Source organism: Zeus faber (genome assembly GCF_960531495.2).
Source record: "Zeus faber genome assembly, chromosome: 7".
Taxonomy (NCBI): domain Eukaryota; kingdom Metazoa; phylum Chordata; class Actinopteri; order Zeiformes; family Zeidae; genus Zeus; species Zeus faber.
In genome coordinates, this window is record NC_137203.1 from 26,051,751 (window position 1) to 26,121,110 (window position 69,360).

The following is a 69,360-nucleotide window of genomic DNA, read 5'->3' on the forward strand; positions in this document are numbered from 1 at the left end:
ATGGGTGTGGCGTTCAGGTGTCCACACACCTTTGGCCATGTAGTGAATAAAAAATCTTGTAATCCATCAAAAATATCCTTCTATCAGAAATTATTCAAATTAAATATAAACTTCCATTTTGTTCCCATTGAAACAACCTCAATGAACATATTTGAATTCTGGGCGGGAGTGGGACCGAGTGAAGACTTGTTCATCTATGTGGGTCATGGTTTCACATCACAGTAAGTTGAAATGTTTATTCATTTTCTACAGTTTTTTTCCTTTTCACATGAATAGTAACATTGTTCTGTCATTGCCATTAGGTCCACGAATCAGAACAAAGTATGGAAACTGAGGTAAGCATTCCAACTCAATTCAACAAAATTCAAATGTTAAAGCCGGTGGCACTAACACGGATTTAAGTCGACGCACCGTGGGTTTACACACTTTCTGCATATAGACCTTATAGAGAAAAATAAAATGGAAGCGTCTCTTATGCTTAGAGATGGACAACATTTTGAAATTGAGGTTATATCGTTTTGTGTTTTACGTCAGTGTTACTGAAATGTAAAAGAAGCCCTTTTTGTCTTTCAGAGTCAGTCCTTTGAAAAGTCTTAGACCTAGATTAGCTCTGACCTTCCATCTGGAAATCCTGAGCAAGTCCGAAATTATTTTAAACCACGACTGAGAAAGGCCATTTCAGTTAGTCCAGATTAAAGAGATCCAGATTTAGTCAATAGCCTAATCTGTGTCCACAAAACCTCCTGTTGGTCGTTTAACACATGCTGGAGCAGCTCAACCACTATTCTCTAAAGTTTCTCTCTCCTTATCCAAACGCAATGATCAATTTCTATCACACAATTCGGCAGACGGGCTCTCCTGCCGGCGGAATTCCAGTCGCCTCGCTCAACCAGTTTATCGACCCGTCCCTTCTCGGCTTCGAAGTCTTGAGGCGGCAGAGACCGGTTCAAGCACAGTACAGATACGCCGTGTACCCCTCTTCCCCGAACCCCTTCGTGTCCTTCCCTCTGCCCTAACCCCATGCCTCCTGGCAGTACTGCACCCTACGTCATGCATGTACGCACAGGACCTGGAGGCCGTACCCCCTTTCCCTGCGGGAAACTTCCTGCCTTTGCCCAACATGGGCTTGCAGCTGCCAGTCATTGTGATTGATAGCGTGGCGAAAAATGGCAACCTCTGCCCAGCGCCCGCGCCTGAGCAGGGCAGCAGTGCTCTGATGGCGCGCGCTCAACCCCGGGGAGACAGCCAGGTGTAGCAGGCCTGCCGACGGAAAGCATCCTTATCTTCTCTGCAGCCTCTTATTTTAAACAAGCAACTGTGTAAAACATACTTCATTTTTTTTCCTAACTCAAGTAACCTTGAAGCTTTGTAAAACTACAGCTACAACTACACTGGTGAATAAATACAAAATGTAAGAAAAAAAAAAAAAAGAGAATATGTAAGGACACCTGACGGGCTGTTACTGGGACGTTTATTCAAAAAAAAAAAAGAAAAAAAAGAAAAGTGAGAGATCACGAAGGCATGAAAGAAAATTTAGACGTCATTTACAGTTCTCAACGAGATTTTTGTTAAACATCGACAGTTATACACATTCATTTACACAACCTGTACATCGAAAACATCTTTTTTTTTTTTCTTTCCCATAACATCTGAAAAATTAATTTCAAAATAACTTAAATAGGTTTTCTATGTAAAAGTGCAAATCCATACGTGTGGGATGTGTTTGAGTAAGACAGAGGTGATGGCGTGGGGGGGGGGGGGGTTCGGTCGCACTTGATGCCGACCGCACATTAGAGGGGTTTTAAAAGCAACATCTTTAAAAACAAGTCAGGGGTGTGACGATCCTAAACTCCAGGTTGGGAGGGTGTGTGTTTTGAACACCTTCTCTGCCGACTATCTCACAACAGTCCTAGAAAACACACAATTACCATGTGTGTTATGCATTTATTTTATACCTATATATATATGTAGTGACGATACCTCGCCGGGCACAACAATCGTTTATTGGGAGCGTGGGAATTCCAACACACACAGCTCTCTTCGCTTCCCATGGGCGACAAATAAAATGCCCCCCCCCGCCCTCCCTTCAAACTCCTTCAAACGACACCCCCGAATAAAGTTCAGAAAAAGCAGTAACCGTAGTGTGCGTGAAGGATCGCATTGAGGTGGAAAGCCATGATCACAGCCTAGCACATTATGTATTGGGGTAGTGTTATGGGTGAGAGTCCAAGAGAAAAAAAAAAAATAAAAAAAAAAATAAAAATAAAAAAAATCACAGTCAACACACACCACTCTGTACAGGAGGAACTCTTCTTGTGGGGGACTCAAACGGGTTACAGGCTTTGGTTGAGCCTGTGTGTGCGTGTGGATGATGGGGGGATGGTCTCCATTGTAACAAGGCAGGATGAATGGGGGGGATGGAGAGTGGCAGTCTGTTCAAAAATGCAGACTCTGCTTGGTCTGTGGAGGGGAGCGGTGGTCGGTGAGAGAACCCGCGCAGGCTATTGGGCCGTACATGCGTCTTGACCTACATGCTGCCAATGCATAAAAATAAAACGATAGAGAGAGAGAAAAACTGACGAGTCATCACCACGAGTAGGTTATTATACAGCAACATCATGATCCACCGGTCACCGTGTAATCTACTGCACTAGAGAATGGAATTCTGTGACGTGAATAAAAGGAAGGGGGAGGAGGGGATTTCGGCATCTAACAATTAAAAAGGGAGGAAACAACGAGTGGACAACCGGCAACAAAGTCCTCGTGCGTGTGTGTAACTAGGACTTCTGCTCGGCTGCGGCAGCGGACTGCGCGGTGCTCTCTGGTTTAAGGATCTGGTAGGTGATGAGGTACTCTGGGTAGGCCTGGAGGAAGGCACACACACACACACACACACACACACACACACACACACACACACACACACACACACACACACACACACACACACACACACACACACACACACACACGTACACACGTACACACGCACACATTAGAGATCTCCAGTTCACATTTCAGGCTGGGCGGTGGTTGTAGAAGTCCTCCCAAAGCCCGGATCTCTCACCTGCTCTCCACGGTAGATGACGTACTCGGCGTAGGCCAGGCCGTTGACGCTGGGCCGGCCGATCACAGAGTGGTGGCCCGGCGGGGCGTGGGCCATCTTCATGGCGCTGAACTGCAGGAAGGACTTGCCCAGGGTGACCCGGCAGAACAGCATCTGCCTAGGGGGGTGGCGTGAAGGGGCAGCGGCGGTCAGTAGACGCAGATGTATTTTTCAGCTCGCACGGAGAAACGCGGGAAAGACGGCGTCGAACATGTTCTTGCATTACCTGTGGCAGAGATAGCAGGAGCGGTCTTTGTGGGTGGGGCAGCCGGTGCCGCCGCCGATGCCGTACACGTACTGGTTGCTCTTGGAGGAGTTCTCGGCGAAGTAGATGCCCGCCCCGAACATCCCTCCGATGTAGGCGTGGCGCTCGTCAAAGCCTTTGTGGATGATGGCGTTGATGAAGGGAGAACCTGCAGATGCGACGGAGGGACAGCGTCGCTCATTGAGAGTCTGGTCTGTACGAAGGACTCTTTCCCAGGACAATATTTACAGGGTTTTCAAAGCTTCCACATAAGACATGATACAGATACGGATGAGGATATGAAGCAGCAGACTGCATTATTATGAATTATTAGTCTGTTCATTTTGGAAACAAAGCATGAGGAAAGCCAAGACAGGACTAACAGACAGAAACTAACCACATAGCGGAAATGTGATGTAGGTTTAAGTGCATTCTGATTCACTTATGTCATGTTGCACCAGAAAACGTTATAATTTCATTAAATTGTATTGCCTGTGCACCCTGTATGCTGTTTGAAATGAAAACAACTGTATTCATTGAGTCCTTGATTCATTGGTCCCGGAGAGGCGTGGTTACCATGGAAGAGCATGCGCTCATTGTGGTGGTTGTGGTTCTCGTCTGCGATCTCCTTCTGCCGGTGGGTGTAGCGCTCTCTCAGCTTCTTGTTCACCACCTTCTGGATCTGCACGGGACCAATAAACAACGCGCGCGCTTAAAAAGGGGATGATTGGGCCGCCATTTTTGTGTCGCAATGAGATCAGATTGGCTGAGGAATTACTTGGTCTTTAAATAATTTACGTCTATAAACCGTGAGTGTTAATATAAAGCCATTTACAAAGGTGACTCACAACAGAGTGTGTTCCTGTTGTGGCACTTCCTGTTACTCCAACAATTAAACAGAGGAATCAGAGACTCGTGTTGAACCGCCCAGTTACCGAAAATAAAGAGAAAAACAGTCCAGCTGCAAACCTTGATGATGTTGTATCTGCTGAACACTCCCCCAGCGTTGCCGCCATCTCGGTGCTCTCGGATGGTGCTCTGCATCTGAAAACCATGAAAAAATAAAAACACTCTTAGTAACGGGACATTCTTATTGGATTTTTCTGATCCATGGCTGGTCGGAGTCATTCTAAACGCCAGTGGATTTGTTGTCCGTTTCACCACTTACTATGAAACTGTCAAAATGACTGAATGAGCGCGTATAGTCTGATTTTGAACCGACAAGCACAACCCCGACCCACCTCCTCCTCCACAGACTGGCACTCCTTGTCGTCGGGGGCCAGGTCGATCAGGACGGTGCCCTGGTTGGCACAATGGAATGTCAAGTACGGGTTGGCACCTGAGAGGCAGAGAAAACAAAATAAAAACATTATGATTTCAATGCAGAGGGAGAGAAGTAGGCATGTGACCTGGTGGACGACAGACAGCGCTCAGATCTCCCGGTCCGAGTCCTGACCTTGCTGGCCGCCCAGCAGCCGCTCAATGCCCTTGATGAGCTTGTGGCGATGTCCGTAGGCGTTGATCCCAATCTCCTTCAGCTCCTCGTGGCCCATGTCGGCGAGCACGTCTAACGTGATCTGCAGGAAGACGGAGAGGGAGGTTGACGCTGGTGAAATGTAATCCCGTGGACACGCTCAGGACCGGGGGTTGATGGACTCACCTGCTCCCTCTCAAAGATGTCCCTGAGGTGCTCCAGGCCCAGGCTCTTCATGAACTGGCTGATGTTCATGTCCAGCATTGCCACTGAAAAGCAAACAGTAGCACCTTACGATAAAATGGACCAGAATTTTGGAAATCAGCTTTGGAACCAGCTTCCTGGTTTAACAGTGGAGATCCCACGTTAGAAGATGAAGACAGGGCTCTCTGCTCGAAAGCGCATTGAAAGCAGGAAGCGATGCTGCGTTCACAGAAACTCGAAAAAGTGTAATTTGTTTCGGAAACCGCCAAAGCCGATTAAACTAAGAGAATTCTGATTTGTGCCCAACCATGCGATACTCAATAACAAACAGATTATTTCCAGCAATATACTTTCGTAAAGTCAAATGCAGAGGCCAAATTTTCCCAGAGGGATCAATATAATATAACTAATGTATGCAGTCTACTTAAGGGGTGTGTGCATGAGCCACAACGACTAGATGCGCTCGTCACAGAGGATAATCAAAAGATGATCTTGAGAACGGACTCACTCTCTCCTTCCTTCCTGTCGGACCCCGTGGCTCCGTCTGCCACTCCGGAGGCCCCGGCAGAGGCGGCGGCGGCCAGCTCGGTCAGCGGGCCGGACAGGTTGTCTATGCTGCTGGCCGCCGACAGGCAGGACGGCGTGGAGGCCGGAGAGATGACCGAGGCGCTGACCACCGTGGCCTGCGGCTTAAAGCAGCTGGGAAGCGCGTCGGGCGGCATGGCGTCCATCAGCAGGGCGCGGATGTCATCGGCCTGGAGGTACAGGAGAGAGAGAAATCAGTGAGGAAACCAAGGAGTACATCTAACGACTTTAAATCTCTAAGAGTGTATGAGTATGAGACAGGGTTCATTCTTGCAGTAAAAAAAAGTAAATACTTTTTTAATTTTGAAGGAAAAAGGGGCAAAACAAATAGTCAATTTTCAATGTTAATATAATGTTAGTCTCATTGTGTATTATTTTTATGAGTATATCTATTTATCTATTATTAATCTCATGGTCATCAACTATTATAAGTGTCCACTTCCAACTATGCTGGATTACATTTACATTACCCTGGCATCATCTATGTTGTGAAAGCATTTCTGGAAAATGGTTATATTAGGTTACGGGAATATCACAAGTTTTCAATGACCATGTTTTGAAAGGGCTTTTTAAGCACAAAAGGGGCTATTTTCCAAAGGTATTCCAGTACTTTAAATTTCTGAGGATGACATTCAAGTACCTCAAGAACCTGGTAAGAACCATAACAAGGGTGAGTATGGCCTGCCCCAATTCTAGTTGAGATGCAACTCAGAAGAAAGATGGGCGTGCAGGAAGGACTATTTAAATAGCGACAAATCAGAATGCTGAGCCGCTATTTAAACTCTGTTCTTTTTGATATTGAAGTAAATGAACGGTTAATGTGAATCTATGTCTTGTCTTTGAAACAAAAATGGATTTTTAGCCTGCACCTCTTTCTTGTATTAATATTCGCTACTAACGTTAGCCTTCCATCGCAGGGAACAGTTCACAGAAAGACCCAGAATGGCTTGTATAGAGTCCAGACCAGTAGAGACCAGTTGTGGTGTAGAACTCTGTTGTCGCCGGTTACCGTGGCGAGGTCCAGAGCCGTCTGGCCCTCCTGGTTCTTCATGGTGGGGTCGGCCCCGTGGGCCAGTAGCAGGGCGCACAGCTGGGTGCGTCCCTTCTGCGCCGCCTCGTGCAGCGGGGTGAACGCCCACTTGTCTGTAGCGTTCACGCACGTGTTGTACTTAATGAGCAGGGCAGCGATGTCCACATGCTGAGGCAAGAAAGGAGACGGGAACGAATGACAATGCTGACCACTATTTTATGCCACAACCAAATGAATGCCGTGAACTTGTTGTAGCTACCAAAGTGAAACATACATACAGTTCGAGTTATATTACTACATTCAGTTGAATCATGAAACTATGTTATTATACTGTCTGTTTGGACATAATAGTCAAGATAAGTGCTTTAATTCCTGCGGCAGGACTGACCCCGTAAGAGGCAGCATTGTGAAGAGGGATGAGCCCTCCCTTATCTTGGGCGTTGACGTCAGCCCCGTGCTCCAACAGGTACTCCGCCACCTCCAGGTTGTTGTAGCCGGCTGAGCAGAGAGTCCGAATAAAAACGACATTCTAGAAACACAGTCATCTAACGGCGCCAAAGTCCCGCATGCTGAGGAAACTGTAATGAGATTATCTCCAAGATGATTGTTCATCCAAATTCAACCAGAGCGCGTTACCTGCGAGGTGCAACGGCGTGGAGTTGCGTCCCTGTGTGTCCCTACAGTTGATGTTCTCTGGGGAGCAGAGTTTCTGGACGCGGGCCAGGCAGCCCTTCTTGGCAGCGTCCAGCAAGGCGGCGTCGCCCCGCAGCAGGTCCTGGATGTCTGTGTCCCCGTCCTTCACCATGTCCAGCGGCATGTTGCCGTCCCGGTTCTTCTTGGTAGGGTCTGCTCCATGCTGTGGGTGGGGGGGTTGGCCAGAGGTTTTTTTCCACTGAACATGCACAAGCATACAGCAAACGCCACAAACTGAATTTACAGAAGGGTTTCCTCACTGAGTGACACTCACCTTGAGCAGCAGTTTGCAGATCTCGTATTTGCCCTTGGCTGCCGCTTCGTGGAGCGGGGTGAACTTCCACAGGTCGGCCACGTTGACTGAGGCCCCGTGTCTAACCAGCAGCTCGGCAACCTCATAGTGGCCGTAGGAGCAGGCGTTGTGGAGGGGAACGAGGCCGCTGGAAGGGGGTGCACATTAAGTTGTGAGGCTGACTGGTCAATGCATTGCACCATGAAACTTAAATCTACAATCTCTCCTCTTTGTGGGTAGGCGATGCAGGAGCTATAATAAGATGATCTCACCCCTTGTCTTTAGCGTGGACGTCGGCTCCATGATGCAGCAGGTATTCCACCACCGCCACGCGGTTGTAGCCTGCGGCAAAGTGCAGCGGGGTGGAATGGCGGCCTTCCAGGTCGCGGCAGTTCACGTTCTGAGGGGTGCACAGTTGCTGCCGCGCACAGAGAGAGACACGTGATTCCAGAGGTATGCAAGAGAGCGTTTTCTACCTACGTTAGGCGTTCATCATCACTTCAGCATGTTTGTTACCAAAACACCTCTGATCACCCAAACCTCTGTTGGTACAAAGCGGCTCCAGAAGACTCGCTCAACATACCTGCACTGTGTCCAGGTCCCCAGCTTTGGCCGCTTCAAGGAATCGATAGTCCACGTCAGAGTTACGGGTGGGAACGTTCTCTGAGAAGTCAAGAGAGAAAATGAGCAAATCCTCTCATAACCTCAAACTTGATACAATGAACCCAACTGCTTTGTCAATTGGAAATCATGCTTCTAATGTTCCAAGCATGATAACTCAGAAACCCCACAATCCCAGTGGCCGATCGCAGTATTACACTCCTGGCAATCATGAATCCTTCAGATGTTTTTTATAAAGATGGAGAGTTGTCATTTATATAGGTTTACACACCCAGCTTTTTTAATAAAAAATAAAAATAAATAAATAACTTTCAGAGGATAGCTTTGCATTTGTGCTTTTGCTTCCAAATGCCTCACATTGGAGCCCCACCACCACAACCTTCTCCCCTGGTCTGCGCAAACTGTAGTGGCCACTAGGAAGTAGAAAATGGTACAAACCATTTTCAGGCGAATTGCAAGTTGTTTTTTATTTTATTTTAATTCAACAGAAAATGTTTTCTAATTGCTTTATTAGCTTATTGTCCGAAAACGTAATTCCTCTGACACCAAATTGATCATAAAGCAAAGAAACCTTGCCGCTGTTCATCCTGCATCAATCGTCCTGACATTCTAGGTTTTAATGCCAGTGAGTAAAAAGCTTGTCTTCTTACAATGAGCTAGGTTCCCTTTTCACATTTGCTATCCAAATCTATGAACTTGTAACGCCTTGAGGAAGAGCACAACAAACTTTGTCAAACAAGCGACACACAGTATTGCACAGGATAAGCAAAGTGGTAAATTCAGCCACCAGGTTACCGTTGAGAATCTGCTGCACAGCCTCGTTGCCCATCTGCGCGGCGGTGAAGCCCTGCAGGGAGACGATGGATGGGTCGGCCCCGTAGCTCAGCAGCAGCCTGCAGGTCTGGATGTGGCCAGCCAGCGCCGCCCTGTGGAGGGAAGTCTGACCCAGCGTGTCCACGGCATTCACCTTGGGGTTGAAAAAAAACAACAGTGAGGACAGTCTGCTAGTTTAGAGAGATATATAGAAGGAGCCAGGCAATGATCGATGACTTGTTTTTGGTTTTGATGTTGGCATCCATACCTTGGCCCCGTGCTTCTGCAGAACCTCCAGGATGTCGTTGTGCGCCCGCTCTGCAGCAACATGCAGCGGTGTCATGAAACTGCACGGACGAGACATGACAGACAGGAAGGTAAGAGTCTAGAAGGCTTGACCCCAGAGAGACATGCACATTCACTTCACACCTTGTGGAGGTCTGGAAGCAGAGTTGTTTGACACAAGCCACTGTGAGAAATAATCGAGAACTGGACAGTTCCTGGTGAAATTGTGAAAGTGTGCTAGGCCTGTCTTCTTCGTGGGTTTTTATGGCGGCTTGCATCCTGTACTGTTGCAGGACCGCCCTACTCCTGCTGTTCAACTGCTCCCACTGCTTCTGCATACAAGACCTTGTGTTGCACATCCGTGTCTTCCGCAAACACTGAGCTTGGAGAGTTATGATGTCACAAAAACATGGGGGTGTTCCGGAACATTGCTGGGGTAGACTGTGTGTGAAAGGGGCTTTATAATTAAGCTTCTATCTTGGGAAATTGAGGTGTTGTATTTTAACAGCGCCATCCTTCCATCAGTCGTCTTTTTTTTTTTCCCCCATCTAAATAAATATGTGCTGGAGCGAAGAAGAGGTGGTCTTACTCTTTGTTCTTTTCGTTGATGTTGGCTCCTTTGCGCAGCAGCAGCTCAGTCACCTGCTTCCGCTTGGGGTGAGGTGAGGCCACGGCACAGTGCTGCAAAACATCGGCGCATTCCATCCTAAGTGTGCTGTTTATTTAAATATTAAACTAAACCTCTTTCTGTAAACAAAGGCCAGGTTCTTACCAGGGCCGTCTCGTTGGTCTGGGGGTGTTTGAAGCTGATGATCTCCAGAGCAAGGGTTTTCTTCACTTTGGTCATGTCTGCCTCCCGGGCCGCCTGGAGCAGCGAATGACCTTTGAACTCATCTACGTTGTCATGGAAGGAAGTGAACTGTTTAGAGACCCAACTGCCATAGAAGTCAGAAATTAGGCTTTTAACTTTGGGATGTTTAAAACGTGTGCGTGAACTCACAGGTGAGTCTCTCTTTGAGTTCTGGGGTGGGGGCCATGTCCACAGCGCTCTTGCTGTGACAGTTGAGCAAGGTGGGGTCGGCCCCATGGCTCAGAAGTAAGGAGCACACCTCCACACGGTTCTTGGAAGCCGCCTCGTGCAAGGGAGTGAATTGCCACAGGTCCATGGCGTTCACACAGGCTCCGTGCTGCACGTAGGAACATCACGGACGTCAGAACCAGGCTTATAGGGCCGACAAAAAACATCTTAAAGCAACACTATGTAACTTTTTTTTTTTTACCTTAAAATAACAGCTTCAAAATCATTTTGATGGAACATTGACTTGTAATATGGAGAACCTCTGGCACCTCTTTCATTGCCACCCACCCCCTGAACGCCTGTTCTTGCACTATGTAACTTTGGTGTTCGGGTACAAAACCGCGGGAAAGGTGTGTTATGCTTTACGGCACTACGTCACTTCCTTGATGTTTGGCTCTGGTAATTACTGTTAAAAAAAAAAACCCACCTTGAACCACACATTGAACCACAGGGTTTGTTTTACCCTCTGACTCACATGTGCAAGCCAATCTGCCAGGCCAATACATCTGGTACCTACACCTGTAGCAGGGGGCCGATCCCCGTGCTCTTTCCCCTCGAGGCTCCGGGGAGCCACGGACTGAGTGCTTGCTGAAGCTGTGAGGTCCTTGCAAGGGGCGCTGTAACCTAGGTGTACATTATATTTGCATTTATAACAGACTGTTAATGAAGTGCGACCAATAAGGTTCAAATTCGTCCGGTAAAATAAACAGTTTCGGACGCGAGGCAGAGGTTTATGACGGTGGTGTTAAAGTTCTAATTGCGCTGAGACACTGTAGGCCCAGACACTTTAACGCCTGCTGGTGCAACTGACTAGTATGTCCAGCAACGGAAACCTTCCATTTAAACTCCAACCCAGCTGGGATTTTTAGTACAGATCATAAAGTAACACAGATGCAGCTAAAAAATTCCAACATTTTTCTGGGCAATGGTGTTCATTTCCACATCCATCCCCATGTCTAGGGTTGTCGTAGGGCTGGACGATATACGTTTTTTTTATGTTGATCGATGTCGATAACTTTCACAATATATATTGAATAATAACGCATAATTTACAGTTTTAAGTATTCTGATGGCTTCACGTTAAACACTGAATAAATAAGACAAATATGTAAACAAAAAAAGGGATAAATAAAATAAATTATATAAATATATATTATATACATTTAAATATATAGTATAATCATCATTGTCGTCTGAGAACAGTCCGAAAAGTTCCTGAATTTGCGCTCTGTGATTATATGCGGGAATGTTTGGAGCGGACAGTCCGACTGTCTGACCGTGTCAGACAAGATGTCACTGAAAATCTCGGATTCTTTAATCGCTCTCCTTTTGCGGGGATGGGGGCCAAGCCGAGTTCGAGTTCAAGTTCAAGTTGTTGTTTGAGGAAGATCCTCTGCGTCAGCTCTGGGGGGGCCTCATCCCCCAGGGGGAGAGCTAAAGAAGCCTGGGCGCACCTGCTGTACAATTGGCTGTTCGCGCCACATGGTTGTTTCTCTGCTGTGCGATTGGCTGTTCATGTCGTGTCATTGTCGGTAGAGGAAAACTGACTGCATTGAAAATAAATCTCGTAAATTTATCATTATCGTTATCGTTTCATCACCCAGCCCTAGGCTGTTGCAATCATGAAATTTTGGTTGCCAATTAACTGCAATACCAATAGTTGTGATTATTTTATTGTATTTTATAGTACAATACTTACTATAATATTGAATAATACACATCCACCTCAGAAGAACCACTACGAATAATGGAACATCAGAATTTGGCTAAACCCAACTGATGAAAACTTTCCATTTATTTCAACATTTGTAAAACTACTGACTACTATTCCCATAATAATAATGACAGAGGAACTTACTTTGAGCAGAAGCTCTGTGACTTCGAAGTGACCGTAGGAGCAGGCGTTGTGAAGAGGGACCAGGCCTCTGCAGGAGCGGAAAGCGACAGGTTAACATAGCATAAACAGTTTTTGGTGTTGAGGTCAGGACCTGCATGTTATTGTCACCAAAAAAAATAATGACTAAAAATAAATCGATAAAGGCCTCACCCCTTGTCCTTGGCGTGGACGTCGGCTCCGTGCTGGAGCAGCAGCTGGACAATGCGTACACGGTTGTAGCCGGCGGCCAGGTGCAGTGGGGTCGACTGCAAGAGAGGAACAGCTTGTTAGGGAGCAGGGGCGGCCAGCCGCTTCAGAAGGCGCTGCCTTCGGTAGATGGGACGAGGGAAGCGAGAGGCTGATTAGGGCCCGAAGCAATGTGCTGCGCAAGCCTGCACTCGGTGAGTTGCAGATGAATGGCGGACAATGACGATGCAAGATCAGGGTGACTCTGGGCGAATCCGGTGACACACTCGCTGGTTGTTATTAACACTCTTGACCTGAGCCAATGACATCTCCTAGTTGGAGACGGGGACCTCAACTACTGCTGAATGACCGAGGGAAGGTGTGAGGAAATGGTACTTTCCCAGGAACTGTGACTTTAAACATGATGGGATTAGTGACTTGGCTAGTCAGTATACTCTGACAGGTCATTCAAAAAAATGCAAAAAGCTACGGAAGGAGCAATGTAAGGAGGCAGAACAAGCGAGATACGTGAGGCGGTGTTAGTGTGCACTTGCCAGTCATAAAGCATAATTTCTGCCAAAAAAATAAATAAAAAAATGTTAGTCTAAGCAAAGCCATGAAGGAGATCCCAGAAACAATTCATCCCCTACCTAAAAGTGCAGGTATATTCCTAATTATAAAAAGAGAGGTGGGGGGTGGGGGGTCTCTATTCCCATGCACATGTTTGAAGACCATAACCAGCACGCTTGCCGTTAAAAAACTCACACTGACAGCATCTGTTGGGCAAGAGCGAGCAAATCAAGGTGTCGTCATTCAGCGTTAAGATGACACGAGCAATGAAAAGGCTTCATTTGTTACCGCCAGAGAAGCGCAGCATCAGCATGGACAGTGAAATCACAGAGTTGTAATTGGTAACCATCGTGAAGTGCACACAAATTTCACAAGAGACACATAAAAAAAGAAATAAAAAGAAGATAAAAAGAAAAACAAAGAAAAAAAAAAAGATTGACAAAATGCAGGGTGCAGGCCTTCGGACATGCATGGGTGATCATCAAAATAAGTAAATAAAACAAAAAGAAAATTAGACATTGACTGGAAAGCAAGTGACTTGAAAGTTTGAGTGGGTGTGGGTGAGTGAGAGACGTGTGTTTATAAAGGGTGCAGAGGAGAGGAGGAGAGGCACTGAAATTGCAGGCAATGGAGAATTTTTGAGCTCCTCTCCGAACCAAAACGGTGGAGGTTGTCACAATGACACCATTATCAGCCCGACTCCCACACGCTCTTCATGCACGTGTCCAACTTACATCACACACACACACACACACACACACACACACACACACACACACACACACACACACACACACACACACACACACACACACACACACACACACACACACACACACACACACACACACACACACACACACACACACCAGGGTGGGAGGGATGAAAGTGACCCATACACCAAGGTCCATGGTGTGCAATTAACGAGTGACAGCCAGCTTATTGGTCAAATAATAATGGATTAAACAGAAATAAAAAAAATAAAAAATAAAAATCACAACAGTGCATCAATCAAGGGGCTGTTATCAAGGTCGACTTACCAGCATTTTTTGGGATGTTGACTGATCGACAAATGTTGCCAGAGTCACACGGAAAACAAAACGAAACAAAAAATTACAAAATGATAGTGTCTTTTCACAGCAGTTCTATTCTCCCCTGCAATCAAATAAAACACTGGGCTAGATGAGACCCATTAAGCGTGGTCTTGATTGACGGGGAGGGCCGAGTACAGTGGGTTTTGGGTGAGCGTGACTTTGCTTCACCACTAATCTGAGGTCGACTCGGGCCCGGCGCTACAAACGGGGCCAGACTGACGGCCAGGGGGTGTGGGTTAGATTCTGCAAAGATCTAACGACTTAGAGGTCGGACTAGATTAATTTATGAAACAAACACAAAATAAAAGAGTGAATCTGTGTATAAAGAGAAATGAGGAAGTAAGCAATTCAGTTAGGAATGCATAGAGGAACAAAAGATTTGGACGTCCACTAATGTTCTGTAGTATTGGCTAATGTAGGAATTGGCTAATGTAGTAAATAAAAAATGAATATTCATGAGATTATATTGACATTATACTTGCCAGCTGAGAGGAAGACCATGTTTTTTAATAACTCTACAATGGTGGATAATGCATGAAGGAACGGCAATTAAAAAAAAAGAAAAGGCTGTGCCTCACAAGACAGTGGAGTGGAAGTAAAGAACAAAAAGCTAAACCAAATTATCAATGCAAGAACAAAAGTCAAAAAAATAAATCACCCACATCAATAAAATAGTGTGTACTGTAAAAAAACAAAAAAAAAAACAAAAGGACAATCCCCCCGCCCCCCCTGGAGTGAGCCACAAAGAGAAATGCACAGAGCCATACAAATACAGAACATCAGAATAAATCTCCCTTATCACTCGCCTTACGTTTTTGGACGGATGGGTTACAGCGATTAAACGTGGAATCTGAGAAAACAACAGTATGTTGGGTCCCAATTTGTAAATATTTATAACGGCTTGTTTGGATCCAGTTCTTGATGTGAGATATAAAGACATTTTCATTGTGAAAAGGGCGTCAACAAGGCAGTCAAACTGTTATTCAGACTAAAAAAGGAAAGTAAAAAAAGAGGGGGAATAGTGATGTTTATCAAGTAGATCTAATCTCTAGAGAGAGAAATCTATTCAAATGATCTAACAACGTACTTCTTCATACAAATAACTATACTAGTAAAATGGTGCCTGCGATGGGGCACCACAATGTTTTTAAGTTCACAGTAAAATGGGAACTGACTCTTCTCTAATTTAAACTGCATGTCTAAGATGACAAATGGGAGAAAAACCACGACATGGAAATGAAAAGCTGCCCCTACACACCAATGATGATTAATGAGGCAGGTAATGCAAAGAAGGAGGTTCTATGGTGGAAGCGAATGGGTTTAAAAGAAATGGCTTGGCTGACAACGTCACACATACTGGTTTACAGGAGAAAAACAAAATACGCAAAAATAAAAAATAAAACATGGCTTAGAGGTCCAGCGATAGACACGTCAAGTAGTTTGGCCAAGTTAAAACATTCCCTGCTGAAATCCCTCTTAATCCAATGACACAAATCCTTTTCATATTGCACTACACAAACTAATCCAGCCACAATCAGTCGGCATCTTTTAATCCGCTGTGTGTCTGTGTGTGTCTGTTTGTGTGTATGTGTGTATATATATGTGCTGGATATTCTTGCGATCGTTGCATTATTGGTATTTCTGCAGTATCAAGAATCTGTCGACACCGCAAAAACAAAGATGAGGTGACAGCCGCAGAGGCTGTCATATCACAGGTGTGGGGTTGGTGCTAGCCAATGTCTTACCTTGCGGCCATCACTAGCGTGACAGTTGACATTTAATGGAGTCAGCAGTGCCATCAGCTTTTCCTCATTTCCACTCCTGTGACATTTCACGGCAGAAGATACAGGAGAATAAGAAAACGGCATCAATAAGTATTGTGCTCCCCAATGCACAACCGTGTTTTTGTCCAAGCAATTAGGTTGTGTAAAGTCAAATGCATTGCAAGACAGCGCGCCCATTCCTGTAACCCCTCCCTCTGTACTACATTCATTCTATGTGCCAACTACACAAATGACAAATGGATTTTATGAGCATTCTTGCATTTTAGACCCAAAATACATCTTAGACAGCGGCGCTCTTTAACTGAATTAAAGGAGCCATGGCGTTCTTAATGTATGATTCAAGCACTTCCGATGTGCATGATCAAACGTGGTTCTTCGAAAAGGCCAGTGAAGACACTTTACAACAGGCATAGTGAATTAGGAAGAGCTGCCACCCACCTGGCGGCCTCCAGGAGCTCGTCCTTTTTGTATTCACCTGGATAAAAGCAAACACTGGCATTAGAACTAGGCAGACAGCAGGCACATATACCTCACATTTCTAAATGAGCATGGATTCACAACCTTAATCTTGGCTTGAGTGTGTTTCTTTAATCAACTATGCTCTCAAGGCCAGCTGGCATAATTGTTGTTCAAATTTTTAATCGATTGAATTATGTTTTGCCATGTCCAATACATGTTTGTTCCTATGATTTGGTTTCCTACTTATGGTGATTATCTGCCTCTTGGAGAAGCAATGATGATTAGTTGTTTAACCAATCACAACATGGTAAGATTGTCCTCCGAAGAGGGGGGGGATTGATGGCGACCATAAATGTAGAACATAAATGCTGTGTGCTTGTCATCCCACAGGTCGTCCAAAGGAGTTATTGTAACCGGTTGTTAATGATCAATTAGATTGGCTTTGCAGATTGAGAATTTAAATTGAAGCATGAATTAAATGAAAACCAATGTGATTTTCAGGGTGTGCCAACCACCCATGATGGTGGTTTGGGAGGTTGGCAGGTCCCCCGGGCCTCTCTCCCGGCCAGGAAGGGACCGTACCGGTTAAGAGTACAAAGGGGTAGACATCCGCTTTGCTGGACTCTGTTCTCAGACGATGGTCCATCAACCATCAACTGAGAACCTGGTTCGACCCAGGGCTTTGGTAGAGGCGTCACAGGCTGAGATTCGGTGTGTGCGTCGGGCTATTCGCACGTATCACACGATGGTGCGGCTTTAAATTCGTTACAAGAAAAGAAAAAGCATACAGTAAAGGCTGCGGTTAGTTCCCACCTGTCCAACTCCCATATTTTGGGTAAGGATTGGCCAGGGTTTGACACTTTAATGAGGGAAGCTCACGGTAGCTAGGGAAATGTGAGTGTTGCGTGGTGACATTGAGGGGGTTAGTTGTTGCTAACGGGTCGGGAGCGGAGGAGTCCCCACTGGGGGGTTCCCTAGACCCAGTAGTCTCCACGGCGGATTTTCCACTAGAGCAGTCTCAGGACGATACCCTACATGTGGCCTTTGAGCGGGTAGTTAAAATCAATGGTGAACTGATGCTCCCAAACACTGCGCTAACTCAACCGTATTTCTCAGTGATTAGTGACAGGTTATAACGAGTGAGCCGTGACAGTCAGGAGAGGAATGATCCAGGTGATAGTACTGAAAAGATGCCATAACGTTATGGCCCGTCACCTTGGAGACGATAAAACACTGCAGCAGACAACGGCTTGCTTCTATTGGCCGGGCATTTGGGCAGATGTGCGCAAATGGGGCGCCGCATGTATTGAATGCCAATTAAGTCAACCCTCCGTCTACATCAATCATGAGGCGCCTTCCCCTAGTCAAGGTGCCGTTAGAAAGACTCCCTATGGACCACAGTGCTACGAGTATCGTTTTGTGTTAGTCCTAGTGGATTATGCAACCCGGTACCCTGAGGTGGTGCCATTGTGCAGTATTATGGCCAAAAAGTGGCGCAGCCACTGTTTCAGGCCATTTCCCGGGTCAGGCTTCCGAAGTACATCCTGACCAACCGGGGCACTTCCTTTATGTCACGTGTACTTCGGGCTCTTTACGATCTGTTGGGCGTCCACTCTATTCGGACCCGTTTTTTTGCACGCCGATAGCCGTAATTGGGATAAATGGCTGGACCCCCTGTTGTTTGCGGTGCGGGAGATGCCTCAGGCCTCCACAGGATTTTCTCCCGTCAAACTCCTCTTTGACAGGAGACCGTGAGGGGTGCTGGACCTAACCATTAAAACTGGGAGGGAGCCTAGCACCAGTAAGAACTAAGTTCAGTATGTTATGGACGTGCGGGCAAAGCTACACGCGCTGGGGGCGCTTGTCACACGAGAATTTGCTCCAGGTCCAAGAACATCAGTGCTGGTTGAATGACAGAGGGGCTCAACTCAGGCAATTTGCACTGGAAGACAAGGTATTAGTGTTGCTCCCTACATCCACTCTAAATTACTCGCAAGTGGCAAGGGCCCTTTCTTGTCACATGGCAGTTTGGGGAGGTTGATCATAAGGTTGAGCAGTCAGAAAGGGGCGACATGACTCAACATTTATCACCATAACCTCCTAAAGAAGTGGAAGGGGTGGGGGTCTGTGCCTCTGGTCACCGCTGTGATTGAGGGGGATGAGTTTAGGCCGGTGGTTCCAAAACCGACTGATCCCACCCTGGCCCTTTCCAGAAAGCATTTCTTGCCAGGCCAGAGAGTGGATGTGGCGGCGTTACAGCAATGCTTCTCTGATGTCTTCTGCCCCCTGCCAGGCTGCACGTCCCTCATACACCACCACATGGAGACGACCCCAGGGGTTAAGGTACGCTCCTGGCCGTACTGCATGGCCGGGCATTAACGCAAAACCGTGCAGGCAGAATTGAAGACCATGCTGGACATGAGAGTCTACAAGTGACTGCAGACCCATCGTGCTGGTAGCTACCGATACCCCGGGTTGACGAGGTACTTGACTGGTTAGGCACGGCTCAATTTTTCACAACAGTGGATTTAACCCAGGGCTACTGGCAGATCCCTGGTCTCCAGAGTCCAGGGAAAATAAAGCTTTGTCGACTGCACAGGAGCCCACCAGTGTTTCACTCTTCCGTTCAGATTGTTCCAGGCCCCAGCTACCTTTCAGAGACGCAGGTCGTATGTCCACACATGGCATATGCTGCCACCTATTTGGACGACGGTATCAACCACAGTGACAGTTGGGGGCGGCACATGCAGCAGGAGGTGGGCGGGGCTCCCCACCAATCCGAAGAAGTGTGCAGTTGGGTGGAGGGCAGTACGGTATCTGAGGTACCACTTGGGTAGAGGCCTGGTCCGACCCCAGGTAGATAAAACCGCCGCGGTCGCGAACAGTCTGAGGCCCAAGACAAAGAAAGAGGTAAAGCAGTTCTTGGGCTGGTAGGCTACTACAGGAGTTTTGTAGCAGACTTTTCAGAGCTGACCAGCCCTTTGTCTGATTTAACTTGAAAGGGTACGTCAGATCCGGTCCAGTAAACAGATGTGCCAGCAATTGTTAAGCAGGCTAAAATCAGCTCTTTGCGGGAAGCCTGTGCTGTTTACAACAAATTTGGGTTGGTGGCTTGACAGCTTCCCAGCCTAAGTCGGATGGTGGGGGTATGTGACAGGCGAGGGGGCGTGCTTAAGCCACTGTCTGCAGGCAACAGTGCTGGCTTCCCATGCGTCAGCACAGTTGAACCGAGTCGGTCCAATCAGCCTGGCATCCGCGCCTCTTACCCTGCAGTCCTTACTCCCGATGACTTGTATTGTGGGTATAGTAGGAAACTCATACAAAAGGATGTGTCTAAAATATACTGTATATGCATGTGAAGATGAGACACTGACCGGTTAGCACGGCTTTGGCTGAGGGGTCGGCTAAATCCAGGGCCGATTTACCATCGGTGTTGCGGATATTCGGATCTGCTCCATGCTGGAGCAACACTGAAGAAAGAAACAAACAAAATGTGCTTATTGTAAAATACCCCATTGACTACTACCTGATTTTTTTTTTTTTTTTATAAAATAGATACCTACAGGACACAAACTACAAAGTTTTACGATAACCCTCCAAAGTGTTCGTTATGATTATAATCTGTTATGGATTCAGGTGGAAATGCCATCATTTGGGAGAATTAATGACGATGTTAGTTGTCTGCTTAATAAAAATTCTCAGCTTTTTGTTTTTGTAATAGATACAGTATAGATGGTACTAAAAAAAACTGACTGTCATATGCAAATTAATCTGATTAAATACAGATTCTGACTCTTTGGTACACCATAATTAAGTATTATATTTTAGAAATTACATTGAGATGCACCTTGACTATCTTTTCATAGACAACTTATTTTGAATGATGGCTGGGAATTCAAAAATCCCTGGAAGAGCTTATGTTTTCGTTGGACGAGCAATTACCAATGCACACGTCGATCTTTCCCTTGATGGCGGCCTCGTGTAAAGGAGTGTAGTTCCAGTTGTCTCGGGCGTTGGGGTCGGCTCCCTGACACAGCAGAAGACTGACCACTTCTGCGTGGCCGAAAGAGCAGGCGTTGTGCAGGGGGATGAGCCCCCCGTCGTCCCTGGCGTGCACGTTGGCTCCTGTCTGCAAGAGGTGCTCCACCACATCTTTTCTGCCAAACCCTGGAAGGGGCGAGGGAAAACGTATTTCAGCAGATTTCTGCTAAATGATTTGCTTTTGATTATGTGGAGGATACAACTCATGCTGCTATGTCTTACCAAGGCTGCTCTCTGTTCGCTCTCTGTTCGCTATATCAATTTCATAATTACTGTGCTTTTTTAAAAATATAAATCAAAAAGTGTCATCACTTGTTATTGACCAATATTGTAATTACCCATCAAAATTTCTGTGTGATCCTTCTCATCTCGTTGAGATGAGCAATGCCCTCAGGAGGTCTCACTTAACAGGTTTGTATGCAAGAACCCTTTACTAAAAAATTCCGCCATATTAAAATTCACTCCCAGATTCAGGACTATGTAATCAAAATAATGAGATGTTTTTCTTCCACTTTCTTCATGAATGCATTTTATTTTGGCACATGATCATCAAAGACTGATAAAGGTGCCTCCGCTAATATTTTACACACAAATTTGGTCTGCTCACATATAAAAAAAGAGAACTGAGATGTGCATGGCTAAACATTGAAGTGAGCTTCACATAAAAGAGCCCAGCAGCTATGCACTTCAAAGCAGCTTCCCACACGTGCTTAGTCCCCTGAAACACACGGCCATTGAACACGACCACCTATGTAGATGAGGAGGTGATTGAATTTTCAACTATTCAATTGTTTTTTCTAAGCCTGATCGCTGGTGTTCGACCATTTTTTTTCCATAATTAATAAACAAACCTTCTTTAATATTGTGTGTATCAGTGATCTGTATAAAATTGATCCAACATGTGTTTTAAGTAGGGCTGTCAAAGTTAAATACAAATTTGTTTTAATGGCACAATTTTTTATTTTTTTTTTATTTTTTTTTTCACACTAATGCACGTTCTGTGATGAATTAGGATATTTTTAGGAACCACAAAATCCTCGCTGTCTGATCTGTTTGTGGGTTCTTTACAATCACGTCAAGTCTGTAGTCGTCGTGGCAAAGTGACATATGAGGGGGGCGCAAAATACTGAGGATTGGTTATGATTCGTTTGCATGCTGCAGTGACACAGACTTGTTACTCACATATTCATGACAATACAACATACTGTACTTTCTATCCGACCAATAAATAAATAAATCATCAGTGAGTGATCATCACAGGCTGAATTCGAACCCGGGTTGCTGCAGGCGTTTTGCCTGTATGGTATTGTATGTGCGCTTATTAAGCTGAGCCACCAGGATGCCATGCCGGTCATGGTGGTCCTGCTCTCCGACGGTACCAAACAGTGATTTTATTTTAGATGCAGGTTATTTAATTCGACTCAGTTTACTTATGGAAAGAAACCAGCACCGTGTGTAATGGGGACACTTTTGACCTCCATTGGTTAAACAGTACCTTTGAGGATTTCTGGACAATATCGGTCAGTCTACCGGGGCTGCTCATGTGAGTAACAAACCCTGCGATGCAACGTAATTGAGGGCGGCCGCACGTCGGCCGAGGTGGGGGGGGGACCCCGGCCCCGCACCACTGTCCCGTCTCGCCTGCGCTGTCAGGAAGGTGGAGCAGCAACGTTTTCTGAGCATTTTTACTGGACATTTTGACCAGCAACTTTGTGATTTTTATATATATATATATATATATATATATATATATATATATATATATATATATATATATATATTTTACCAGGCAAAAAACAAAATGGTAATTAAATGCTGACGGAAACAGCGAGCCAACATCAAGGAAGTGACCGTGCCGTAAAGCGTAACGCACTTTACTCGGTGGGAAGGAAAGAGGTGCCATTCTCCATAATACGTGCAAGTCAGTGTAGCATCAAAATGATTTTGAAGCTGTTATTGCAAGGTTACATTTTTTTTTTTTTTACCCTAGTATTGCTTTAAGGTTCATTTTGAGCAGATAAAAATGAGCGATTAATTGCTTTTAACTATGGGCAATCACGGTATTAAACATAATTGGTTTGTTTGAAGAAAATGCGGGTTGGGGTTAACTTGATAATATGCATTAATTCAACGTGAGTTTTCATCTGTGGTGTGTGCGTTGCCGATTGTTTTTTTTTTTTTTTATATGGTCTGACAATGTGGCCAACAGCTGGACCTGATCATCCAAGGGTGGAAACGTCTTTCATTTCTGCGTTTCTGGGAGAGATCGTGTGCGTGTTTGTTTTATGAAACATTATTAAGACTGGGAGACATTTTAGGGAGCGGGATATCGGCATTTCAAAATTGCCGAAGTGGTCGCTGTATAAACAGATGAATTGGCGATGCACCCCGGGGTGAGCAGGTATGGAAAATAACAATGCGGGCCACGACGCCAAATGACGTAGTTCCGGTAAGCCGAAGAAAGTGACTTGGATCCCACTGGAATTCAACCAGCAGCGGATCGTTCCGATGTGGCCGCTTCAATGGATTCTGTGGCACTTCGTTTGCAAAACCCCCAAAGTACGGAAAGTAGGAAACGCAAGAAAACAGCTTCATTTCTGGAACGGCACAGGGAACGCTCCGGCTAGCAAACTCTGCCAGTGCGCCCCGGTACCAAACTGTTGACGTTTGCCAACGACAACTCACAATGTGACGAAGAATAAACAACATTTCACTCGTTAACGGAGGCAGATTAAATGGATGTGCCGATAGAACGTATTTACACTGTTATGGATGTTTCCGTTGTTTAGGGGTGGGGAACTGAAAGGTTCGACTGTTTTTTTCTTTTTTTTTATTAGGTTACTGGCGAGGCACTCGGTAAAAAGATTCGTTCAATTGGACTCTTCGTTGATTTGGTTTGACGCACAGGGAGGACTTCCAGTGGGCGATGCACCAGAGGAGTCCTACAGCTCGGAGCTGTGAACGTTAACCTCGCGTGTCATAATTATTAAACGGAAAAATGCAAACAGTGGATCCAAAATAATGTGGTGGGCCAATTCCCTGGGATGTACAATATCGATTTTTACGCAGAAAAGTATTTGCATTGGACCTGAGTTGGGCTCTCGGCTGTTATTTTCAGCTTGTGAGTCGAAAATGTACCCTCACTCCCACTCTTACCGGAGTGATTCCAGACGCCCGAGTCATTTCAAAGATTCGTTCGTTACGGACGATTCGTTCGTGCGTCTCCCATCACTAGATTGGAGGCCTACGCAGCCTCTCTCTACCGATCAGATCGCCATGGCAGAGAACCCCCCCCAAAAAAAGCACAAAAAATCACAAACACCCTCACGCATTGAATGTAAGAGAAATGAGGAGTACTGATAGAAACCAGCAGCTAAACAAGCTCAATAAGCGACGCCGTGTGGCTGACTTACCCGCAGCGAAGTGCAGCGGGGTGGACTTTCGGCCGGCCATGTCCTTAGCGTTCACGTTCACCGAGTCGACGAGCCTCTTGACCCGGGAGACGTCCCCGTTCCGACAGGCCTCGAACAGCTCCCTGAAAGCGCCACCGATGCCGCTGCTGCCGTCCGTGGGACTGGCCGCTCCGGAGCCGGGGCTCGATGCGCTGCTGCCTCCGCCCGATGTTGTCGTTGTAGTGGAGCTGGCGCTGCTGGCGAGCAGCGGGGCTGGGGGGTCCGGGGAGGCCGGAGCCAGCTCCGCTCCCCCGCCGCACTCCCGCTCCCCCTCCGGGGTAACGACGGCAGAAGTCAGCAGGGCCATCGGGGGAGACCCCGGTGGCGGACACGCCGAAAGTGAGCCGTTTCGCGGCGGGGACTGTAGAGTACTCTGCTGTTGTTGCTGCTGCGAGGAGCGACGAGACACCGCCATTACCGCAGCTCTCTGGCAACAATAATAAAAACGCTCCCCGCTTCCGGTGAAAGTGCTCGTGCTTCCGGTTAGGAAACTCGTCAGCGCAGCGCTGCTCTGCTGCTTTTACTACCGCAGCAACACTTCACCAACATGCATGTCGTTCATTGCACACTTAGAACACAATGGGCACATCCCTTCGACGCAAATGAACGAGTCCTAAGTAGAATACAAGTAAACAAACCGAACACCGAGGCCATGGATTTAAGAACACAATTTTGGCTTTATTATTTTGCAAAGGAAACCTCAGTGATCCAAAAATGGAAAAATGGAATAAAGTAAACATTTTAGTTTGAACATTTACATTAAACGTGTAATTGACATCGAATTAGCAGAACTCTGAATAAATAATAGGTACTGAGGTTCAAAAATATCCCTGTAACTTTTTAATAGATCACAAAATAACTGTTACAAGTGAGTGTCGAAACATTTAGAGGAAGTGTAACCTGTCCGCCAGCTGGATGGCAGGTTCAGAGTGCAGGAACTGTCCAGATAGGTAGGCCAGTTTATGGGCGTATTTGCATGGTGCTGGGACACGTATAGTGCCGGGCCAGTTCCAGTACAGGTGGCACATTTTGAAGGTCAGCCTGGTGTGGAAGGTAGCATGTCAACCCAATATTTTTCACTGGTTAGCCATGTTGATGATTTGATGGATTTGAGTGTAAAAATGAAAGTACTTATATTATCAACATACCTCTTAAATACCACCCATTTAACATTGCTCAAACAAGTCTAAATTTCATCTTCAAGTCACGGCGTATCAAATAGGGCTGAACGATTTGGGAAAATAATCTAATCGCGATTCTTTTTGACCAAAATTTCAACTTGGTATGCAATTTTTAAAAAGTTCCTTATCTTCTGTATTATTCATTAAACAAGCAATAAATCAGTCTATAGTACGACAACACAACATTGGATACAGTCAACATAAAACTGCTCTCTCTTGTAGGCCAGGTTATGTGTTATGATGAAATTAGATGAATCGATGCAGCCCTACTGGTTGGATTGTGCAACAAATTTTAATTTATTTGTTTTATAAATCGCAGGCTTTGCGATTTGAAAATTGCATTGTTAAATTGCGATGTCGGTTTGAAAATGACTAATCGTTCAGCCCTAGTTTCAAATGAAATTGGGAATGTCCATTCATCTCTGAGGGCAGCGTGCCCAGAGTACATTGGCAGTACACCTAGTTTTAGCCATAATGCTGAAAATGTGCGCTATTCCCTTTGAAGACTAATATCTATATAGCAGGTATGTCTTATTTACTTTACCGTTGCAAGTGGTCTGGGGTAAGATTTGCTGTATTATAAATACAGATGTAGTGTGTCGGAAGGCCACAGCCCTGGCGAATCTGATGCGCCAATAGGTAAAAGTCCATCCTGTATTAAAAAAAAAAAGAAAGTAGAGACTATTAACAGGGTAGTATTATCAACAGACTTGTAAGTAAATACAACATGGTAGTTATTTAGATATGGTTCATGTCTTCATGCATGGAGCCAAGAATAATTTTGAATGGCTTTTAACTTCAGAATTATGTTAATTGGTAGAAGAGAAAGGTGGTTATCCGCAAACACAGGTTGTCAGCAATAGAAACAAGTTTTTGGTCTGGCTACAGATAATTTTAGCCATGAAAAATAATTGGACCAACCTTTCTTCCTGAGTCAGAGTGTGATCCAGCACAGTTCCAGGAGGAGGGGCAGCAAAGCGGTTTCCATCCAGGTTGTGGAGGGTGGTGTTGATGCGCTTTTGCACCACAATGAAGACCAGTTTGGGCTCATAGTTGGGGAAAGTCTGAAAGCATTTGAGCAGCTGTGGGATCTCATAGGCCTCCACAACCTTCAACTGGCTGTCTGACACCCCATCTCGGTACACCACGATTTTCTCTGGTAAATTGTGGTTCACCTGAAAAGACAGGGGATTACATCAATGTGGGGTTAAGGGGAGAGAACGCTCATGTAATTTAAATGTACATTTTCATCATGGTTTAGTTCTTGCTTTACTAACAGCAAATGTTTTCCTTTTTTTTTTTTTAAATTCATTTACAATCTTGGGCTCTTGGAGAGGATGATTGGGGGGGGGCTTTTACAGGCAGAAAGCACAAAAATACAGAGAGAGATTTAGGTGTTTGAAGTTCGCAAGTAAAAAAGGCCTTTTTTTTCTTCAGCCTGTGACGTTACAGGTGTGAGTCATGTCTCCATCACAGTGCAGTAGCAGGGGGGTAGTCAGACGTCACAGCTATTTCGAATGGTAAAGAACTGTGCTTGTGCAGATTGGAAAGTCCAGCTGTAACAATAAAAATATATAATCAATAAATAACACAGCTAAGGCCGTGGGTTGACAGTGCCTGCACAAGCACCTGAGAAGTGGAGCAGAGTGGCCGAAAGTCTCCCGTTACAGAAGTGCAAGATTTATTATTTATACAAACCAAATAAAATGTTATTTTTTGTGTATATATGTTTTTTTGTTCAAGGAGGAAACAAAGGAAAACAGGCAAATCAAACAGATGAGGTGCACCAGTCTCTGTGCCCCTGAGCAAAAAGATAAGGTTCATTTTTATTTAATTTTAGAGCGATATCCCAGTGGGATGGAGCGGAAGCCTCTATTAGTGATGTTTACATTTTTCATTTCATACAAGGAACCTCGGAAATAAATTAAAACGGGTCTCCCCTGTTATGCACGGGGAGACTGTTACGTGGAGACAGACTAGCTTTTAAGGTGGGTGTGGCTAATTACATTAAAAAAAAAAAAAGTCCAGCTGTAATTCCAAGTAAAAATATGACCCAGTGAAAATGTGTCAATGAAATTGCCACATAATTTCCCCACACATGAATTTACTGTGTATCCCAACCTGCAAGATGCCCTTTAAGTCAAGTCAAAAGGACCCATCTTTCATGGACAAACGGGGCGCAGAGACGCTGTCCTTTAAAAGATAGGCTATGTTTTCAATTTATATTTGATTTTTTTCCTTTGTTTACTACTTGCACAACACCTGTGCATTCCATGCCGCATCGCGCCCATCACTCAGTTGTTTTCTCTAACTTTACTGTAGTCTGTTGGTATGGGACTTAATTCAGTAAAAGCTGGATAAAAAATAAATCTGGATAAATCCTATACTTTTGTAACAGGAGACTTGTCACTCCACAGAGCCATCGATACCCTCCACTTCTCAGGTGCTTGTGCGGCCTCTGCCAGCCCATGGCTTCAGCTGTGTTATTTATTTTGTTTTTATTTTACATTGTTAAAGATTATTTGTGCAGAGTGACTAACACTCTGCTACTGTGCTGTGGCAGTCAGTGAGACTACGTTCACCCTGTGTGACATCTAGGGCCGAGATATAAAAAAAATAAAAATAAGAAAAGCCCTTTACCTGTTAACTTAAAAAACCTACATTTATAGTAGCCCTTGCTGCCTGTAAAAGTTTGTTTTAAAGCCATCTTCACAAGCTCATGATTGTAAATTAATTAAAACATGGAACCTGATAGTTGCTCTTTAAATGATCAAGTCGCTGGAAATACACTTCAAAACAAAGAACTTGATGAAATAGGACCACCAGTAAACATTGGTGCATTTGTTGTCAACCAACGGCGAGGAGTAGGGGGTTGAGGTCTGTAGGTTGGTGAACAAGCATTGCATCCTGTTCTCAAGTGTCATTTTTGAGCCATATTGAAGGTGAATTAGGCATCATAATGGATTTTGGTGACTTGAACAGCAACAACTGGTCCGATTTTTTTGTTTTCACAGTTTGAAGCTCAAAAGCAAAATGAGGCTACTAGGATTAGAAAATATCTTTGGCAGTGAAAGTACCCATTTGCCCAATATAACAATGAGGCAAAGGTCAAGTATTTCCAAATGTGTCTGTTGACTGTTCACAAATATAGCACAGGACAGTATCCAGTTCATCAGGATGATTGGGGATATCCCTTGCGTCACAAATATTGTGGAAGTGCCATAAAAGCTTAATCTAAACCTCTTATGTCATCACTGAAGAGAATGGCTAAGTCCATAAAATAAACCCACACAGCTAATTTCAGCCCCAAATAAACTCATTATACAAATGACTTGGAAAATAAAACAAGTGAAAGTATTTTGTATGCCATGACTTGGAGAGTGCATGCAACATGATCTTCAGCATTAAGTCAAGACTAGATGTTTCTACTCTAAAGCCCCCTTTCCCACATGGAATCCGTAACATTTCTGGAGAAAAACATATCTGGCAAAGGCAGTAGGTTTATGGAAAAGTTCTGTATGGAGTCTGTTCCTACATAGGTGACTGTTACGGATACATTACGTAATGCTCGAAAGAGGTGTTTCATATCACGCAAGACTAAGCAACAGAATCTGTTTTTAGACCAGTGCTTCGCACCCCGCCCTGCGGACTCTTCCCTCCGCTGACTGAGAGGGGACAAATCTCCTGTCACCGGATGCAATAACCCGAACCCAATGTCATTAAATCAGTGTGATCATTCTCAACCTGTCCTATACCCTCTGCCTCCCGAGAAGGAACTTCCTCCATCTGTTCTTCCTCTCCTGTCCGCTCGCTCTGGCTCTGTGCTGCAGTGCAGCCAGCAGGCAAGCAAAGTGCTTGTGCACGAAGTTCCCGCACTGCATCTTTAACTCTAAAAAGACACATCTAGGCCCTCCAGTGGCATTTTTAAGAAGTAAAATAATAACATTGAAGAATATAAAGACCTGTCTCCATAGAGCAGCTGAGCTCCACGTTTCTGACTCGCCATTTTTCCAAATGTTTTTTTTTTCTTCCCGAAAACAAGTAACTTAAAATAACTGTACACTTTATGGAGCATTGAGACCCTTTCCCACATGACGCCGATACAGAACATTGTCAGTAGATTTAAGGCTTTCAGTGCAAATGGGAAAGGGGCTTTATACTGTCAGATTCATCCATGGGCAGATCGATGAGGTACAAGCCATGGCACATGATACTGTGAAGCCTGGGAATATGGACAGCACACGGTAGCTACCTCACATGTCGAATGCATTTATCAAAAGCTGAGGTGTCGGTGAAGAACCCCAACCTTGTTCTTTCCTTCAGATAAATTAGAGCGTGAAGCAGTACAGGATAACCCTCAGCATCCATCTGATATTGGATGACCTCTATTTATTTGTCACATACAAATTGCACTGTGCACCGTGTAGCTGTACAGCAAATTATTATTATTTTGGCATTTGCAGAGACCTCTGGGCATAATACAAATAGAAAATAGAATAGAAAATTAAAAAATAAATCAAAATCTATACAGCACTTAAAAAGCCCCCAGAAACTATATATCTCTCTCTCACACACACACACACACACACACACACACACACACACACACACACACACACACACACACACACACACACACACACACACACACACACACACACACACACACACACACACACACACACACACACACACACACACACGAGAACTGAAAAATGGCAAGGAATATATAAAAAACCAACGGAGTGTTACGGCAATGAGGTGGCCCCAATAGTATATGATATGACAGTTCAGTGAGTATCCTTATGGCCTGGGGGAAGAGGCTCTTTGAGTCTCTGTTCTGGTCTTGTGACTGCGGAGGCATCTGCCTGACTGCAGCCATTGGAATAGTTCATGGTTAGGATGGTCTGGATCCTTAATAATCCCCTTAGCCCTGGTTCTGCACCACCTGGTGTGTAAGTCCTGTAGGAGGGGCGAGTGTCGTTCCAGTGGTACGCTCAGCCGAACCTACCAACCTGCAGGGCTTCGTGGCCCAAGAGGAATAGTTCCCACACCATGCAGTGATGTACCCTGACAGGATGCTCTCAATGGCACAAGGGTAAAAGGTTTTCTGGATCTTATCTAGAGACAGTAATAAAGGTGATGAAGGTGCTGCCGTCACCAGAGTCTCCGCAAATGTTCCATGTTCGTTTTACTACACCATGTCTATGTTGTGAGGTAGTCTTTAATGGACAACTCAGATAGTTCAAGTGAGGCGAGCAGGAACGTGAGAGGGCCGCAATATTCCTGGGGTCACACAAGCTGTTGTTGACCATGAAACAGACTCCACCACCTTTGGATTTCCTGGACTCTGCTGTTCTATCCATATGGAAAACGGAGAAGAATACCATAGGGTAAATAGTTTGGTTTGGCACAGTGGGAGTCAGTCATGTTTCAGTCAGGCAGAGGATATTGGTATTTCACCTCCCATTGGAATCGGATCCTTGCACTGTTAGGCCCATGGCCTCCCAGCACCACTAGAGGCCGCTTTTGACCCATCCTCCCTTAGGCCAATTTCACACACCTGGGATCAATTACCTTCATCACCCACACAGTATTTATTCTCCAGCTCCCCAGTCACTCATTGCCAGACCGTCAACTAGCTTACCCAAGTTGTACTTCTACTGGCCAGTTCCTAGTTCCTAGCTCCTAGTTCCAAGCTCCTAGTTCCAGCGCTTGTTCTAAATTTCTAGTTTATGTCTCCTTGTTTCGTCTTCCCCTTAACCTGCTTGTCTCCTCTCATCGACCATTGGGCCTCCTCTCGTCCCTCTCCATCCAGCCCGGTTCCCCGTCTCTCCACCCGGATCCTGGTCGTGCGTTGGGTCCCTCCTAGCTCTGGTCGTAACATGCACTGATGTTGCTCAGTTTGTTCTCCAAAGATTGGACATTGGCAAGCAGAAGCCGAAAACTCAGTCTCCGACTCCAGTCTCGTCGTGAGCTGCGTTTCTTCCTTCTTTGCAGCGCGTCTCCATTGTTGTTCTGGTGTGCACCTTGCAGAATCTCCTCCGGCAACAAAGAGGTGGATAAGAAGTATGAAAACTGGTGTGTAATCCGCAATCCAATGTCCATAAGTGTGCTGCGGTCGAATGTGCAGAGTGCCGATGAAATTGGTGCAGAACAAATAACAAAAAAACAAAGTAAAAGTACAGTCTAAATGGAGCTGCCAGGTATGCAGCTGGACACGGCCGCGCCATCTTGAAACACTTGAGCTCAGTCTGCCGTTCCAGAGTTCCAATGACCTTGCAGATGGTTACCGATGTGCTACAAGTAAAACACTATCTGGTCGCATTGCAGGTGAGGCAAAATATTTTACATTTACTTTATCTCTTTCCAAATACCATTTAGTGGTGAAACAGTCATACTATTTACATAATGTGTCACAAACTGTGAAGATACCTATGTATGAAGAAGATACTTATGTCAAAACGTAAACACTACTTTTTCCATTCCCACAACAGACTCCCCGGTTCAAGGCTCCAGCACTTCATCACTCTAGTCCACCACAAGCAGACACCGACACAGCACTGTCAGACCTGTATGAAATGTTGTACGGATTTCAAAACAAACATCCCGATGCGGCTGTGGTGGTGACTGGAGACTCTAACAGGGCGAACCTTAAAAAAGTTCTGCCTAATTTCTACCAACACATCGCATGTGCCACCAGGGGAGACAGAACTTTGGACTATTGCTACACAGCGTACAAGAACGGATACAAGACCCTCTCGCTCCCTGCTTTCGGGAAATCAGATCACACCACGATTTTGCCGGTTCCCGTTTACAGGCCTCTGATCGTTCGAGAATTGGTGGTGAAGAGGGAAGTGAAGCGGTGGATGGACCAATCAGAGGCTGCGCTTCAGGACGCTCTGACGTCGACTGGGACATGGTCCAATCAAGTTCAAGTGATGTCAGCGAGTTTACGGACGTAGCGTTGAGCTTCGTTGGTCATTAGCGGACAGCATCGTTCCCACAGTGAAAGTTTGGACATTTCCAAACCAGATAAATCGATAAATCCATTTGCTGCGCTCTGAATGCTTGCACGGCCGCCTACAACGACGGACTTGTATCTCTTCTTCTTCTTGTATCTTTATGTCTTGTATAACCAGCTAGCCCCGATGCTCAAACCAATAATCAACATCTGCCTGGCTGAATGCTTGCACGGCCACTTACAACAACGGTCTTGTATCTTTATGTCTTGTATAACCAGCTATCCCCGACACTCACTACAATATTCAACATCTTCCTGGCTGAGTCAGTGGTCCCGTCCTGCCAGGCCTACCGTCGTTCCTGTCCCGAAGATCGCCTCTCCTGCATGCCTGAATGACTACCTCACCTCAGTGGTCATGAAGTGTTTCAAGAGGCTGATTAAGGATTATATATGTACCTCCCTCCCCCGCACCTTGGACCCGTTGCAGTTCGCATACCAGCAGAACAGATCCACGGATGACCTGGTTTCCCAGGTACTGCACACCACGCTCACGCACCTGGATGGCCGGAAGGGGGCCTATGTGAGTTTGCTGTTCATCAATTATAGTTCAGCTTTCAATACCATAGTCCCCACCAGACTGGCTGTCAAGCTGAAGGAGCTCGGACTGAATACTCCTCTGTGTGCCTGGATCCTGGACTTCCTCTCAGCCCGGCCCCGGGTGGTTAGGGTGGGGAAGAACATGTCCAGCTCCCTCACCCTGAACACAGAATCCCCCCAGGGCTGCGTCCTCAACCCCCTACTGTACTCCCTGTACACACATGACTGTGTGGCCAGGTCCAGCTCCAACACCATCATAAAGTTTGCTGATAAAGTTTGCGGTTGTCGTGGGCCTGATCACCGACGGCGATGAGAAGGGCTACTGTGAGGGGGCGACTGACCTGTCACCCTAGTGCCAGCACAACAGCCTCCACCTGAGCGTCAGCAAAACTAAGGAGCTGATTGTGGACTTTAGGCGTGGATTACAACCGAGGACGCACACGCCCTTGGTGATTAATGGGACTTCTGTCGACAGGGTGAGCAGCTTCAAGTACCTGGGAGTCCACATCACAGATGATTTAAAATGGACTTTACAAACAGACACTCTGGTGAGAAAGGCGAGGCAGCGTCTTTACCACCTCAGGCAACTGAGGAAATTCCGGGTCTCTGTTACGATCCTCAAGTCCTTCTACTGTGGAACATTTGAGAGCATTCTGCCAGGCAACCAGGCATCACGGCCTGGTATGGGAACTGTACTGCTCAGGACAGGCGGGCCCTGGAGAGGGTGGTGCGTTCAGCTGAACGTACCACTGGAACTACCCTCCCCTCCCTGCAGGACTTATACACCAGTAAGTGTAGTAGCAGAGCCTGCAGGATCATGAAGGATCCTCATCACCCCAACAACGGACTGTTCCAGCTGCTGCGGTCAGGCAAGCGCCTCTGCAGTCACACAGCGAGAACAGAGAGTTTCTTCCCGCAAGCCATTAGAACTGTCAATGCTGACCTCACCAGGGGTCCTCACTGAGCTACACACATAGGCTCCACTACCTTACTGTACTGTATGTTGCATACTGTACCGCATACTGTGTCACTGTTCTGGGTTGTTCGGTGTTACCGTATTGCTGCGCCGTACTGTTGTATACTGTGCTGTATATCTCACAAACACTGTCTCATTTTATTCACATGCCACTTTAATACACATATCTGTATATACATTAATAGTCTATCCCATATACATCAGCCTATCCTCTTTATCTATTTTGTACCCCCACCCTGTATTACCTTTGAGTTCTTATTTTATTCTATAGTATTCGACTTACTGCGTCACGTTTTAGGAATCAGTTAGTCAAGTAGAAATTCATAGGTAGCTATTGTGTTCAGTCAAGAACATATTGTGTGTAATCACCAGGTGGGTTGCATTGACATTTCACTGCATATATATATGAAAGTACGTATATGTACATATGTGACGAATAAACCTCTTGAATCTCCTTGAAAAGAAAACTCACCATCGACTTCTGCTCTTTTATATCAACTCGCTTTGGAGGTGGTGAGATGGATATTCATCCTACCTGTTTTCAAACTGGCCAGAGGACACAGGGGAATTGGCAACGTTTGGTATCAGTGAGCTCTCTAAGTTCATTGCACACTTACGTATGATCCCCTTCAGGCCCGAAGTGCTTTTGAGTCGAAGGAAGTAGAATGACATGAAGGTGCAGGTTCACAGATGTTCCAGGCACATGAACTCTTGAGCGTATAACAGTGCTAATGGAGATCATGCTTGGGTTACCAAAGAATTCCTCAAAGTGTGAATGTGGATCCTCAAGCATGACAATAAGCAAGTGTGACTGGAGAGCATGCCACACAAATGAAAAGATGAACCACCGCCTACAGATAGCAAGCCCACCACCTGCCACCTCAAGATTACACTGTGGAGAGGGCTGTTTCAAAGTGGTGACGCAGCGGAGACAATTTGGACCATTAGACCTTATTGACGTCATTTTATTTTACCTCATAGTACTTCTGCAGGGCAGCCAGAAGGCACACCTGGAAGCCACTGATCATCTCCTCGTGTGGGGTCTGGAAGGTTACTCTGGAGTACCACCGCGTCAATAAGCTGGAAAAGAGTTCATTTTAGATGCATTTATTATTTGTAAGTCAACATTGGTATATGACAAAGGGTTGTGGTCTGACTTTAATCAGCAGTTGTGCAAGAACAGTGAGACAATAAGAGAAAAATCCATCGTTACCTAATGAAACAGAAAATGTTTGTCTGGGTTTTCAGATCCCATGTACAGGCAGGACATTTGAAAAAATGATGATTAGCATTTCATAGGGTCTGGCTCTGCTGCTCGCCAAGATGATTCACTATTCAGTTATTGATCGCTCCAACGGTTGGTCTCATTTAAACCGTAACCATCACAGCAAATGTAAGTGATTCAACCTACCCACCCTGCTGACTTTGGGAAAATATTTTGAGTACCACAATAGTGTAACAGGGAGTCTCCGTGGCATTTACTGCAGCTAAATTACTCCATCAGTTATTCACACCGTAGCGTTTCTTAAAGAGGATAATCACATCGTATGCGAGATTCTACGGCTAACTATATACAGTATACAAATTCATCTCATTAGGATATACCCCTTGAAATGCATCATCTCGTAAAGTTACCGAACATGTTCACCAATTAGAGGCGCATTGATTGCAATTTTCTTGGACTTATATTCCTATTTCTGAATTTTAAAAGTCTGACCTGCCAATTCCGATCTGCTCCACGTCAATGACGAATACATTTCGTGATCTGATCACGCTTACATGATAGGACAGCTGCACACATGGACTACTGCTGCATATTTCAGTTACCACAATCGTGAGATTGATGATTTTAACACTATTATTGTTCATTATTCACTATAGAAGAATAAAAGAACATGAAACAGTCACTGAGTTCTAATAAAATATAATATGGGACTATCACCAAGTCTCAGCATAATGCAACCTGTAACTGGACAAAACATAACTAACATGGAAATGTAAAGTTCAAACTTTTATATTACTATTATATTAATATGGTGCTTGCCATTCCAAAATAAATTGCAGTGATTGCAAATAATAAAAAATTAATAATTATAAGTGGCCGACTCTTGTCACCCTCGTTCACTGGAAGACCTCCTTCGTTCACCTCCACCGTTCACCATTAAACCAACTGAATTCAATCGAACGACTCGTTTTACTGAGTGACTTGTCAAGAACAGTCTCAAAAAAGAGTCGACCCTTTCATCACGAGTGAAGCTCCACTGTCACAGCGATAGATATGCAGTCTGCACAATCTTGGAATATTGTCAGGCAATAGATAAATAATTTATCGAATCTTCTTTGTTTACCTTGAAGAAAGAGATCTAATCTGTCTTTCGTACGGGGCAGACGTGTTTTGTTTTGCTCTCCGCTTTGCCTCCATTTTCACCATCTCAGCACCCTTTTCCTGCTAAAACGCTTAAAGAAACAGCAGCTCCATCTAACAACTGGAAACTTATTTTACAACTGTTAATAAAGGATTACTACCAGCACCAGCTCCAGTGGACACAGCTCCCCTCACATCAGTAAGCTAAGCTAATTAGCAGCAAAATGCCCCCCTTCTCAACAGACGACTTCCACAAACTTCTACAGAAGATTGCAGTATTGGAAACCAAAATTCACCGGTTAGAAATGAATGTGGAAGTGAATGGACTACATGGGAACGACACCACTTTACCATGGACTGAAATCAGAAGACAAGATAATGCTAACAAACAGCTAATAAGCACCAACAAAACGGCCAAGAAACAGGAGGGCTGTGTACCGGCTAATAAATCTCCATTCCTGGGACTCGGTGCGAGGCCTAAAAGTATTACCCTGGGAAATGAGAGGACGACTAACAGGCAGAGCCCAGGACCGGCTGGCCCGCATTATCATCCAGGCATAGTGCCTCTTCAACCCCTGTCCTTTGTAGGACACAACCGTGGACAGCTGCGAAAGGGAGAACTAGCAACCAACCTCTTCAACAACAAAGTGTGCTACTGGAGAACAGATTTGCTCCACTGTTGCAGGCCCCTGGATATCCGTGTGACGACCTGGATAACATCTCATCTTCACACAACAAGGTAAAGACAGTTACTCAGAAGTAAAAGGCTACAGGGAAAGCTAACAACAGAGTCCCAAACTCTGATTGTGAGTGACTTTTCTGTGAAAGATGTAGGAAGCATGTGCAGTAATAACACCAAAACACTGTGGCAGTTCTGCCTGCCACACGCCACCCAAGTGGCGTTTCCATGGCCCTCCAGCACAGAGACACAGAAGACGATGTTTTGTAGACACCAGTTTATTGTAGAGAGGAGGCTAGGTGGAATTAGCCAGGAGTAGATTAAACATGTCATGACAGGGCTCCTATCCTGAATGAGTGTGTGGATGGCAGTTTTACCTGCTGCTTATTAGACCAACAAGCAGCAGGTATGCAGCCACTCTGACCCAATCACCTAGATCCAGGTCAGGTGTGGCTGCTCAACCAGACCATCCCCACACCACACTCTGCTTTCCCAGGGATATGGTCTCTGACATGAAAGAAAGAATCCGGCATATCGTGGCTGCAGATCCAACTGTGTAAACCATCATAGAGCACATAAAGACTAATGATGTTGTGAAACAGTCTGAAGTACCGAAATAAGACTTTATTGATCTGTTGAGCTCTTTGAATGCTGAGGTGATTATCAGTGGCCCTCTACAGTACCACCAATCAGAAGAGGAGTTGAGAGATTCAGCAGATTGTTGGCACCGACTACATGGATTTCAACCATTTATTGCCAATTTCAACTTTTTCAAACCAGGAGTAAAACTTTATCATCTCTGACTTAACTTCTTCACCCCCACAAACCACATCCAGGTCACCCTCCTCTCTAGTCACTGCCCCCCCCCCCAGTTCACTGACCAGCTTGAAAGAGCAGGTCACTGCTGGGACCAAACTAACCCCCCAGCACTTCCCCCGCCGTACTCCAAATTTTTTTTCTTGAGCCCCCCTCAGCATCCACCTCCACCATTGGCATAATCGTCACAGTTACAACGCCCACTACCCCCCCTCCCTCCACGACACTATCAGAATCATCAGTCTCTCCAGCCTGATGAAATCACAGGACGAGTTTGAGTTGCCATTCTGTTTAATGATTCCCTCAAAGGAAAGCAGATATCTTATGGAAATTTAGCTTCTTTTGAATATGTGGCTCTTCAGTTGAATTCCTCCTCTTGAGCCGTGTTCCTAAATATTTACAGGCCACCTAAATACTGTGGATCCTTTTTTGATGACCTTGCTGAACTGCTGTCTATAATCTGTATTGACTTTGATTGTGTAGTTATTGGTGATTTTAACATCCATGTTGACAACCCCTAGAACAAAGAGAGTTCTTGATAACTATGAACTGACACAGCATGTGACAGAGCCCACACACAAGGGCCACACTCTCGACTTAATCATTTCTAAGGGCCTGAACATTTCTAAGGTGGTGGTGACTGATGTTACTCTCTCTGATCATTCCAGTGTTTTCTTTGAGAGTACCATCTCCGTGCACACAAATGTTCAAACAGAAGTCATCACTGAAAACACCAGTGAAATATTTATTCTGGCTCTCCCACACCAGCCCTCTCCTGGGTCTCAGTCAATGAGCTTGTAGTTAATTTCAATTCTAAAATTAAAAGTGTTATTGATGCCATTGCACCCACTAAGGTAAAGGTGGTCTCTGGTAAGAAAAGATCTCCATGGAAAAGTGTCACTGGTAAGAATAGAAAAAAAAAAAAAAAAGAGTGTCGAAAAGCTGAATGCAGCAAGCGAAAAACAAATCCTTGTTTATGATGACATCTATAAAGAGACACTTCGCATTTATAATTTGAAATTGAGAAATGCAAGGCGCTCCTTCTTCTGTGACAATCGCCAAAAACAATAATAATGCACGTGCCTTGTTCACTACTGTCATTAGACTAACAAACCCCATGGTCAGTAGCCTCTAAACTTCCACCCACCAGGGCCTGCAATGAATTTGCCTCCTTCACAGACAATTCAGAAAAGTCGACATGCAGTCATCTCAGGTACAGGATATGTGGTGTCCACTAAAAATCTATTCAAATACCATGACACAATTTGACCTGATCAACCATAAAAACTTGGAGGACATTATACAATATCTGAAATCCTCCTTCTGCGTTGATATTTTGCCAACAGGCTTTTTCAAAAATGTTTAAAATTGCATGGTCCCAGATCTTCTACAAACTGTCAACACGTCTCTTCTCTCAGGTTTCTTCCCATAGGCCCTAAAAGCAGCATCAAGCCACTCTTAAAAAAGAAAAATCTAGACACCTCACTAATGAACAATTATAGTCCTATATCAAACTTCCCGTTTTTAAGTAAAATCATTGAAAAATATGTTTTTCAACAGCTGAACAATTTCTTGGCACTACACAACTGTTTTGATGTCTTCCATTCAGGATTTTCGACCACACCACAGGGACTACTTTTGTTCAGGTTTGCAATGACATCCATCTCAACAGAATTTCCGTATTTGTATTATTGGATCTCAGTGCTGCATTTGACACGGTTGACCACAAAATATTAGACCGACTGGAAAACTGGGTGGAACCTTCTGGAACAGTACTAAACTGGTTTAAATCCTGCTTAAAGGACAGGGACTTCTTTGTGTCTACAGGTAATTACACATCTGAGGGGACAAAAATGACGTGGAGTTCTCCAAGGCTCTATTCTGGGGCCTCTTCTGTTTAACATCTACACACTCCCACTGGCTCAGATAATGGAAAACGGCAAAATATGTTACCATAATTACGCAGACGACCCACAAATTTACATAACCATCTCAACAGGGGACTATGGTCCAATACAATCACTGAGCAAGTGCATTGAACAAATTAACGATTGCATGTGCCAGATTTTTCTCCAATAAAACAAAACAGAAGTTATTGTTTTTGGAGCCAAGGAAGAACGACTAAAAGTCAGCGCTCAGCTTCAATGGGTAATGTTAAAAGGCACAAACCAAGCCAGAAATCTTTGTGTAGTCATGGACACCGACCTAAATTTCAACAGCCACATTAAAACAATTACAGAGTCAGCCTACTACTACTATCACCTTAATAACATATCAAGGATTAAAGGACTTATGTCTCAGCAGAATTTGAAAAAACTTGTCCATGCCCACTATCTTTAGTAGACTAGACTACTGTAACGGTGTCTTTATAGGTCTAAAAGCCTAAAAGATCATTCAGAGAGCTGCAGTTGATTCAGAATGGTGCTGCTCGACTCCTCACCAAGATCAATAAAGTAGATCACATCACTCCAGTTCTCAGAACTTTACACTGACTTCCAATCCGTCAAAGAATTTATTTCAAAATACTACCGTTGGTTTATAAAGCACAGAATGGTTTAGGGCCAAAATACATTTCTGATCTTCTACTGCGTTATGAACCATCCAGACGTCTCAGGTCGTCTGCTTTCTGTCCCCCGAGTCAAAACTAAACATGGAGAAGCAGCATTCAGTTTTTATGCACTACATATCTGGAACAAACTCCTAGAAAACTGCAGGTCTGCTGCAACTCTCACCCCTTTTAACCCAAGACTGTCTTTCGTTTGCAGTTGTCTTTTACTTAACTAAAATATATTAATTTCTTGCACTGCCACTTTTAACTTGATTTTATGCATTGTATTTTACTTTGTGTTCTTCCTTTTATGTATTCTGTTTTTTAAATTTATGCACTCTATGCCCTTTAAATAATGTGTTTCTTGGCACTTTTTCTTAATGCTTTTATGTTTTATGTAAAGCACTTTGAATAGCCTTGTTGAAATGTGCAATACAAATAAACTTGCCTTGCAGTACCTCTAAACAGCGGACATTTTCTTTCTTCCACTCTCTTTTTTGAGGGTCAACTACGACTACGTTGCATTATGTTGGTATCGGGTTTGAGTATCGGAGCATTTTTACCAGAGCAAGAGTACATGAGGACTTTATCAGCCAAGTTTATTGACTTAATTGCATATATCTGACACTGATCAGCCGATCACTGGTCATGGTAGGATCAAGCTGAAAATAAATCATGTTGTATATGTTAACATTACGGTCACATTTTTTTGCTTGATTATTACTCCACCACTTCCCGTTTTACCTCAGCAAAGCAGAGTTAAGCCTCTGTGGATAATAAAGTACCGCTGCGCTGCATATGAGTGGATGTTGACTGAGTGTGAGGGGAGGGGTTACAGAACCACAAGCACAAAGCAGTAGTTTCTGCTGGCATTTCGTACCTGCAGATTTTGACCAGGAGTTGCGTGGTTGGTACATAAAATGCGTGCAGATTGGCAGGACTGCTTACCTGGCATGGTAATGCATAAAATCAAAGAAACTAGATATTTTGACTAATATTTCACTTTACATCTACCCTTTTGTACCTGACATTTGCAAGTGAGGTGGACCTATAGAAAACAACTCTGGCTTGTTATGTTCTATGAGCATTAGCTCATAGTAACATCAGAGTATATAGCTTGAGCAAAATCTTGTTGTTCAATTTTGAGTACCAAAACACAAGGTTGTGCTTGTTGCCCTACAAGCACAACCTGCAAAAGCTGCCATTGCATAGACATGGACACCTGAACAGCAGTTTGTATGTGCTTATGCTTTGGAAATGTTTGAGCAATAAGAATGTGCGGCTAGACAAACACTGGGGATGTGGCAGGCTGATGAGCGTGACACTCTTTTCCCTTTGCCGTGCTCCACCTGGCAGAGTTTGCCAATGATATGACCATCTTCCTTTTTGCTGTTCAGCCCTTATGCCCCTATGATCTGAGCACCACATAACAGACATGTTTTTGTATCAGGGTAACCTGATACAAAAACTGATTTCTATCGGTTCCAGCCGCCCGACAACTATGTCAAGATAAGCTGCACACGTGTTCCCTTATGTATTCCATCCATATTTATCCTACAGCCTTTTTTTCTTATACACAATTGCGTAATTCTAACGGCCACTAGGCTATGGAAAATGCTTTTACAGACCTAAGGCACTAGGTAGTTTTCTCCTGCCAACTTCAGATTTAAGTATTGGAAAGTAATTTAAAAATATTACAACATTGGATACGCTACAAGAGCCAACAACTCTCCCAACTTGGACAATTTTGAAGACATTCTTGATTCTAAATTGGCCTCATTTACAGTCTTACTGCATACCTCCATCAATTTCTCTTCCAAGAATTTCACCAAATGAACATGGTCGGTATGACCTTGAGGACACAGCAGCAGTTCAGAGGTCAACTGGTATTACATACTTTTTCAACTCTGACCCCTGTGGTAGCCACTATAAACTCCTTTTTTTCTGCTGGTCAAATCTAGGTATAAAGCAGTTCAAAGACTTGTTTGTATATATTCTCATCAGGACATTAGTGCATGCATAAAGTACATTCTGACATTAGAGAAATGTATATGCTACATTACTGTTGCAATCTCAAGCAGAATTCTGAAGACACATTGCAGCAAAACACCATATGAACAGAGGTGTTTAAAGAAAGGCCTAGACATTACATTTAAAGTTGAAAGTTTGAGGTTGCCATGTATGGTTTATATTCTCCACTTCCTTCTACATCAGTGAGCTAGCAGGGTGTTATTAAGGGCACTTAACATTTCATGGCCTTAGAAGGCTGTAATTAGGAGTCTGTAAGTGGGTCTCCAGTGGTTGTTGCATATAGATTACATCAAATTATTCCATGAGCAATTCTTCATTGATTGTCATTTATTTTATTTGGAATATCAATTTCAATGTTGTTGGTATTTTGTATTTCCATTTACACTTTATAGTAATGGGTATCATAATGATAATCTTAAAAGTTAGATTGTAGAGAAAATAAACACAAGGAATTTTTCCACTATCTGAAGAATGCACTTCATAAATAAAAAATGTAGGGGTGGACGGTATAAACTGTATAGAAAGTACACCGTGAATTTGCCCTTCAGTATGGATTATGACTATTGTGCTGATTGGTAGAGCCCTCACAGATCTTAAGTAGGGTTAATGTGGTGAAAAATATCGATTTTTTTTCCTATCGATTCTGAACATTTGAAGCGGTTTCAATACTCATTTTCCGCATTATCGATAACCCGGTACCAGCTGTGGTTTCTGGCTCTCTTCTCTCCGAGAGCGAGTTGACACACATGCCGCTGCAGTGCTCACAAAGCCCCGCCTCCTCTCACTCACTTAAGCTAGGTTCATACTTGTCCCAAGCACGAGGGCGCACGGAACGCAAATGACGTCACCAGGAGGTGGTTCCATGGTACGTCGCGGACGAGGTCATGCAGGTCTGAGACTTTGTTAACTCGGCGCGAGGGGCGTTCCCTGGAAATGCATTGGAAGCGATGGGAGATCAGTGTTTTGCTACTTTATTTCAAATATGTTGGACAACATTGAGTCAAATGTGAAATTCAAAGTCTAGCAATTACTTTTTGACGCAGAGACAAAATATTATACCCAAACATCTCACTCAGGTTTGGTGATTTAATTGTAAATTAACAGGGTCGTTGTAAAGTTCAGTTGACAAATAAAAGGGAATGTTTATTGTTTTTTTATGTGCAGTTTCGATTTAGAGAGTCTTGCAATGAAGTAGAATAATTACACGTTGTGACTCCGTTCCATAGTTCAGTAAGTTCCTCTGTAATAAAATGCTGAGCAGGACATATCTTCAACCCTCCCCTCCAGTCTCTGCTTGTCATTTCAACCACCATGAACAGCAATTCCTTCTCAAGCACAAGCGCAGATTCTGTGCGTTCAGCCATGTTTGCATGCTGTCTAGCGTTTTCTTCCTTTACTACTTCCTGCTTCACGCTGTACTTTCTCTCTACTGCCACACATGGTTTCTGAGAATACTGTAATGGAGAATGTGCCAGCTACAAACGCCCTGTGCTTACTGCGCGGGCGCCCGGGAGAAGGTATAACCAGGGCTTCACAGTGCTCTTCTCGTCACTCATCTCATTCGCTCTGGTTCATTACGGTGGGCCTTGCGGCTTGGGCTAGGGCTCCGATTAACGCTGCTAACGGGGAACAGGACACGCTGTCTCTGCTTCTCCGTCTTGGGCGGCTACGTACAGGGCTGCATGTTGGGCTTTAGTCCAAAAGTGCGGGTTTGTGGCGCAGCAAAGTTGTTTTCCTGCCCCGCAACTTGTGGCAGTTCCCTGGCTCGGTGTCCAGCTTGTTAGCACTCTATTTTAACTGAAACATTTACGAGGAATTTTTTTTTTTTTTTCTCCTCTAATTATTTTAATACATTTTAAATATTTACAAAATCTATTGAATTATGATAATCAAAAGTTGTGGAGGATGGCAAAAAGTTTAAATATTTTAACTACCACAAAAGGGGGAATAAATAAATACTCAAAGTAAGTTTTTATTTTCACTTTTTGTAGCATGATTTTATTGTATTACATGAAAATGTGTTGAGATGAAAGTTACTTGAAAAATGGTTTTGTATTTCTTTCCATTTATTATTGCAGTTTTGCACAATAAATGTTCTTAAAATACTATGTGGAATATGTTCTAGTAATACAGTTAAGTATACAGTAAAAGCTGCCATGCAGTTGCCATAACAGTGCTTTACCCCTTCAGAAGCATATACAGTATATTGAAATGTTAAGAACGACAAATATACAATGACATATACTGTTGCTGTCCATGCTTCAAATTATAGTTATAAAAAGGTCTTAGACTATACCGCCCAGCCATTAAAAAAAATTACACTATCACAGGTTATGCATTCACAAGCCATATGAGGCACCAATGGCCACATTATAAAGTACCTACAAAACATTCACATGATGTTAAACTGGTCTCCACGTCACTGTATTTGGCCAGCTACCAAGTAGAGAGCTCTAGGCTGCAGATATTAAACTGGTAATCATAAGATCTGCAACCTGCACTTATGCATAACTTTGACGAGGTCTGAATGATACAACTACATTGCACTGTACACAGGTGCAAAAGTGAAATCAAAAAAGGAGTAATATTCACAAATTAGGCTACTCAGCCACCTCAACGTTTCCCCACACAAGCTTCAAATATGGAGACCATTACGATAGTTTTCTTTTTGTCTGAATCAAAAGAAGACATTAGCATCTTCGATTAACTAGAGGACAGTCTGCCCTCGTTCGTCCACTCCCCTTGCTGCCTGTTCTCCTTCACAGAATACTTAAGTGAACACGCTCTGCATTGAACCGAGACAGATGTCTGCAAAGAGTTTTGTAAACCTTTATCGTTGTATTTGTCACAGGCTCTCCGAATGCATTGATTGGTATGTGACTTTGAAATGATATACACCGATCAGCCACAACATTAAAACCACCTGCCAAATATTGTGTAGGCCTCATGCTGCCAGGACAGCTCTGACCTGTTGAGCCTGGTGGTATCTGGCACCAAGACGTTAGCAACTAGCGCATTATCCTGCTGAAAGAGGCCACTGTCATCAGGGGATACCGTTGAAGGGGTGTACCGTGAACTTGGTCTGCAACAATGTTAGGATAGGTGGTACGTGTCAATGTAACATCCACATGAATGCCAGGACCCACTGTTTCCCAGCAGAACATTGCCCAGAGCATCACACTGCCCATCACTTCTTCCCATAGTGCATCCCGGTGCCATCTCTTCCCCAGATAAACAATGCACACGCATCCAGCCATCCACATGATGTCAAATAAAAGGTGATTCATCTGACCGGTCGGCGGCTACGCAGCCCCAAACCCCTTTCTATCATAGCAGCATTAACTTTTTCAGAAATTTGTGCTACAGAAGCTCTTCTGTAGGATTGGACCAGACGGGCTAAACTTCACTCCCCACACGCATCAATGAGCTTATGGGAGCCCATGACCCTGTCGCTGGTTCACCAGTTGTTCTTCCTTGGACCACTTTTGGTAGGTACTAACCATTGCAAACCGGGAACACAAGACCTGCCGTTTTGGAGATGCTCTGACCCAGTCATCTAGCCGTCACAAATTGGCCCTTGTCAGAGTGGCTCAGATCCTTGGGGGTTAGGGTTCAGATTCAGACTCCTGATTATATATATATATTTTTTATTTATTTTATTTTTTTAAATGTCTGACCTGCCGATTCTGATTTTGGCCAATTACAATTTTCATTCAATTCATAATTCATTCAGCCCCGCAGAAGGCGTTCAGTTCATAATAAAACACTGACTTTTAAATATATTTTACATTGTCGCCCGATCATTTTGAGTTTGTATCTGCGATTGGAGAATTCAAATTATCTTATCATTTGGTCTCATTGGGGATATCTGCTGTACGTCATTGACAAATACATCACGTGATCTGATCAGGCTCACGTGATAGGACAGGTGCATGCTACCTGTGCTAGGGCTGCAGAATTAATAGAGTAATTAACAAGTTAACAAGTAATTATTAACTAGTAATAAATACATAAACAAGATTTAAACAACAACACTTTCCAGCCTGATGAGCATCAACATTTTTTCTGAGGAGCTCAGAAATCTCCTTTGTCAGAGGCATTTGTTGTGGAAATAAAAAACAATGATACATTCTGAAAATATAATGAATTGAAATATCAGAAGTTTACCTGTTAAGGCTTGCAACAAAGCCCATGACGGACCGTTTATGCTGTCTAATATCGTGATGGACATCAACTCCAATAACCATGAGATGTTTCTAGTGAAGAGAAGAGAAGGTTTACTTGTCCATGGAATTCAGTGTCATGAACAGTGCTGTCGAACCGATTGTGCAAAAACGCAGCAATTGTATTGTGCAATGTTAATAGCTGAATATAAAATAAACTTAAAAAACAAAAAAAAGTATATTTTATGAACTGGCTAAATTAGTTCCCCAGAGTATTTTTTATTTATCAAATCACTAAATCAGTGTGAGAAATGAAGACAAGCCAACTGAATATGCCTACCAAGGGGACATTAACAGTCCACAGCTCTCCACCAAGCTTGCAGTTCATCTGCAACAGGATCCTTTGTGCAACACTTCTCAACTTCTGTGGCTGAGATATAGTGCGTACATTGATGGCCTTCAAGTAAAATAATAAAGGTTAACACCAGCCGGAGTTAAAGATTTCAGGGGAAAGCACTGTTGAAAAGGTTATTGCGCTGTAAAATGAGAAAACTAAATAAGTGAAACACAAGCTAACCATATATTAGAAATGGGCTTGGGATAACCACTTGTGACACACCTGAGAGGGGATGGGGCTCTTTACACTGCATAGCTTCTTGATAGCGCAGTAGAGGTCATCCCTGTTGCCTGTTATGATGCACACCACCATCTGCATGCCGGACTGAACACAAACATGACTGAGAAAAAAAAGTGTGAGAAAAGCCTGTGTAGTCTCAATGTCCATATTTTATTTGTATGAAATATAACATTGTAAAACACCCGGATAGAATTTCACAGTTTCAAATGACAATAAGCGCGATAGCTACTCGCGATAGCGACTTGCTATGTTGTTAAAACATTTTTTTATCGTGCTAAAAGGCTGACCAATCAGCATTAAATTATAATCAATGTTACCATCCAAGCACATCATGCAATGCGTACTTTTAACAATTTAGGTGAAGATGACAACCCTGTCTGCATAAAACAGGGGAAGAAAGTTGTGGCGAAAAGGGCCACCACGTGACCACCACCTGCTGATTAATAGAGGACGTAACACAAGTTTACTTGTAGCTGTGGTTTTTAGTTGTGGGTTGTGCATGTGGATAGTTTGGAATGAAGAAAAATGCCATGGTTCGCCAAACTTGTGTATTCTGAAGCTTTCACTGCTGCGAGCTCTGGGACAGTGTTTTCCAGGGGCTTTTTCAGGGTACTTTGAGTGCTGGGTTGGAAAAAAAACTGCTCTTGGAAACATGCTGCACATGTTTTACCTCTAATGCTTTATGTGCACTCTGAATTGTGCTTTCTTTGTACACGGTTACTGATAACATTGTCCGATATGTTTGTATATAATATTAATTCAGAGCCAACAGTGTCAACAATATGTAGTACAGATAATTTCAATTATTTGTGGCACACATTTAGGGTTCTAAAAAAAGAATAGGGTACTATTGTAATATATATTAAAAAATAAAACAAAGAAATTGATAGAAAATGTATATAATCTTTGAGTGACAATTTAAATGCACTGGCAAATGTCTATTTTAATATAAAACATAAGTGACTTCAAATTGTAATTTAAACATTTTAACAATACCATGTCAGTGCCTAAAACAGATAATCCTGTTCATTATAACCATGAAACTGACTATGACTTAACCAGCTCAACCACTCCATTAGTCTGTCGTGCACACGATGAGACCTGTCCTCTATGTTGCATGATGCTGTTGTCAGTGTGTTGTTTTCAAGAAAGTTGTGTCCAACCTTGCTGGTGAGCTGAGAGTGGATACTCTTAATGTAGGTTTCGGTACGGTCATCTCTCAGTTGTACGCGGATTGGCTGTTGGAGGCGCAGTCCCATTGGTCCAGCTACTTTTTGAAAAGTCACCACCAGCTCCTCAGCCTGCTCTGCGCAGCGGCGTGGGTAGAAGATGGACCAGACATTCAAGGGGACCTGACAGGCATATTGGTGTCAGTAAAAAAAGGAAAAAGAAACCTTAAAGGAAAACGTATGTATTTTTTTAAGCTCAACTTTATTTTCCGACTGATGGTTGTCAATCCATGTGGTTGGCATCAGAATGTTTTACATGAGTCCAGGATTGAGACAATACCTTCAGTTGACTGTCATGCAAGAGGGGCGATTGCGGCGGGGCTTAAAACTCATCACTGGATCGATTTCTGATGCAAATCACTTGAGTTTACGCACCCAATGATCAAAAAATAGGGTTTAGGTTCAAAATAAACCCAAATTTTCTGAAACAGGCTTCACTCTCTCTCTCTCTCTCTCCCAGGCCTGCATCGTGGCAAGATAATGTGACATTGACACAATTCCCAAGACAAGACGGATATCAGCAAAGTCAAATGATGACAGCTTCACATGGGGACAACTACACAAAAAGCATTGTGTGAGTGCAACACGAGGAGTGGTGCTGAGACTCACACAGCTGATGGCAGCATCCCTGACGACCTCCCTGGACCAGGACATATCAGCACCAACGGTGACTGATGCCGACTGCAGGCAGATGGTCTCAGTGGGCAGAATTCTGCCTTTGATCTATTAAAAACAAAAAAAACAGAAACATTTAAGTACCTAGTATTGGTCTAAGTCTTTTTACTAGTATTTAGGGTTTATGATGAAATAGTGAATAGTAAATTAGCAAATAGTCAGTCTGCTGAACGTGACCTGTAACATTGCCAAGACACTTGTTCTGGCTTAATTATATGGTCACGTTTGCACATGGATAATTACTCAAGACATGCTTATATGTGAGATGAAAAACATTGCATCTTCTTGACCAAAGAGCTCTTGGTCAACCAACAGCGTAGCTACTAGAATTTGGGTCGACCGAGAACTAGAGACTAGAGTGGGGTGGAAGCGTAGGGGCCGCTCACCAGCATGATGTCAGTGTTGATTTCCAGTCCCCATCGGCTCAGCTCCTTCAGAGTCTCGGGATTAGTGCTGATGTTTTTCAGAAGCTGCTTTATCGAGTTGGTGTACTGCTCGCCACTGACATTGATGTGCATTGTCAAGTCCTATGATGGACAGGCAATTATGGGAGAGAATGAGGGCAGAGAATAGGCTTGTCAATGTGGTGCAAATTTTACTCTCATGTGGGTTACTTCTCTAACTCTTCCCCACTTTCACCGCTAACGTGGGGTTTTAAGCTTTCCGTGAGTTGCATATCCTATTATACAGACATTTCCATTCGTTTTGAAAGAAAACGGACACTGTTTTCGTACTCCTTCACTGCAGAGCCCTATTTGTCTGCTATAGCTAAACAATCAGATGCACGTTTCTACCTTTTACGTTCACCTTCGTTACTTTTGGGGTCTGTCATCTCTTGTTCTGAATCTCAAGTAAGATAACACTTTATTGATCCCTGGGGGTAAAGTTAAAGTACTGCAGGACCCAAGAAGTTGCACGTTTTGGAAACCAAATTCTGTTTAATTCAGTTCACTATTTTTAATTTAAAACATAGTGAACTGCACTGGAATACTCTTTACACCACACAATAGTTTTACACTGAAAATAATCGGATCATTACATGACAAATTATTTTATTCTTAAAAGCGGACCATATGCCACCGTTAACTGATACACCTAGTCGTGGATGATGAAATGTTTATGCTTTGAAGTCTCATTGAGTTATGAAACGTACAAATTGTAAATGTTTTACTTTCTATGGCCCAGAATGCTGTGACTTATTACCGTGCAGCTGTAGTGTCACAACTTTACACACTGTCATGCATCAAGATCTCCTTGACGCCTATGGTACTGACACACTGACTTCACCTTCATTGCGCGGAAGTCCTTCCTCATTTTGTCAGGAATCCCGGTCATGAAGGAGAGCTCAGGAACCAGAAGAATCTCTCCCGTTAATTGCTGCAACAAATCAATGATGTATTTTCAAAATGTGGAGTGTTTATTGCTACTTTAAGTAATTGGTGCTGCCTTTGAGTTTTATTCTTTACTGTGCAAGGTATTGGTACACATGTATGCTAATGTGTCTGTATGTGTACTATAGGATACAGTATGTGTACATGTATACTTGTTTATACAACCTCTTAACTTATGGATGGCATATACTATCCGATATTACAACTATTATTTTATTTACTTTCTGGGATTCCTCTGACCCTGGATTACCACTGGCAACGGATGAAGCGAAACATGCGTATGCAAGTATTTTGGGGAGCTTCGCCCCCCAAAGTTATGTTGCCCTGAGGTTATGTATATAGTTTAAGCATAAGCTCACCTTGATGGAGATAATGTCAAAGAGCACCCACTTGTAAAACTGCAAATGGTTCTGTGTACTACTCTAGCCACAAGAGGGCGTTCAGTAGTAAGCATTTAGATTCAGTGTCTGTAGAATAAAATCCTGGGAGGGGATTTTTTTTTTGCCTTATGAGAAATCCAATCTGCCCTGGGAACATTAAGCACACATAAGGTCATAACATAATAATAGTATGAAGAAGTTTTACCTTCCTTCCAGGTCTGGATCTCTCCTTGGGTCGATGGACAAGTAGGGGCTGGGCTTTCTCTTTGATGGTAATCCCATAGTTTTTGCTGTTCAGCCATGTGGTACAAAAAAGTGAGAGTCCATGTATTGAAATATTATTAACCGAGAAACCACTATCAAATTAAGAGCACCTCAAAAAGCTAACCGCAACAAGGATACCTCAGCTTAAAAGTGACAATCAGAAAAAACACATTTCAAAAAGGTCATGACAAAGTAGATCTTGTATAGCATTACAGACTGTACCTGTAGTAATCTACAAAGGTGGTCTCGGAGCCATCAGCTAATGTAAAGGTGTCTTTTGGTGACTTGTTCCACTCGATGCCATCAATGCGATAGGTGTGATTATTATAGCGAGTTATCACAACGCTGCCGACAAGCTCCTTGGTGCACTCATCCTGAAAGTTCTCTGTGCTTTGTTCATACATTACCTGCCTAGAGAACAAAAGGGATCAGATTTATGTCCTTGAGGGTTTTACAACATTTACAGATGGTCACTTAATTATTAAAATACTAACTTAAGCATCTGACAAATCCCTTGCGTGGAAATAAGCCTTCAAGCCTAACAACATATAGTGGTTACAGGAGAATACCGGAGCAATCTATTATGAAATGATCTTAATTAACATACATGATCAGCACAAAGGATAGCACTAGTTGAACTTTGTATGACCTGCCCATGATATATTCCATGTTAAAATATGACAGAACATGTTATATATAATTGAGCAAAATGCCAGCAAATGCATTTTTTATGCACGAACAGGACGTCACACACTATATGATTCCCCCTGGGAGTATGCCACACTACATCAAAAAAATGACTCAATATGGGAGGTGTGTGACCTATATAACTCTTCCAATTTAACCAAACACATTGATCACATGTCCTCAGAGTCAGCAGTGCTTGTAATGGCTTTACATATAAAATAATTGGGATTAGTATTATTACTGCTGGTGCAGCAGCCATTACGGTTGTGGAATGAACTGACATGGCATTTAAGGCCGATTCATTTCGCAGGACTTTGTGGGACACATCCACAGACAAATACAGGCCGCCATCTGAGCGCTTGATGCTGGTTGCATAGCCAGGCCACACCTGCAGCCTGCAGAAAGAAGGAAGGTTTAAACAGAATGAAGCAGTTTTGACCCAGGATATTTGCGCCGCTATTCGGGACCCTTGTAGGGTGAAAGGTTGACGAAGACTCACCGATGTTTACTGAGAAAGACTGCACTTTGTGGATCGTAATGATTCCGTCCAACAACCTGCAGCCCCACCATCTTCATTACCCTTAAAAACCAAAAAGATAATGACTACTTTTTTTCAGGGTGGAGGGATATTATCATCATATATAGTCTTGAGGCTGACTTAAGATATAAATGTCTTAAAAGTGCATTTGAGCTTGAAGCTACCAAGATGTGGACTCAGGGAATTATACGGTATTTTTCCTTTGTTTATAGAGTATTAGTCCCCTATTGACCTCTTTCTGCATCACTAAACTAGATCCATTAAAACATCTAATATTCTCCAGACATTTACAATACATTATTCATACTTAGATTTTGTAAACTTTGTCCTAAAAAGAATTATTTTTGAGAGGGCTCTATGCAAAGTTCACACATTGTGCATATCTTAAACCAATATGGCTGGGCATGCTAAAAACCATTTCCCAAGATCCATCATATCAATGCATATAAGCATGTCTAAGGGGAAACCAGGAATTTGAAGGAATTAGAAAACTATGCATGGGAAATTATACAGAATCTCAAAGTACAGGTAATGATTATTTTTAACAATAGCAGACCTGTCAACCTTTTTGAGTACCACAATTGTGTAACAGGGAGTCTTTGTGGCATTTGAGTTACTGCAGCTAAATGACGCCATCGGTTATTCACACTGTAGCCGCCTCATAAATCAGGCTAATCACATCATAAGTGACCTACAACAGCTAACTATATACAGTATACAACTTTGTCTCATTGGGGTATACCCCTTGAAATGCATCATCTCGTAAAGTTACCGAACATGTTTAACAACTAGAGATGTACGGATTGGAATTTTCTGGGCCAATTCAGATTCTGGATTTAACCTGCTGATTCCGATTTCCGATTTGCTGTATGTCAATGACAAATACATCCCGTGACCTGATCACGTGATAGCACAGCCGCAACACAGCCGCACATACAGACTACCACTGCAATTTTCAGTGACCACAATGTGAGATTGCTGATTTTGACACTGTTTATTATTGTTCATTATTCACTATGGACAATAATAGAACATGGAACAGTCTCTGAGTTCCAATAAAATGGGACTGTCACCAAGTTTCAGTATAATGCAACCTGTAACTGGACAACATACTGTATAACTTACATGGAAATGTCCAGTTCAAACTGCAAATGAAAGTCTCTTTCACTTTAAGTGCAAATCTAACTCTCTTTTATATTTATTTGGTACTTGCCACTCCAAAATAAATTGCAATCATTACAAAAAAATAAAAGGCTGACACTTCTCACTCTCGTTCACTGGAAGCCTCTTGCTCACCAAGCATTAAACCAACTGAATCAAATCGAACGCCTCGTTTTACTGAGTGACTTGTCAAGAACTGAGTCCCAAAAAAATCATGAGCGGAGCTCCACTGTGACAGCGGTAGAAACAGTCTGCACAATGTTGGAATATTGTCAGGCGATAGATAAACCACACACACTGAGGAGAGGAGCCCTTGTCATGACCTGTTGTCCATCTGCTCCTGGGCTTATTCCAACTAACCCACTCTCTACAACCCCTGTGTGTCTACAACCCTGTCATCTGTCTCTCTTCCCCATCCCTGTTCAGGTTCCAGTGTGGCCTCCCACATGCTACCCAGGTGGCGTTTTCAGGGGCCTCCGGCGAAGAGACAGATGACAGGGTTGTTAACTCACCAGTTTATTGTAGAGAGTGGGCTAGTTGGAATAAGCCCACAAGCAGATGGACACGTGTCATGACAAGGGCTCCTCTCCTGAGCGTGTGTGGGGATGGGGGTTTTACCTGTTGCTGGTTAGACCAACCAACGAGCAACAGGTATGCAGCCACACTGATTCTGGGCCCCCAATTACAACCCAGGTCAGGTGTGGCTGCTTAAACCACACCATCCGCACATCACACGTACAGTTCATCCGGAAAGTATTCACACCACTTCATTTTCCCCACATTTTGTTATGTTACAGCCTTATTCCAAAAAAAGATTCAATACTTTTTTCCCCTCATCCATCTACACACAATACCCCATAATGACAAAGTGAAAACGTTTTTTTTTTTTTTGTTTTTTTTGCACATGTATTAAAAATAAAAAACAGAAAAATCGCATGTATATATGTATTTACACCCTTTACTCAGTACTTTGTTGAAGCACCTTTGGCAGTGATGACAGCCTCCAGTCTTCTCTGGAATGATGCTACAAGCTTGGCACACCTGTATTTGGGGCATTTCTCCCATTTTTCTCTGAAGATCCTCTCAAGCTCTGTCAGGTTAGATGGGGAGCGTCGCTGCACAGCTTTTTTCAGGTCTTTCCAGAGATGTTCAATATGGTTCAAGTCTGGGCTCTGGCTGGGCCACTCAAGGATTGTCCCGAAGCCTTGTCCTGAAGCGACTCCTTCGTTGTCTTGGCTGTGTGCTTGGGGTCGTTGTCCTGTTGGAAGGTAAACCTTTGCCCCCGTCTTGAGGTCTTGAGCACTCTGGAGCAGGCTTTCATCAAGGATCTCTCTGTACTTTGCTCCGTTCATCTTTCCCTCGATCCTGACTAGTCTCCCAGTTCCTGCCGCTGAAAAACATCCCCACAGCATGATGCTGCCATCACCATGCTTCACCGTAGGGATGGTATTAGCCAGTTGATGAGGTGCCTGGTTTTCTCCAGATGTGACGCTTGGCATTCAGGCCAAAGAGTTCAATCTTGGTTTCATCAGACCAGAGAATCTTGTTTCTCATGGTCTGAGAGTCCTTTAGGTGCCTTCTGGCAAACTCCAAGCGGGCTGTCATGAGCCTTTACTGAGTAGAGGCTTTCGTCTGGGCACTTTACCATAACGGCCTGATTGGTACAGTGCTGCAAAGATGGTTGTCCTTCTGGAAGGTTCTCCCATCTCTCCCATCAAAGAGGAACGCTGGAGCTCTGTCAGAGTGAGCATCGGGTTCTTGGTCACCTCCCTGACCAAGGCCCTTCTCCCCTAATTGCTCAGTTTGGCTGGGGGGGCGGCCCACTCTAGGAAGAGTGCTGGTGGTTCCAAACTTCTTCCATTTTCATTTTCAAATTATGTGACTGACTGCTCTTTGGGACCTTCAATGCTGCAGAATTTTTTGGTACCCTTCCCCAAATCTGTGCCTCGATACAATCCTGTCTAGGAGGTCTACAGGCAATTCCTTTGACTTCATGGCTTGGTTTCTGCTCTGACATGCACTGTCAACAGAGCGACCTTATAGAGAGGTGTGTGCCTTTCTAAATCATGTCCAATCAATTGAATTTACTACCGGTGGACTCCAATCAAGGTGTAGAAACATCTCCGGCATGATCAGTGGCAACAGGATGCACCAGAGCTCAATTTTGAGTGTCATAACAAAGGGTTTGAATACATATGTAGATGCAATATTTCAGTTGTTATTATTTTAATACATTTGCAAAAATTTCCAAAAAAACATTTTTGCTTTGTCATTATGGTGTTTGTGTGAAGATTGATGAGGAAGAAAAAAGGAATTGAATCCATTTTGGAATAAGGCTGTACCATAACAAAATGTGGAAAATGTGAAGGGGTATGAATACTTTCCGATGCACTGTACTTTATTTACTTAGTACTTACATACTTTAATATTATATTCCATTTCTGGAAACTCTGTTCTGTAAATTCTACACTGTACCTTTAGTGTCCACACTTCTACAGTATATCTGGCCAACACCACTACAATACCTCCTCAGCACGACATTGTAGAAGGGTATGCACAGATCTGAGCTAGGTGGCAAAATCTTTGTCATCTGGACTTTGATTTCTATTTCCTTGTTGTCTGTCCGTCGTTCACTCTTAAGAAGAACCACCTGCGCATGGACCAGATAGCACACATGATCCAAATTAGGTTCTTTTGTATTTTTTTGTTGGAAGCAGACCAAAATATCATGAAAAGATAACTGCCATACTCACATCCCCCAACTTGAATGGCAGGAAAAGTATTGAACCATCAAAAGCCACTACTTGTCCTGTGGTTGAGCGGTGCTCTTTCATCATGCCAAATCGCATCGCCACTGACTCCACATTTGGCCTGAAAGATATGATTGAAAATATGGTTTACTTCTGACAACAGAATGGCACTAATTTTCAATAATCAGTATTGACATCCAAAATAGATGCACAGCGATTGTTGCAAAATAACTAGCAGAGGTATCAACAGTGCTCCTGCTGGGATTTTTACACAGTTCTGCATCCGCCCCTGCTTTGCTCCTGTCAAAGGACAGTACAGGATACACTGCTTAAAATAATGTTTTGTCGTACTTACGTAAATGTAACATGGTATTGGTAAACAGACTCATTGCTGCAGTGAATGGGAATCTGGTTTGAGCCGAGATTGAGGGGAGTTCCTTTTGCACCAGCCTTGTTGAGAGGCTTGCTGAGGGGGGAAACATACACTTACAGAAAAACTCAACAGCCATCATAAAATAAGTGTGATCATGTCAATAAACAAAAGTTTAAAGGGGACCTATTATGAAAAACTCACTTTTTCAGTGCTTTTGCACTTACCTTTTGGTCTCTGATGGGCTGACTAATAGGGTTGGGGGATATGTCAAAATGTTCTTACCGGCAAACGTAAGAAAAAGGATGCTGTGGATAGACTGTAGGCTGCGGTGGGTTCATCCACTGTGCATTTCTCCAAACAAAACCAATAATTATAGTGTGTTTTAATTGTAGATGTATTTTTTATTTTCCGACGCTTACATGAAATAAAAAATCCCTGCATACGGTGTCCCGGTGCGGTGTCTGTGTCCCCCACAAGCTTGAAGCACGGCAACGAAAGTGGAAACAACCTTTTAAATTAGGCCTTGTTGATCTAATGTGACTGAAGATTCAGCAACTGGATTGCTTATTTTAAAACAGTGAAATTTTACGGACTAAATACAATAGAACGCCAAATCAAGCTCAAACCCCATTGGCTCACAGAACTAAGGCCTCAGAAGGCGGCGCCACACACTAAAAAGACCATCCTGGAACAGGATGTGTGTAAAAGCATGTTAGAAATGATCCGAGTGGTATTTTCAGCAAAAAAAAACATGTTTTGGGGACCTCAGAGACCTATATTAACTTGTTGAAAGGGAGCATAATAGGTACCCTTTAAGAACTTCCGAATTAGAGCGGTCACAATTATTACATAATCACCTGATCAGTTATTTGAGCTGACCGCAACCATTTTGTAAAATAGTTACTTTCTACAATCTTGTTGCCATCCACATTTCAGGGGAATCTTAAGCCAATGTTAGAAATGTTCTAACAATTACAATTGGCTGTGTTTCAGTTTGGTTGAGGAAATAACACATTTTAATGTTCCAATGTCAAGAAATGTATTTTCTTTGTAAGATGGATGTGTATTATTACACCATCATAGGATTATACTTTAATAGTGGCATACAATTACCAAGGATAATTGTTTGTATGACAATCGTCAACTCAAATTTCATGATTGTGACAGCCCTATTCAGAAGCACAGCTAGGAGTTTGGTAATATTCATACTCATACTACATGCAAACAAGTAAATTCCACAATACAATCAATTCACATGTAAAAGACAATTTATGGTCAAGTTACCCTGGTGCCTCCATTTTCAGATTTCTTTTAGTTGAAAAGCTATCAGGAGGAACTGAAGGTCCTTGGGGAGGGGCCAGAGGGTGCTTGGTTCCTTAGCATTTTTCAGATTAAAAGAAACACAATAATGTCCGAATGAAGTTTATCCCACTCAACTATTGTTTATGATAATAGGAAGTATATCAGACGAAAAGATACAATTTGAAATATAAGTGTGAGGAGTTTAAGAATAAGGACCTGAATTCCATACATCAGGAGGATAGGACTTCAATCATTATTTTAAAGGCATCAAAATTTTTGTTCACTAAATTCCACTAAATACAATTACATTGCGTTCCAAATTATTATGCAAATTATATTTTTCTCAGATTTTCCTTTATAGTCGATGCAAATGACAGTATAATTTTCAAGTCATCAACCCTTAGGGTATAATTTGAAAGTTATTGAACAAACCTCCCAATGATTACAGTATTTTTTTCAAAAATAAAAAACTAAAAACGCACTGTTCCAAATTATAATGCACAACAGCATTTCAAAACATTTTATAGGCTGTAAAGAACTGAAAATGGTCATTTGTTGAATTTGCAGCATTAAGAGGTCATATTTACTGAAATCAAAAGCTATTTCAGTCCAAAACATCTTAACAGGCCAAGTTACATGTTAACATAGGATCCTTCTTTGATATCACCTTCACAATTCTTGCATCCATTGAACTTGAGAGTTTTTGGAGGATGTCAGAATAGCCTCCCAGAGCTGCTGTTTTGGTGTGAACTGCCTCCCACCTTCATAGATCTTTTGCTTGAGGATGCTCCAAAGGTTCTCAATAGGGTTGAGGTCAGGGGAGGATGGGGGCCACACCATGTGTTTCTCTCCTTTAATGCCCATAGCAGCCAACGACACAGAGGTATTCTTTGCAGCATGAGATGGTGCATTGTCATGCATGAAGATGATTTTGCTACAGAAGGCACGGTTCTTCTTTTTGTACCATGGAAGAAAGTGGTCAGTCAGAAACTCTATATACTTTGCCGAGGTCATTTTCACACTTTCAGGGACCCTAAAGGGGCCTACCAGCTCTCTCCCTGTGATTCCGGCCCTAAACATGACTCCTTGCTGACGTCCCAGCCTTGTTGGGACATGGTGGCCATCCACCAACCATCCACTACTCCATCCATCTGGACCATCCAGGGTTGCACGGCACTCATCAGTAAACAAGACTGTTTGAAAATTAGTCTATGTATTTCTGGACCCACTGCAACCTTTTCTGCTTGTGAGCATTGGTTAGGGGTGGCCCAATAGTAGGTTTATGCACAACTGCAAGCCTCTGGAGGATCCTACACCTTGAGGTTTGTGGGACTCCAGAGGCACCAGCAGCTTCAAATACCTGTTTGCTGCTTTGTAAGGGCATTTTAGCAGCTGCTCTCTTATTCCGATTAATTTGTCTGGCAGAAACCTTCCTCATTATGCCTTTATCTGCATAAACCCATCTGTGCTCTGAATCAGCCACAAATGTCTTCTCAGTACCATGATCATGTTGAAGTTTTCGTGAAATATCTAATGTTTTCATACCTTGTCCAACGCATTGCACTATTTGAGGCTTTTCAACAGCAGAGAGATCCTTTTTCTTTCCCATATTGCTTGAAACCTGTGGCCTGCTTAATAATGTGGAACGTCCTTCTTAAGTAGTTTTCCTTTAATTGGGCTCACCTGGCAAACTAATTATCGGAGGTGTCTGAGATTGATTTCAGTGATCCAAAGAGCCCTGAGACACAATACCATCCATGAGTTTAATTGAAAAACAAAGAATTAAATGTTTATGACACTTAAATCCAATTTGCATAATAATTTGGAACGCTGTGTAAAAACAGAACAGCCCTACGTTTGCCTTTTCTTACATGACTATAGTATGTGATCACTCGCGGTTTGCAAATGTTATGTGTTGTTTATTTTCCATACGGTGCTGAAGTTCTGGACATAATTCCGTTAATCTTTCCCATACTTGCGTGTGGACTGTGAGGAGTTGGAGGCAGCAGAGGGGAGGCAGCAGATTGGAGGGGGCCTGGAGGCAAAGAGGGAGCCACAGCAGGTCCTCTCCCAAATTGCAGGAATGGCAGCACAGAACTTCCAACTTTCATCACGGTTTGTGAGGGCAGCTCTCGGCCAAGGAAGCTGCAACAAGTCAATCACATTTGGGCACAAGTGTCAATACAATTATTATATATAATTTGCATCTTATATTTATAATTTCACTTTTGTTAAAAATAAATCTTGCCATGGAACTATTTGTTTTTAGTTTGTACACTGCCAGCTTTTCCAAATACATTTGAAAATGATTCAAGATTATTTTTCTGCACGTAAAGAAACCCAACCCACTACAGTCTATAGAACAGGCCTATTACAAAGGCAAACAAGCAAATAAAGCCATGTGATGATGTAAAACTTTCTCCTACCTGCTGCCTCTGCCCTTTATCTCCTCTGGTTGATCCTTGCTCCCTGGGCTAATGACCAAATCACTGACCGGGGCCGTCAAGTTTCCAGCTGCTCCTCTTTCTATAAGAAATACACTTTACCAATGGTCCAACAGTCCATGCACATACTACGTACAACCTACAGTGCCATTTCACAGGCTGGGTATTGACTTCAAATCAGTTTGCACATCAGTGGTTCTCCACCCCAGTCCTTGGGACTCCAACAACAAAGGCGTAGCGCGGCATCCCGGGGGGGGGGGGGCAATTGGGGCACATTGTGCGCCTTTATCTCCCTCTCTGACGGTACCGACACCAGCGTTTGGGTTTGAGATGTAGGTTATTTTATGTCTCCTTATGGAACGAAACAAATGCGTATGGAACGGAACCATGCGTAATGGGGACACTATCTGTGTGACTCTCCCCGATCACACTCTCCATGCATTGTGCACAGAAAATAATGTTAACCAGTCCAGGAGGCTTGTCCCTTCCCACTGTTCCTTGTTGTTTTATTTGGAGGAACGGGGCATGGCGATAGGATTGCGCAGACGATTCACACATCTAAAAACATATTTATGTTTCCCCTCATTGAAATGTTATCCCTGTGCATTTTGTAAGCTTCTGTTTTATACTGTTATTGTAATGCACACCGATTGACAAAAAAAAAAAAAGTCTGCTCGACTTGAAGAATGTCATCCATGGGGTTCGGAGTGATGATTTGACTTGTTCACACACACACACACACACACCCCCCCCCCCCCCTTTCGGGTGAAATTTCAGGATGAACCTAAAATGCACTATAATCTTTACAGGTGAACTTAATTTGACCTTCTCTAAACTTTTGAATGCACATGTCCAACTGTTCCATGTTTCAGTACTTTTTGCACAACTTGCTGTTCTCTAACAAGGAGCTGAACGGCAAAATTCACAACAGGTGTTTGATCCATGAATCGACCAATACATTTCATGGTTCAATTAGAATTGTTATTTAAACAGTCCTCTTCATCATGCTGTTCACATTTTGACATCATGAGACCAAGACGACACCTAACAACTGATCAACAGTACCTCGCCATTGCGAGGCTTCAAACAGGATGTTCTCAGAGGGAAGTGGCCACTGAGCTTAGAGTGTCAGAGTGTCATCAGCAGGTTGCAACAGAGATACAGAGACTGGAAGAGTCACAGAAAGACATAGAAGTGGACGTCCTTTGGCCACATCCCACAATGTTGAGCGCTGCATTGTGAACAGTGCCCTGCGGAACCGGATGATGAATGCCACTCAACTCCAGGCACATTTAAGGGAGGTGAGAGGCACCCAAGTGCCACGTCAGACCATTCAAAACCGTTGACATCAGCGTGGTCTGCGTGCTAGACGACCTGCAAGGTACCTGACCACACCACCAGGCACAGGCATCATCGTCTTGCACGGGCCAGGGAGCATTTACGCTGGACGAGGGACCAGTGGCCTCAGTGCTGTTCTCTGATGAAAGTCGATTCACGTTGAGCAGAAATGATGGCCGCCAACGATGTTGGAGACATCAAGGAGAGCGCTATGCATCAGCCACTGTTGTCACCAGACGAGCCTTTGGTGGTGTTACAGTGTGGGCAGGTGTGTCTAGTCAATACAGAACTGCCCTACACTTAGAATGGTACAGTGACAAGCCCATACTACCTGAATAACATCATTAATCCAGTCATTGTGCCCCTGCATGACAACACAGGCCTCATTTCATCTTCATGGACGACAATGCTCCAGCTCATGGAGGTCGCATCATTAGGGAACGGCTGCTGGAGACTGGGGTACCTCAAATGGAGTGGCCTGCACTTTCTCCAGACCTGAATCCCACAGAAAACCTATGGGATCAGCTGAGTCGCCATGTAGAGGCTCGTAACTCTGTACCCAGGAACCTCAATGACCTGAGGGCCGCCCTTCAAGAAGAGCGGGGTGCCATGCCTCAGCAGACAATAAGTCGACTTGTGAACAGCATGAGGCGTCGCTGTCAAGCTGTAATTGATGCTCAAGGGCACATGACAAATTATTGAGACATTGATATTTTATGTTGTGGTATATCCACCACTGTTGTTGGCTTTTGTTTCAATAAATTGTTTGAGATGAGGAAATCACCATTGCATGCTTCTACCTAAATGCCCTACTTTCATGATATAATATCACTAGCGTGAACTTTACATTTTCCATAAATTTCACCTGAAAGCCAAATATCCCAAACTTTTGTGTGTGTGTGTGTGTGTGTGTGTGTGTGTGTGTGTGTGTGTGTGTATATATATGCTGTCAAGTGATTAAAATATCGAATCGTGATTAAAGGCATTATTGTCCATAGTTAATCGTGATTAATTGCAAATTAACCACACTTTTTGTTTGGTTCAAAATATACCTTAGTACATTTTGAGTTATGAATTCATTGGTCTGTAAAAAGTGTATATCTGCTAATCTAAATTGATAATTCTATGATTTGAATCTAATGGTGTACTGTGTCAGTGTGGTATATATGTATCAATTCCTATTGAGCCAGCATTAGCCTACATTTGTAAGTGTAGCTTTAGAGGTGGAGGCACCACGTGAGATACATTTTATGTTGTTTATCTCACACAGATACATACAGATACGCTGCCTGACTACCAGTGGGTTACAAATGGAGGCACAGCTGGGATGCTTTGGAGACCGGAAGTAGATAACAGGACTGTGTGTGAAAGACAGAAAAGTAGACTTTATATTCAGATGTTATTTTCAAAACCAAACAATTATGCTGGGAGGACTTTGTAATAAATAGACATATGCGATGCATAAGCAGCCATATAGTGGAAAACAGACTTTAAACCAAAGATTATTTCAAGACTAGATAGTTTGTCAATAAAATTCAAGATTTAAATCTGAACAAGATTTAAGACTGAAAGGGTCATACAGTCGAGCAGATTGGACGGACTAATATTCCTGTGTCCGACCCCTTGGCCTCAAATGAGAGTATGAGTGGAGGTCAACCACACAGAGCTTCCCCGCAGACTTCTACTTCCAGCCCTGAGGCTAAAATTCATGCTAAAGTGCTAATAGATGTCATGAGGCCAACCAATGAATCCTGTCCCTACAGATGGCTCAGATCTTTTAGTGGCGTGGTTCCCACCCCTATTGGGGAAGACAACTTTGACTCCTGGATGGAGCAGGTCAGCCAGATGCTCCCAGAGTGGAATTGCTCTGAACCAGAGAAGAGGTCCCCAGTGGCACGAGTAGTTACTGCTCTGAGAGCCAACTGCCCTGATGCGTTGGTTGAGGAGTACCTGAAATTACGAGTTAAGAGTGCACATTTGGTGCGGCCCTGTATTTTGAGTTTAGGAGCCTCATACAGAAACCCTGCTGATGGAGAAGCTACTGCAGAGGGTCCCTCTTAAGTCAATCAAACCAGACTCGACCCCGCCAGGCTTGAACAGCTCATCAGGGGAGTTCTGTACAACTGAGAGGTTGCAGAGGCCACGACAATCTCCTACTCCTCCTATGCAGCTACAAAACTTACCAGATGGTCAGCATCCCAACTCACCTGGTCAACATTAAAAGGCAACACCCCGAGTGGCAGTGTTGATGATCGCCTCCCAGGGGCTATTACTTTTCTGTTAGACTGTTTCTGTCAGAAACCTCAGAATGCAGAGAAAGTGGCTCAGAGAGAGAGAGAGAGAGACAGAGAGCCTACTCTATTCTGCCTTTCTATGAAGAACACTTAAGTCACCTGCCCCTGTACCCCATCAACTGGCTGACTCTCTGGGGCCTCAGTGTAGACAGTTAACCCTATGATTGTTTCACTAAAATCACAATACATTTTTCAGTTGATGTGGTGGGCCATCAGGAGCCTTTACACACCATTGGCCCTAGTGTGTAATGCTCCCCCACATGAAAAGTCATCCATGATTCTGGGCACCAATGCCAATATATACCCTGTACAGGGAAAGTTGTGTGAAAAGCTGGGCAGGGCTGAGACTGTATTCCACCATGGCAGGCCCATCAGAACATACACCAACCCCAATCAACATGACTTGCCTGATGATGGTCCTGTTGAGTTTGTTAGGGCCTTTACCCTGCCACCTTTGGCCGAAGCAGAAATTGAAGTGTACATGCAGTTCAGTAAGAGTGTACCTCCCTCCTCTGTTTTAACAGAGCCTCTACAGAAAAATATAAATTCCAGCCAAGTGATTGTGACTCCAATCATCAATACTGTTCCTACTAATGGAAGCAGGTAGGTGACCCCAAAAAGTTGAAAAAAAGAGAGCATGCAATCTGTTACCCTCCAATCTCATCTTAATATGGCAGACCTTTTTCATGTTTACCAAGTAGTCAATATTAGAGTCTCAGAGGGCCAGACCACCATCAACATGGACTTTATGACTAACCAGTTGACCCTGCATACATGGAACATTTTAAAAAGAGGCTGAATGACAAGGCCAATGTGTTCTCAATGAATGAGTGGGACATTGGATGTGCTGAGGGAGTTTAGCACCAAATCAGGATGACTGACTGCCATTGATGTTAATTGATTGATGCCAATGTTGAGGCTGTCCAGAAGCACCTGGCCGATCTGCTGGCAACTGGCAAAATCTCAGAATCGCAAAGTCGATATGCATCCTCCATTGTCGTAGTCTTAAAGGGGGTCTTAGGGGGATGGTAGCTCAGGCGGTAGAGCTGGTGGTCTAGTGATCTAAAGGTTGCTGGTTCGATCCCAGGCTCCTCCTGCTAGCATGCTGTAGTGTCCTTGAGCAGGACACTTAACCCCTAATTGCTCCTGATGGCTGCGTCCATTGGCGTTTGAACAATTGTAAGTCGCTTTGGATAAAAGCGTCTGCTAAATGACTAAATGTAAATGTAATTGTTAAATGAAAATGGTCAGACTGTTCGCATCGACTACCGTACTCTGAATCGACAGACTGTCCCTGATCAGTACACTGTTCTTCAGGTTAATGACGTGCTGGACTGCCTGGCGAGCTGCAAATGGTTCTGTCCTCGATCTTCCCAGTGCTTACTACCAGATTCCCATGAGTAAAGCAGATAAAGAAAATACAGCGTTCATCTGTCCTCTGGGTTTCTACCAGTTTGAGAGAACGCACCACGGGGTTACTGGAGCCCCTGGCACATTTTTAGCGTTTAATGGAGTGGGCAGTAAGGGACATGAACTTGGCCTTGTCCTACCAACCTTAAGACCCTTTAATCATTCCTGGGTTTCTGTGGTTGTTAGTATGGAGAGGACTCTGGATTTAGTACGAGCAAGGTTTTACTGGCCCCACATGGCCTGTTGCTGTGGAACAGTTTTGCAAAAACTGTGGCAGGTACATTCAACGAAATGCTCTACCTCCCCATTCTGTTGCGCTTGTCAATATCACCTCCGAGGTACCTATGGAGCTAGTATGCGCTGACTTTCTGACCTTGGAGAACGACAGCAGAAACATCAGTAACATCCTTGTCGTCACCAAAGACCAACTTGCCAGCTCGGTTGTCTAAGCCCCTTTGGGAACAGTTCTTCGTACACTATGGACTACCCCAGAGAATCCAGAGCAACCAAGGCAGAGACTTTGAGAGCTGACTTATCAAAGAGATTCTGAGTCTTATAGGGGTAAAGAAGTCAAGAACCTCACCTTCACAGGGAAACCCCTGGGTTAAGAGATTCACTCGCACCCTCAACTCTGAAAGGAAAAATTCCTGGAGCCAGCATATCTCATCTTGTGCACGCTTACAACTGCACAAAGAATGATTCCATTGGATACTCCCCCTATTTCCTTATGTTTGGACGAGAGGCTGCCTAGTCCAGGCTGCCTATCGACTTGTCTTTTTGACTGAATTCTGATGGGCTTTCTAAGGGCGACTATCTGCAGTACACGGCAAAACTCCAAGACCGATTTTAGAGGCTTTTCACCTTGCTGCTAGCGCTATGAGACAGAACAATACTGCAGAGGCTCATGCAGACCAGAAAGTAAGGCATCATGGACTTCAGCCTGGACAGTACTCCTTCGAAATCTTGGAATTCCTAGAAAACACAAACTGGCCAACAGGTGGAAGTCAGTACTTGACCTTGTTGAGAGGCGTCTCCCTGGTTTACCCACCTATGAGCCTCAGAGTGAGGGTTGACCAGTCAAGACCCTTCACCGAAACCACCTGCTACCTATTAAGTAATCGGTTGTAGAGAGTGATGAAGAGAACCCACAGCCTGCTAGGCCTATCCAGACCCTTGGCCAGAGGAAACAAAGGGCTGCAGATAGATACTGCCGACTTTGCGGGCCTGGGGTCAGCCCTTTTCACTTCTCGACAGTGCTGAATCTGACAGTGAATCAGATGAAAAAAAGGGTTTATCTTCACATGCCTTCTTTGGAATTCCAGAACCTCCATTAAATTTTGGATCGAGAAGCAGCAGAGTGCACCACTGCTCTATTTCCAGGTGTCCCTGAGGTGGAGGCAGTAATGTCAGGAGAAACGTCCTTTGAAGCTCCAACAGTTGTTTTTACTCTGATGATTGCAGAGTTTTATCAGGGAGGGGTTGACAGCTGTACACTACCTGCATTAGAAATGGACATTCCTGCATCTAAGGAACCGGCGAGAGAGAGAGAACACCTTTGCCTCGGGAACCATGCTAGGGAGTAAAGGCAATGTTTCCTCACTACCCAGCGCAGTGTCTCAGGATGTCAGAACACCACTCAACCGACGTGCAGTAAAGCCTGTTGTTAGATGACGAACTTGGAACCCCTAAGATTCAAGCTTTTCTGCAATGTTTTGAAATAGTCTACTGATAGGCCCCAGACACAATACACCCACACAACTCAGTTATTATTTTTAAAGTTGGTGTTCTTGGTTGAACTAATGATACAATACTTTTACACACTATGATGTTCAAATGTAACTTGCCGGGATGTATAATTTCTTTGTGGGGGGGGTTGTTATTTTGTGTGTTCTTATAGTTTGACATGTCTCCAAGCTACATGACTGGCGTGTAGAATCTATGTGGGGGTGTTATGTGTTGGTGTATGGTATGTTGCCAGGGGAATGTTTTTGGAGGGGGACTGGCACGAGAGGAGGCGGGAAGAATGATGTCGGGGGATTTTCTAAAGACTAAAAAGTGAAAGGACAATCTTCGGAGTATAACGGGGATTTATTGAGTGGAGTTTAACGTTTTATGTCAGACTTTTTGGATATCGTTTTTTGTTGTTTCTCTTCTCCAGGGATGGACAGATTCTCCTCTCCATTGACTGTCAGGTCTCTCTCTCACACACACACACACACACACACACACACACACACACACACACACACACACACACACACACACACACACACACACACACACACACACACACACACACACACACACACACACACACACACACACACACCCGCCCCGGGTGGGACACTCTGGGGCACTCTGTGCCGTGACATCATAGCATTGTGATTTTAGTATGACATTGGGACACAGGCATACAAGATAGCCAGATAGAAACACATGTAGTCAATCTGATCATGTCTCAGACTCGGACATTGCCCTTGAGAAAGCACAATCTGTGAGTTTATTCATGTTATTTGTGTACCAAAAGTCCCATAGCAACAGAAAGCAACCTGTGCGTCCCCACAGTGGGGATGCACAGGTTTTTTTGGAATAGTACGGAAAGAGGACTCTGACAGTCCCTTAACTCAGCTGTTTAAAAATGTAGTTTCATACATATAGTAAACAAACTAAAATACATCTCGATTAAAAAAAACACAGGCATGGGAACCAGTGCGCAACGCTGTCTGGAGGAGAAACAAAAACTCATATCCAATTCTCTGAATTAGGTTTATGTTTGTCATTTTCCATACAAGTAAGAAACGAAGGAAACAAAATAAATCTGAATCCCATCCTGGAACAGGATGGTTTAGAGCATATGTGTCAAACTCGTGGCCCGCCACCTCATTTGGCCCACAAGAGCTTAAAAGGTCTGATTATCTTATAATGCCGTTCATGTTACCCGTAAAGTGACAGCATCCTACCACTAGATTGCAGTGTTTCCACATCAGTGCCATTTTCCAAATTAAGAAATACAAACAATGACCCTAAGATGTCCAGAAAGAGAAAAATTTATGCAGATGGAAGGCTGTTTCAAGAAAGATGGGAAGGCAAATATATGTTTGTGCTTCAAAGAGAAAAAACGGTATGTCTTTTCTGTTATGAGGCAGTGGCGGTTGTCAAAGAGTACAATCTACGTCGGCATTTTGACACCAAACACGGAGCTAAGTATGCCAAAGTGAGCCTTCAAGAAAAACAACAAATGGTGCAAGAATTAAAAGGCAAATTGCGATCGCAGCAGGATGTGTTCAAGAGAGCCACAATGCAAAAACAATGCGGCAGTGAAAGCTAGCTTTATTGTGGCTGAAGAAATTGCCCGCGCTGCAAAGTCTTTTTCAGAGGATGCATTTTTGAAGCAGTGCATGCTGAAGGTTTGTGAGCAGGTGCGTCCCGACCAGATACAGACTTTTAAAAATGTCAGTTTATCAAGAAACACCATCATGGACCGAGTTAAGGAACTAGCAGGAAACATGGCAACACAGCTGGCCGAAGAGACACACAGCTACATAGCTTTTTCATTGATGAAAGCACAGACAACACGGATGTCTGTGCTTGATGAAAGCACAGACAACACGGATACAGCGCAGCTATACATTTTTATTAGAGGCGTCAAGTCGGACCTTTCTGTCACTGAGGAGCTGTTGGATGTAGCTGCCATGCATTGGACCACAACAGGACGGGACATTTTTGATGCGGAGGAGAAGTCCGTAAGTAAAAATGCATTGCCCTGGGAAAAGTTGGTGGGATTTACTACAGACGGTGCACCTGCAATGTATGGAGGAAAAGCGGGCTTTGTTGGACGAATAAAGGAGAAAATGCAAAAAAGTGTCACCAAATCAAATAGTTTCAGCTGTTCTTGCAGGAGATGGGCTCAGAACACGGCGACGTGCCGTACCATACAGAAGTATGGTGGCTGAGTAGGAGCAAAGTCCTCCAACGTTTTTTTGAGCTTAGGGAAGATATTGCTCTTTTCATGCAGAGTAAAGGAAAACCCTTTTCTGAACTGTCAGATCCAAACTGGCTGTGTGACTTTGCTATGTTGTGTGACATAATTGAGCATCTCGCCCAACTGAATCAGAAACTGCAGGGACGCAAACAAGTCATCACGCAGATGTCCGACATGATCAAGGCTTTCCAGCATAAACTTGATCTATGGATGTACCAAGTGAAACAGGACAATCTTGCCCACTTTCCTGTTTGTCAGGGCATCTCAGCTGCATTTCCTGGTACTTTTTCATGTACTC

The 69,360-nt window shown here is 43.8% G+C and overlaps 2 protein-coding genes across 3 annotated transcripts; both read right to left on the reverse strand.

Moving 5' to 3' along the window:
• Positions 1–1,454: 1,454 nt before the first annotated feature.
• tnksb (tankyrase, TRF1-interacting ankyrin-related ADP-ribose polymerase b) lies at positions 1,455–24,310 on the reverse strand. Of its 2 annotated transcripts, XM_080004006.1 has the most exons (28): positions 23,849–24,310; positions 20,337–20,561; positions 19,769–19,864; positions 16,374–16,410; positions 15,897–15,972; positions 14,098–14,118; positions 12,473–12,567; positions 12,284–12,350; positions 10,348–10,534; positions 10,120–10,241; positions 9,937–10,028; positions 9,331–9,409; positions 9,045–9,216; positions 8,212–8,291; positions 7,901–8,046; positions 7,611–7,776; positions 7,280–7,499; positions 7,032–7,141; positions 6,623–6,811; positions 5,537–5,783; positions 5,011–5,093; positions 4,807–4,927; positions 4,592–4,689; positions 4,320–4,394; positions 3,927–4,032; positions 3,333–3,519; positions 3,068–3,224; positions 1,455–2,864 (listed from the first exon to the last, which is right to left on the reverse strand). In XM_080004006.1, exons 1-28 carry the CDS (start codon positions 24,300–24,302, stop codon positions 2,778–2,780), a joined length of 3,795 nt encoding a protein of 1,264 aa, XP_079860132.1. In that variant the 5' UTR covers positions 24,303–24,310; the 3' UTR covers positions 1,455–2,777. The 2 variants fall into 2 exon arrangements, with proteins under 2 accessions (XP_079860132.1, XP_079860133.1); XM_080004007.1 differs by lacking the exon at positions 14,098–14,118.
• Positions 24,311–24,771: 461 nt separating this feature from the next.
• Positions 24,772–58,709, reverse strand: piwil2 (piwi-like RNA-mediated gene silencing 2; the record flags this gene model as incomplete). Its single annotated transcript, XM_080004306.1, has 19 exons — positions 24,772–24,928; positions 25,613–25,720; positions 25,990–26,243; positions 34,580–34,685; positions 46,212–46,300; positions 46,548–46,664; positions 46,827–46,928; positions 48,008–48,196; positions 48,683–48,796; positions 49,135–49,275; positions 50,036–50,125; positions 50,725–50,809; positions 51,006–51,190; positions 51,748–51,865; positions 51,970–52,050; positions 55,695–55,819; positions 55,923–56,040; positions 56,275–56,385; positions 58,642–58,709. The coding sequence occupies 19 exons, from the start codon at positions 58,707–58,709 to the stop codon at positions 24,772–24,774; spliced, it is 2,358 nt and encodes a 785-aa protein (XP_079860432.1).
• Between the last annotated feature and the right edge of the window lie 10,651 nt (positions 58,710–69,360).

Coding starts and splice junctions, on each gene's coding strand:
- tnksb (XM_080004006.1), bottom strand. CDS start 24,302: ATGGCGGTGTCTCGTCGCTCCTCGCAGCAGCAACAACAGCAGAGTACT. Junction 7,500..7,610: donor TCTGCAAACTGCTGCTCAAG/GTGAGTGTCACT, acceptor CCCCACCCACAG/CATGGAGCAGACCCTACCAA. Junction 3,520..3,926: donor TGAGCGCATGCTCTTCCATG/GTAACCACGCCT, acceptor TCGCATCTGCAG/GTTCTCCCTTCATCAACGCC.